Raw genomic sequence first — 62,405 nt, 5'->3', positions numbered from 1 at the left:
AGTTATGGCATGGGAAGTGATCAGCTTCCTATGGAACACTGTGAGTCAACTGACCTTTCAAGAAGTAATAGTCATAGTGATGCTATTACAGTTCTCGGAGTGAGATGTATGGAGGAAAGGTGGTTAGAAAGGAGGCTGTGGATTCCCAGGAAGGGCTCCGTTGTAGCTCAGCTGCTCCTACACATTATCTCTGGGGGTTTAATTATCATACAGCATACTTTTGGAAGATATAAATTGTGATCTGTAGTTGGATAGATGGTCTTTGAGTCGGTCCCCCACGACATATATCTCGGACCGATACCATAGGCTGACAACGAATTGGACATGGAATTGAAAAGGAGGAAGACAGTAGTCCGGATTGCCTTTGGGAAACTAAGCAGCACAGGAGTGAACTGAATGGAGTCAATTGGAGAAACTACACATTGAAATTCTAGATGTACCACGATGAGTTTAGTGTATGATGGGGACTCAAGTTAGATGATTTGTGTGGTCCTATCTAACTTCATGGAATCTCAGACCCAACATCTCCCATTGAAAACATAGGGATGATTATACCCAACTCAGACTAAGCAATCTCCAATAAAAGAAGGGAATAGTGTACTAGTTAAAATACTTGCAAGTCCATTTATAGCTTGTAGTTGCTTTCACATATTAAACATCAATTTTACTTTAGTAACACAGAAAGCTGAGTCTTCTGAATACTGTTGGGACTAATGATTACAGTGCTGTAATGCTCTGTTACCATCCAAAGCTTCGATGGCTCCCTATCACCTACAATATAAAGTTCCAATGACTTAGCATGGCATACAAGTCCTCCCATAGTCTGTCCCCAACCTACCTTTCTAACTTCACTGAAAATTTCTGTCCTACATGAATCCTTTGCTCCGATCATATTATTTGTATTTATGAACCATTTCTTCCATGTACCTGACACATTTCCACTTTCATATTTTTGATTGTACCATTCTTCTCGCCAGAAATGTGCAACATTGCCCTTCCCATCTCAATGCTGTATAGCCTTCAAGGTCTGGCATCCTCTTTGAAGTTTTCCCTGACAACCTCATCCCATAGCAACACGTCCCTTCTTTGAACTTCTAATGCTATCTGTACTATCCATTTGGTACTTACTTTATACAGCCTTATAATGTTAGATATCATTTTTTATGTGTGTACCTTCTGCCTCTCTAATTGGTCTAATGCTCCTTGAGGGCAGATACATTATTGTTATGGTCGCTGGAACATAAGAAGTGCTTAATGAACACTTCTTGATTTGGTTACTTTCTACCCTACTTAAAATTCTTAGTGGCTCTTTACCATCTTCCAAATAAATTCAAATTCTTCTCTGGCATTCAAGGCCCTCCCCAACTATCTTTCCAAATACCTTTCCACCCTACATTTCCAGACCTTTTATGATATACCACTACCCTCCCCACCCCCTCTTCCCCCACCACACCCCTTGCATTCTTATGCTGTAGCCTGGCTGGACAGCTCTCTGCCTGCTCTCTCTTCTCCCAATATGCATTGAATTCTCTTACCATTATGTCTTTTCTCTGTCTATTTTTCTGCCTCTTTTTTTTGTAATTTTTGTTTATCTATTTTTTAAAATTTTTTTTCCATATGCTTTTGAGTTGAAAATTTTTTCTCCCTTCCTCCCCCTCCCCAAGACGGCGCACAATCTGACATAGGCTTTACATTTACATACCCATTAAACATATTTTCACATTAGTGAAGTTGTAAGTGAAAATTAAAACCAATAGGAGGAACCATCAGAAAGGTGAAACAAAACTCAACTGAAGGTAAAAATAAGTGAGAGCGATTCGACTTCCATAGTTCTTTCTTTGGATGTGGACAGCATTTTCCATCCCGAGGCCTCTGGAGACGTCTTAGATCCTTGTAATGCTGAGAAGGGTTCAGTTTAACATTCTTAGTTATTGCATAACGTGGCTGCTATTGTATACAAAGTCCTCTTGGTTCTACTCACTTCACTCAACATCAAACCATATAAGTCTTCCCAGGTTTTTCTGAAGTCAGCCTGTTCATCATTTCTTATAGAACAATAGTATTCCATTACATTCATATACCACAACCTGCTCAGCCATTCCCCAGTTGATGGGCATCCTCTCAATTTCCAATTCTTTGCCACCACAAAAAGAGCTGCTATGAATATTTTTGTACATATGGGTCTTTTCTGCCTCTTTTCACTTGTTGAACACACATCCTTCTTTTTAAAGCCAACTCAAGAGCTATCACCATCAGAAAAGTTTTTCCTGATTCTCCAGGTACTCCATATGACATTTTGTAACTATTCATCCTACTTACATACTATGAGTGTATTAGAGCTATCTATCTTGCCCTCTCATCACCCTACTAGATGATCAATTCCTTAATGGCAGAGACCATGTCTAATTCAAGTTTTGTAGCTCCTCTGGTGCCCAGCACAGTTCTCTGTACCCAGCAGGCACTCAGTATTTGTTGTCTTTGTATGCCTCTAAACAGTGAATATAGAGCTTAGCATGGAGTGTGCACTAAATCAGCATTTGTCAGTTTTTATGTACTTGACAGGCAGCTTGACACAATGTATATAGAGCAAGCCAGCCTTCAAGGCCTGACTCTGACACATACTACCTGTGTGACCACGGGCCTGTCATGTATTGTCTTAGTCCTTCCAGGCAACATTCTGACAGTATAAATCACAGAGGATAGACTGTCTCCCTAGGCCACTAATTCATTCCCTATTCTCCTTGTCTCTTAGAATCCTAATTTTCTTTCCAAATTCAGATCAAACATCACCTCCTACCAGAGACCTTTCCCTATACCATCAGCTACCAATCCTGACCCTGCCCTAAAATTTGCTTTTCACTTTTGTTGTTTTTATTTATATGTATATGTGGTGTCTCTTTCAATAGCATATAAACTCAAGAGTAGAGATTAAAAATCCACCCTTTCTTTTAAATCCAACTCAGAAGCGATCTCCATCAGAAAATGGTGTCCCATAATACATTTTATGACTATTTAGTGTACTTGTATAATATAGGTGTAATAGAACTATCCTTCTTGCCCTCTTATCACCCTACTAGATTATCAATTATTTAAATGGCAGGGACCGAGTCTGATTTAAGTTTTGTGTTTACTAAATGCTTGGTGATTGGTTAAAAAGTTGACAATCTGGATAAGTGAAGAAAATTTCTACACAGAGTTCCCAAAACTGAAAAAAATCACAAGTCCATATCATCACTCGCCCCCACCACAAATTTTTAATATACTCTGTACTTCAATTAGCAACTACAGATTCAGTGCTTTTTTCAATAAGTTTTCATGAAGGTTTTATTTTTTTCATTGTTCACAAAAATGAGATTGCCTAATTATTTGATAGACATTGAGGTGTTAATTGGAGTTATTATGGAAATACAAAAACATGAGCAGCTGTTTGCTTTGTAAAGCTCAGCTCTGTGGCTCAAACCTGTTAATGGTCATCAGGATTTTCAAAAGACCAAGCTACTGAGATTCCAGCTAGCCTCAATCACATCAGTATTCTTCAAAAAGAGGTTATTATTAATAATTTTTTTAAAACCCTGTGATATCATCTGAACGCTGAGCATTGACTGGTAGCAATCATAAATAAGTAGAGAGGTGCAGAAGTAAGACACGTAATTGAAAGCTCTGTTTTATTGCATCTAAAATGAGAGAGAGATAGTGAATTAGTTCAGAAAACTCTAATTAGAAGGATTGTTAGTTATATTTCTAGTTATATGTGTTAGAATGCTAGTTCTATCTATTTCTAGTGAGCCTGGCATATGGACAGCAACACCCCACTCCCTCCCACTCCCTGGACAGTATCCCTCTCCTCTCCTCCTACCCCCTTCCCTTTGGGGATTGTTCAGGAACTTAATAGAGAACTTGAGTGTGCTCTTCAAAGCCAATTCTTGTGATGTGAGACCCGACAGGAAATGTGACCTCATTCTGCCTCCCTGCTTTCTGATTGCTTAGACTGTTTTTGAAAGGAAACAAGCAGGTCAGAGAACTGCCTTCCTTTCCCAAGACCTACAAGCTGTTCTGTCCGAGGAAGCAGTTGAGGGAACAATGTTACAGCCCAAAGAGAAGCGTTTGGGGATGGCAGAACTATAGTGTATGTATGCATGTATGTGTGTGTGCCTGTGCATGTGTATGTGTATGTGTGGGCATGCATGACTGCCTCTCTGTGTGTGTGTGTGTGTGTGTGTGTGTGTGTGTGTGTGTGTGTGTGTGTGTGTGTTTGCTTCTTTTAATAGGGGAGAAGAGTACGCTCATCTTGCTTGCGTCGGCACCTGTTGACATTCTGATGCTGTTTTTTCAGCAAAGCAGCAAATTCTAAGATTTCTCCCCTGACTGTCAGATCTGGGAAGCCTTGAACTGCAGTCAATCTTTTGACATTGTCAATGGAAAGAAGAGCCTCGGGATCCCCTTCAGCCTTGCAACGTATGAACCAATTCTTTTTTAGAGGCAGACTAGTCCTTTGAGGAACCTGTTAGATCAGATTTTTTTTTTGCTTAAATAGATTTAGAAAAGAAGACTAAATGGTTACCAATTCCAGATCAAATGTGTTTTAGTATAACTGTACGTGACTACAGAAATGTAGTGTTTGGAGCAGTTTGCTTGCTAGCTACTAGATGAGTTGTTACCTTAAAATTCAACTTAGTTATTAGTGAGGAAAATATTAAAATGCATCAGTGTGAATAGTGCATGCTTAGAACTACCCTGATCCCAAACCAAGATGATAGCTTTATTTGTATATGCAGCATCTCAAACTAATCAATTTCTGATTTTAATTACAAATATGTTAAAGGAATTTCAGGGGGTTACTCTTCAAGTTAATTAGTAGATTGTGTTTATATTCCTTGACTTGCTTTGCTGAAAGGAGAAAACTTTTAAGTGCTATATAAATGTGAGTAAAGCATTATGTAAATGTTTGTTCTTACTATTATTGTTGTTTTTAAAACTTTCTGCTACTGTGGACTTTGTTTGAGTTCTCATATTGCAGTCATACACACAAAAATAAACTAATGCTACTCTTACATTATTGCATTGAGAGGTAGGGTAGCAGAATGAATAGAGAGCTGGCCTCAGGGTGAGGAAATCCTGGGTTCAAATTCTGCCCCTGATGCAGATTACCTATGTGACCCTGAGCAAGTCACTTAATCTCTGAGTGTGGCAGACAATTCTGTAAAATGATAAGATGCAACTAAATTGACAATCTGCACTGTTAGATCAAGTTTTTCAGTGAGAAACTTCATATACTTGAAGTCACAGATACTGGAAGACCTAGGTTCAGATCTCACCTCTGGTATTTATTACTAGCTGTGTGGGCCCTGGGCAAGTACTTAGCCTTGTTTGCCTCAGTTTCCTCGTCTGTAAAATGAGCTGAAGAAGGAAAGAGCAAACTACTCCAGCATCTCTGCCAAGAAAACCCCAAATGGGGTCACGAGGAGTCGGACAAGACTGAAATGAATGAATGAGGCAAGTCCCTTAAACTCTAGATGCCCCAGTCATTTCCACAGGACGTATATAGCACTATGGAATGCTGGGTTTGTAGTCAGATGACCTGTGGTCGAATCTTGCTTATTTTCTTTGTGTTGGGCAAACTATTTTCATCTCTCTAAGTCTCAGTTCTTCTTCTTTAAAATGGGGAAATTGGACTAGATCACCTTTAAGGATTCATTCAGCTTGAAACCTGTGATCTAATAAGTCATAGGACTGTAGTCTGCATTAGTTGAGAGACTGTCTGCACCAGAAGTTCTTTGTATGGATTAAATCACAGTTGTTTTAAAAATTCCTGTGTGCTATATTAAAACAAGAATAATAAATGAACATATAGATATCGTCACACTTTCTCATATGCACATATATATGCATGCATATATATGTTATATACATGTGCACATATGTATATATACACAGTCTATGTGTGTGTATAAAACACACATGTATGGCATAATGAGTAAAGGGCTGGTCTCCAAGTTCATGGCCTTGGTTCAAGTCTTGCTTATGTTACATACTAGTTTTGTGACCATGGGTAACTTTGTTACCCTATCTGTGTTCTCTGACAGTTCTCAAAGACCAAGTTACAGTAGGGTCTGCCCACATCGAGATTTTTCCACTGGTTTTTGACAAAAATCACAGTTCTGAGCAAAAAAAAAATTTTAAGAATCTAAAACTGCATATGTATAGTACTTTAGAGTTTACAAAGAATTTTCTTCACAAAAACTCTGAATTTGCTAGTATAACTATTATTATTCCCATTTTACAAATAAGGAAATTGTAGAACTAGCTCCTTCCCTTGTGTAACCTTGGACAAATACATCAGATTTGGCAACAGGAAAAACTAAGTTCAAATCCTGCCTCAAAGACTTACAAGCTATGTGACCTGGGGAAATAATTAAACCTCTTTTAAACTCAGTTCTCTCGCATATAAAATGGGCATAATAATACAGTCTCTTGACAATTAGGTGGACAGTAGATAGAGTGCCAGACTTGGAGGGAGGAAGACTCATTTTCTTGAGTTCAAATCTGACCTCAGATAGGTACTAACTGTGTGACCCTGGGTGAGTCACTTAACCTTGTTTGCCTCAGTTTCCTCATCTGTAAAATGAGCTAGAGAAGGAAATGGCAAACCAGTATCTTTGCCAAGAAAACATCCAATGGAATCACGAAGAGTCAGACTCAACTGAAACAACCGAAAAACAACAAACTATTAGTACCTATTTTATACTCTCCACTTTGTAACGATCAAATGAGCCAATATATGTAACACACTTTGCAAATGTTAAAATGCTATATGAATATCAGCTTGTTTTTGTTGTTCTTTGCTTTGTCATTGTTGTTTTTCTTCTTCTTCTTCTTCTTCTTCTTCTTCTTCTTCTTCTTCTTCTTCTTCTTCTTCTTCTTCTTCTTCTTCTTCTTCTTCTTCTTCTTCTTCTTCTTCTTCTTCTATCACCTTCCAGAGGTTCACTTTCTTCATCTGTAAAAAGAGGGGCTTACACTATACCTAAAGTCCCTCTTAGCTCTAAGCCTCTTTTTTAAAAAAAAAATGGTAAAGCATTCTACATTTAGCAGCCAACAGAAGGTAGAAATGTTTGCCATATGAACATCGACTGAAATTCCTGTCATCTACATGCTTTTACTGGCATTTCATTAGTGGCTGAAACGATTGAAAAGCAATAAGCACCTGTGAACTGAATTTATAAATGCATCCTGTGATGTGTAGTCCTTATTCTTAGGAGTACAGCACTACTCAGGCCACTTGTGAGTGCTTGTACTGACACAAAACACATGACAGCCCTGGCATCTCCTGATATAGAAGTATGTATGGTCTAGGTTGCTGTACAAATAACACAGGCCCATATCCAGATATGGACTGGTGGTTTATAGCCAAGGGGTACTGAAAAAAAACCCAGTTATTTTTCCAGCATTGTTGTTTGCAGTCCTCAATGTTTGTACATTGTATCACATGGACGTCATGGTGACATTTTAGCTTATGTATTTAAAGGAGTAGCTATCATAATTTGAATCAGTTTTTTGCTCAAAGAAAAAAAACACACAACATTTTCATGAATTGGGTAAAACCATTAGAAATTTATTACAGAATTGCAAAATTTGCAGAAGTCTGCAAGCATTCTCTAGCCCCATCCCCTTTGTCTAGTATTACAGATTTTTTTTACTGGATGTCCAAATGTACTCTAGAGCAATTAGTAAATGCCATCTGCCCATCTTAGGACTGTCATATTTTTAATATGGATCTACCTTTTCTTAACCTCTCTTGCAGACAATCTGTGAAGTTTGTACAAGTGGCCTTCCCAACATGTACCGCATCTCTCAGCTCACATCTACACCAATAGCAAGTAAATATCTGAGTTCTGCTCAGCACAATTATCTCCTGAAAGATTCCTTGCTTTGATTTTGCTGATACTTGTGCCATTAACCATCTGTCAGTGGTTTGAATTTCTTAAATGCTGGGTATGCTTTGGCAATGAATCTAACTTCATTTCTTTCTTTGAAAGAAATGCAAGTCGTTGGTTGTTGTGGGTGGTTTTTTTTTTTGCTTTCAATGAAAAAAATCATGATTTTTTTTAGATGTCTGTGCATAAAAATGAAAAGGAAGATTGTTTATCAGCAACAATTAAGATGCAAAACTCTAAGCATGGGGAAAATGCTGAATGATTTTGATAGCTACTTGCAAAAACAAGGGCGTTGTTCACATGATGGCTGTTTCAAGTTTCTTTCTTCCTTCCTCTTATTTTTCCCTCAAACCACCCCCAGTTTTGTTCCCTCCAACTTAACCAGGCCTATTTGAGTCTTCAAATTCTCTATGGCATGTTAAACCTTCAAATAAGTTGAGAAAGTTCCACTGACTAGACCTAAAATATACCTCACTGTCACTCTTTTTTTCATTGCTACTTTTACAAATCACTTTATATCTATAAACATACTCTATCTGCAGTCATAGTGGAATGGACATCTTTTGCATAATCAAAACTGGCAAGAATCCCAGAGCTCCTCCAATCCAGTCCTCTGCTTCCAATCTTATAGATTGAAGCCAGTTGACGCCCAAGTTGCCTGAAGTGCAATTAGTAAATACCATCTGCTTTGGTGTGCTTTTTCTCTTTTAAATATAAATCTATCTGTTTAAAAACATTTTTTATAGACAGTCTGTGAAGCTGGTCTTGCCATTGTCCACAAAACTACCACATCCAGGTTCATGAACTCTGAAAACCCCTTATCTTATCACCATCTGTTGTCAGTCCACCGACCCCTTGGTCTTGCAACCCCTAACCTTGTTCTTCATCTCCAATGTGACCTCCAGGTCTTTCAACCCCTCAAGTACTTCCCAGGCCATCACCTACTGTTGATCACTAACTATACTGTCCCAAGTTCCCCATCTTGATCGTATGGTGAACTAGTTCAACTCTACAATGACCATTTCTCTTGAGTCTCTTGCCCCCTTTCCTATCACCAATCTTGCTCTGCCAAGCCTCCATTTTAGATTACTCTTACCATCCACTTCCTTTGCTCTTACTCACATGCTGCTAAATGAAATTGGAGAAAAATCATACAACCATGCAAAAATAATTCACTACAAATCTATGATACATAATCTCAACTGGGCTCCAAGGCAATGTTTTTATACCTTTCTAATTGACTTACCATCTCATCAAACTGGCTTTTCCAAATCTTTTCATCATTTAGCTCTCCCTGCCCCCAGACTCTCAGCTGAGAACCTTTCATATTTTACTAATAAACATGGGGTCATCTGCTGAGAGCTCCCTCTTATCCCATCCTTCTCATCTCACATTACTCAGACACTTCCTTCACCCCTGCCTCACATGAAGAGGTGGCTCCTCTTGCCAAGACAATTCCTGATCCTTGCACAAGTGATCCCATTCCATTCTGTCTCAAAGAATGCTCCCTCTATCATTTCATTTCTCTTATTTATCTGTAATCTCTCCCTGTCTACTGGCTGCTTCTTTACTGCCTACAAATATGTTCATGCCCCTTCATCCTCAAAGAAACCTTCATTTGATCTATCCATCTCTGGAAGTGAGGTAGTACAGGAGAAGAGCTCTGGACCTTGAGTCAGGAAGATCTGAGTTCAAATCTAGCCTTAGACATTAACTGGATGACCTTGGGCAGGTCACTTAACTTCTGTTTGCCTCAGTTTCCTCAACTATAAAATGGGGATAACAGTACCTACTTTCCAGGCTTGTTGTGAGGATCAAAGGAGATATCTTTTTAAAAGTGCCTGACACATAGTAGGCACTTTATAAATGCTACATATGATGATGATGATGATCCCATATCACTCCTGCCTTTTGTGACTAAATTCCTCTTCTCACTCTTTTCTTAACTCTTTGCTGTCTGACTTCCAACTTCATTATTCAACTGCAAGTGCTTTCTCCAAAGTTATTGGTGAACTCTTAATCTCAAAATTTTCTTAATCTTTATCCTTCTTGATCCCTCTGCAGCCTTTGACACTACTGATCACTATCTTGTTGCTATTCTCTTCTCTCTAGGTTTCCATGACACTTCTCCATCCTGGTTTTGACCACTCCCTAGGCTCTTCTTTGGATCTTCACCCAAGTTACCTGCTAGTGCATTGCCCCCAGGGTCCTGTGCCAAGTCTTCTTGTCTTTTTCATTTATGCTCTTTTACCTGATGATCTCATCAGTCCTTATGCACTCAATCATCATCACTATGCTGGTGATTAACAAATATCCAGCCTTAACCTCTCTGCTGACCTCCAGTTTTGCATCTCCAACGGCCTGTTAGACATCTCAAAGTAAATGTCCCCTAGACATCTTAAACTCAACATGCCCCAAACCAAAAACTCATCATCTTTCTCCCAAAACCTTCCTATCTTCTGAACTTCCCTTTTACCGTTGAAGATACCACAATCTTCCCAGTTACTCGGGCTTGCAACCTAGATGTCATCCTTGACTTCTCACTCTCTCACCCCCCGCCCCGTCCTCCCTCGTATCCAATTTGTTGCCAAGTCCATTAGCATTATCTTTCCTATGTGCCCACCTTTTCTCCCCTGACACTGCTACTACCATGGTACAAGCTGTTGTCACCTCATGTCTAAACCATTGTAATAACTTGCTGGTTGATCTCCCCTTCTCAAGTCTCTCCCCACCATCCTACCCTCAGCTGACAAATTGGTCTTCCTTCAGTGAAATCTGATCACGTCAACAAACTCCAATAGCTCCCTATTGCCTCTAAGATCAAATATAAAATTCTCTATTTTGCTTTCAAAGACCTTCATAACTTAGACCCCTGTCCCCAAACTTCCCAGTCCTCTTATACCTTGTTTCCCCTGTAATGGACCTGTCAACACAGTGACACTGGGATTCTTGCTGCTCCTTGAATGAGGCAGGCATTCCATCTCCTGACACTTGACATTTTCAATGACTGTCTTCCATTCTTAGAATTCTCTCCCTCCTCATCTCAGCATTCTGGCTTCTCTGGTTTCCTTCAAGTGTGAGCTAATACTCTACCTTCTGCAAGAAGCCTTTCCCAATCCTTCTAAATTCTTGTGCCTCCTTTCTGTTGATTATTTCATATTTATCTTGCATATAGCTAGTTTGTACATAGTCATTTGAATATTGTCTTCCCCATTACACTATAAGCTCCAGGAGAACAGGGATTACCTTTTGCCTTTTTTGGTATCCCTAGTGCTTAACACAGTGCCTGGCATATAGTTGGCATTTAATAAATGCTTACTGACTGACTAACTTGCTGGTATGTATTACAGAAATGCATGTATGTACACATGTGCATATATACTTATATGCATCCATCTAATTGGCATGGTATGTATGTATATATATATACACACACACATGTATTCTATATATTCACTATATGTGTATAGACATATATATGTGTGTATATATCTGCACATGTACATATATATATATTCATATAGGAAGATAGAGCTTGATTCAAATCCTGCCTTTGATACGTTCCAGTTGTGTGACACCATGGTCACATAACTTCTCAGTGCCCCATAATATTCTCTAAGACTAAAAGTTACAGAGGACTTGTGATCTGTATCTGTGTTCAACATTCAACAAACTTTTTAAAAAAAATTCCAGGCACTGTGATAAGTGCTAGACTTACAAAGACAAAAGGGAAATAATCCCTATTTTCATGTAACTTACTTTCCATTGGGGGAGACAAGAAGTACACATATAATTGTATAGTGATGTCTTAGAAATTCCCAACACTGATGACAACACAGATCCAGATGCATCTATATCAAATTAAACACCCACAAAAACCACTTTTTGTTTTTTGTATTCACAATTGTAATTGCTTATGTTCATGCCACTCTTTATATTGCACTTTCCACCTTGGAAGGTGGGTAATAAAAATATTATTATATTCATTTTACAGATGAAGAAACTCAACTTCTCTCTGAGCTATGAAGCTACTAGCCTGGGCTAGCTTAAGAGGTAGCATAATATTGTAGAGGAAAGAGTTCCTAACCTGAAGTCAGGAGGAAGCTGGGTTTGAATGCTGCTTTTGGCAACCTCTAGTGCCATGACCATGAACAAGTTACTTCATTCATCTCTGGGCTCAGTTTCCTCATCTGTAAAACAGGGATGATCCTAATATTTGTAGTTTTTGCCTCACAGAGTTGTTAGGAGGACTAAATGAGCCAATGTATGTAAAGCAATTTATTTCAATGTCAGTTATTATTATTAGGAGCCTAGAGGAAAATCAGTGTAAGCTCCAGCCCCAACCGTCTCATACAAACAGTTCATTCCCCTTTCCACCATACTACACTCTGTTAGCCACATAAATTATAAGTTACTTATGAAAATAAGAACCCACTTTTCTAAGCTCCATTTTTTTTTATAACAAAGTATCTTCAATTTGCCCTAAGGAAGGGGAATGGGGATCTTTGGCAGACAGTTAAAGTTTGCAAATTATCCAGCAGGCCAAATACACAGGCAGATAAATAAATTAAGCAATAAGCATATGATGAATTTAGGGTCTCCTCTTCTTCTCACAAAATGTGATCCTTCTCTATTTCACAGATCTCTGTTGGGTGGTAATGATTTATTCATGACCCCTCTGGCCCTCATGAATTTATCTCCAAAGGAAAGCTGTACTCTGAAACTAAAGAGTAATAAACCCCAAGAGACAGACAAAACACCCAAGGACATAGTTTATTTCTGGCTGCTGGTTTCCAGATGCCAGGGACAAAACTGCTATTAGAGATTAATTTTTAAACCCTGTCTGACTTAAGTTTGGCTCTGTGGGTGGGACATTAGGCATTTGATTTTTGCCAACCACATGTACAGAGTTTCTACTGTTTAATATGTTTTCCTGTTTAATCAGGCTTGCCGGTTTTTTATTCCCTTTTCTTCTCTCTTGCCTATTTGCCTAGGTTCTCCTGGTCTGGAAAGAGAATCAACTGGAACTCTGTCACCCAGATGCATTTTCCCAAGGTATTCTGGCAGGCTGTAATTTTTTATAGGAAAGGCAATGCAAATTCAAACTTACAGGCCTTGTTCATTTATTACTTTTGCTAATCATTCTAAAGAAAATTTATTTTGAATGATTCACCTATGTTTGGGGAAGGTATATGCCTTATCAGGTTTTCTGGGCCATTCTCTTTCAGATGGTCCCAAGTCAGGCTATGGAATCATGATGAATGGTAGCGGAGGCTTTTAACTTGGTCTATTATGTATCTTTGAGGTAGTGAGCTCCTTGATAATGGAGGTGTTGGGGCATCTAGGAAGTTCAATGGATATAAGGTGCTAGACCTGGAACCAAGAGAACCTGAGTTCAAACCTAGCTTCAGACACTTAATCTCTGATTGCCCCAGTTTCCTCATCTGCAAAATGGAGATAATAATAACATCTGCTAGGGTTATTGTGAGGATCAAATGAGATAATAATTGTAAAACACTTTGCACAGTGCCTCGTACATATCAAATACTATATAATTCATCATTATTTTATCATTATTGTTAATATTATTATTATTAATATTATTATTATTAAAGTATTCAAGCAAAGATCAGGTGACCTATAGTCAGACATGTTTTATAATAGATTCATGCATTCAACTTGGAGTCCAAATCCTTATTTTGTGCTCATGGATAAGATTCAGTTTACTTGTTTGTAAAATGGGGGTAGTTGTACAACATACTTCATCAAGTTGTCATGATGAAAGCATTTTGTAAATTTTAAATCACTGTAGAAATGGGAGCTATTTTTATGGTCTCTGAGACCTTTCTATCTCTAAGATTCTAATATTTCATACTCCGTCATGCTTTGTAAGCTCTTTCAGGATTATTGTTGTTGTTGTGTTGTTTTTCAGTTGTGTCTGATTCTTCATGATCCCATTTGGGGTTTTCTCGGCAAAGATTCTGGAGTGGTTTGCCATTTCCTTCTCCAGACCATTTTACAGATAAAAAACTGAGGTAACCAGAATTAAGTGACTTGCCCAGGGTCACACAGCTAGTAAATGTCTGAGGCCAGATTTGAACTCAGGAAGATCTTCTGACACCAGGCTCAGTGCTCTATCCATTGCACCACCTAACTGCCCCCTTGCTGAGAGTAGAGATTATTATTTTTTTAAATTTTGTCTTTGAATAACCAGCAGCTAGCACAGAGTCCTGTGCATAGTACAGGTGCTTACTAACTGTTTATCAACTTCAAATCTCTTTCGGGTACCTGTACTGTCACATGTTAGTAGCAACTTGAATAATCATCTAAGTCAGAACTCACATTCATATGACACATTATGCTTAAAAGATGTGACATCCTCCAAACAGCCCTGTGAGGTGGGTAGTACAGAGGTAATTTGATAGCCCCCATTTAATGGTAGCTCACATTTATAGAACATTTTAAAGTTCTAAAAAGTACTTCCTTCCAACAATCCTGTGAGGTGGTGGTGTTCAGTCATTTTAGTCATGTCCTACTCTCTGTGACCCGATTTGAGGTTTTCTTGGCAAGGATACTAGGGTGGTTTGCCATTTCCTTCTCCATCTCATTTTACAGAGGAAGAGCCGAGGCAAAACAGGGTTAAGTGACTTGCCCAGAGTCACACAGCTAGTAAGTGTCTGAGGCCATATTTGAACTCAAGTCTTCTTGACTCCAAGCCTGGCACTCTGTCCACTGAGTTACCTAGTTCTTTTGGACAGATGATGACACAGAGCCTCAGAAAAGTTAAATAATGCATTTAAAGTTAGAGCTAGAAAAGGGTGGAGCCTCACTCAATCAATAAACATTTATTGAGTATCTATTATGCTGCACTGTGCTAAGCACTGGGTATACGCAGAGGCAGAAGACAGCTCCCTAAGCTGTCCTCAGGGAGCTTACAATCTAACTTAGACTCGGAGTCTTGTGCTTCTCTGACCTAGCTCTGTTGTGTCCTAGTGGAAGGGGGAGAAGGGAAGATCTGAGGCCCCCATGGAGTGGCCACTTTCAAAGCAACAGGAAACACCCATGTGATAGGGTGCTCAAGTTGAAGAAATTTAGGGTGGGGTAGTATTTGGGGTAGTTGTTGTTTTGTAAGCCTCTTAGAAGGAACCTGCTGAAAAGCATCAGTTAAAAATTCCTCAGATGGTTACAAGTGTATACAAGGCTAGAGTCCAGAGATTCGGGAGCTGGACATAGCAGTGTCTCTTAGGGCTACAGCCCAGTTGAATTGTTTGATCTTCTAGGGAATTAACTTAAAACAACAACAAAACTCAGAAACTGGAACTGCTTACAGCCACAAAACGAAAGAGAATTCTAAAAGCATTACAAAGAAAAGACACCGGGGAGAGGCTAACCTTGAAACTTTGTAAGACGTTAAGACTGGAAATGGAGTACACCCAATGTGGCACGTGCAGTAGACAAGGGGGATGGATGTTGGAAAGACCTAGGTTGAATCCAGGCTCTGATACTTCCTAGCTGTGTGGACAAGTCAATTCATCCCTCTGACTCTCACTTTCCTCAACTGCAAAATGAAGATTTAAAAAATATCTTGTATCTCCTACTTCATACAGTGTATTTATGAATCTTGAATGAGGTAAACATGTAAACTGTTATTGTAACTGAGAAGGCTTTCTGCTATTTTTTAAGCTTTAGTAGCTTTGATAACTTAAAAATCCATAGAGACCTTAGGAAGACCCTGTATAGCGCTCTTAAGGTTTATGAAATACTTCTCTTACAACAATAATTAGGTAGTGCAAGTATTATTGTCCTTTTTTAAAGTAGTACTAATAACCTGGACTTGAACTCAAGACTCCTCTCTCCAAGTCTAGTGCTAAATTTGGATCTGCCTGCTATCATTCAGACCTCAAGAAGTTACCCACTAGAATGCAAAACATCACAACTGCTGAGTACATGGAGCATATTTAACCATTCAGGAAAGTAGCATTGTCCCCAGGCACTGGTACCAGGTCCTCATCACTTCCCAACTGGACTATTGCAAGAGCCAGCTGATCTGGCCTCAAGACCCTCCCCACTCCAGTCTATTCTCCAGTCAGCTGTCAGACTATTCAGTCAACTTAGGTGGCTCTCTATCATCTCCAGGATCAAATATAAAATCCTTTGGCATTTAAAGCCCTTAACAATCTAGTCCTTTCCTAACTTTCAGTCTTCTCATACCTTGCACTGCACTGTGTACCTTGGACTCCAGTAACAATGGTTTCTTTGCAGTTTCTTGAAATTGACACTCCATCTCCCAACTCCAGGAATTTTCTCTGTCTCTCATGCCTGCAAGTTGCCCACTTCTCACTTCTCTGGCTTCCTTCAAGTCTCAACTAAAATCCTACTTTCTGCAAGAAACTTTTTCCTGATTCCCACCTTAAATCTAGTTCTTTCCTTTTGTTGATTATCTCAAATTTACCATATATATATATATATATATATATATATACATATACATACACATACACCTTTTCTTTGTACATAATTGTTTGCATGTTGTATGCCCCATTAGGCATAAAGTCCTTGAAAGCAAGTTCTGAATTGCCTTTCTTTGTATCTCTATAGCACATGGTACATGTTAGGCACTTAATAGATGCTAGCTGACTAACTGACCAATTGACTAACTGACTAGCATTGTATAATTGGAAAGACTAGCACTCAGGCCAAGGCACTCAGAAGACCTGGGCTCTAGTACCCACTATACAACTTTCTTTTGATGTGACCAGTGACAATTCCTTGACCCTCTTTGAGACTAAGTTTGTTTATTTGTAGAAAGGAAATAACAATACCTGTCCACCACACAAATTAGATTGTTTATTTTCAGTTACACCTATACCACCACTAGTATTTACAGAGTCATGGATCTAGAGCATGAGGGAACCTCAGAAAGCAACTAGTCTAACTCTCTCATTTTACATGTGAGGAAACTGAGCTCCAGGGAATTTCAGTAACTTGCCTAAGGTCACCTAGGTCTTAAACATCAGAGGTGGAGCTTGAACCCAGGTCTCCTGACTCTGGAATCAACACTTTTGCCACTCTCATGAAGATCTGATGAGAGGGTAGACCTGGAGTTGAGAGGTATGGCTTCAAATCACAGCTCTGGGGTTTTACAAGCTATGTGCCAATGGTCAAGTCATTTGACTTCTCAGATTCGGTTTGGTCACACGTAAAAGGGACCACTTTTCTAGTAGAACTTGAGGTCAATCAACTTTCATTGTATATATGGCATAGTGGGAGGTGTATTGGACTTGGGGTCAGAAGACTTGGCTTAGATGCTTAGTATTTTTGGTACAAGTCATTTAGTTCCCTTATCTATAAAATTGAATAAGTGGTTTTTACATTGTCAATTTTACAAGGTTATTATAAGGATCATATGAGACTTTGTATATAAAAAGTGCTTTGGAACAGAAAAACACACCAGTTCAAGCTGTTATCACTTTAAGAGGCAGAATTGCATAGTGGATAGAGTTTTGGGACCTGGAAATTTGAAGGCTTGGGTTCATATAATGCCATTGAGTGATGAACCATGTGACTATGAAATCCTCTAGCCTCTCTGAGACTCAGTTTCTTCCTCTGTAAAATGGGAATAGTAGAGTAAAGGATAGAGTACTATGAAAAGAGTCCCTAACTATAGAAAGGGAAAGGTTGCACAAGTGTCCTTTGAGCTATCTCTGTCTGAGAGCAAGAGCAGTTAGAAACTGCTGGTCACAGCAAAGATTCCCCGCAGTTTACCTTGAGGGTAGAAGATGATTAGAAATTACTGGTCAGAACAGGCTAGGGGTCCCAGAGTTTCCCAGGGATTGACAAGTACCAAACAAAAGAGTTTGTGTTTGATCCTAGGTGTTCAGGTTAGAGATGCTAAAGGCTTTCTTTCTCCTTTCTCTCTAGCTCTGCTTGTAGTTTTCTAGATGGTGACACCCCATTGGAATGCTGTTCCACAAATCCCTTGACAGGTTCTCATTTTATTTGCCGCCGAAGCCCCCGGCTCCTCACCAATGGCTATTACATTTTGACAGAGGACAGCTTTCTTTCTGATGAAGATGGCAACATCACTCTGAGTCCTACTCAGACGAGTGTCGTATACAAAGAGAATTTGGTCAGGTAAGTTAGCAATGTCTTATCTGTAGGGCACTGTGACAAGTCTATGACCATCATGGCACAGATGTTCTCTAGTACTTCAATATTTACGATGCAATTCCTTCCAAACAAAAATATTAATCCCATTTTTCAGATGAAGAAAGTAAATCTCAGAAAAGTTGAATGAATTGCACTGGATCACACAGCTAGTTAGAGAGGAAATATGGTGCAAGGTACAGAAAGCTGACTTGTAGCTAGGAAGATCTGATACATGCTGACTTGGCCAAGTCACTTGTGCCCTAGGCCAGTGGTCCACCAAGTGTATGGTGGGGTTTGAAATAAGCTGGGGGGGATGTGGCCTGATCTTCAAGGGTATGTGATTAACCAATGGGAGGATGGTAATATGTGCTGCATCCCACCATCCCCCTTCCCCAGCCAGCTCTAGGCTTGTCTACAAAACAACTGCACATCTTAAACACTCTCCCATTCTGACCCCTCCCACCTCTAACCTTCCATTGCTGTGCTGTGTAGGGTAGGTTTCTTTGAGCAGTTATAACCTACCTTAAGACAAATATCCATAGCACGTTCACAGGCAAAATTCCTTATGGTCCCAACTCTTCCCCTATCATCTCATGGCCAAAGCTGACATAACTCGATGGTGGGCTCTGAATTTTGGGACACTGACTGCTAAGTAAGCCCCTGAAACATTATTTTCATTTTTCAGTAGGGAAGAACAACTAGCGGAGGATGAATAGGCAAGAATAGGATGTGACTACATTAACTCCACCCTTCCCAATGCCACCCCTCTGTGGAGGATACCATAATTTGCCTCATCCCTTAGGTTCACAACCTTGATGCCATCATGACTCCTCAATTTCCCTCATCCCACACATCAGTCAGTTGCCAAATTTTGAAGTTCCTACCTCCCTAACATCACTCATATCCAATCATTTCTCTCCACTTACCTAACCACCATGCTGTGTTAGTTGTTTATTACCTCTCCCTGGACTATTATGATAGCCTCCATCTTGGACTTTCTGCCTCAAGTCTCTCTGCATACCAACATGTTCCCTACTCAGATGCCAAAGTCATTTTCCTAAAGCTTGAGCTGTCTGAGATCAGCCATCATGCTTATGCAGAGCCCCACAGTGATAGAGGAAGAAGAGAGTCTGCAGTTAAGACCATGTTCTAGTAAAGTCACACTTCCTGCAGGGCTCAGGATGCTGGGGCATTTGTCACTATGTCTGGATGTGTCCTCCCCATTCTGTGTGTTCTCAAGGGAGTCATACACCAGCCCAAAGTGGCGTGACACTGAACACACTAGAGGGATGAGTGGTGATGAATCTGCGTCCCCAGGACAACACCAGATGTGTCTTTGACAATAACTTTCTGGGCCTTTCCCTTTTCCCCAGGGTATTTTAGGGTCAAAATTCAAAGGAACCTGATAGTTAAAGGTCAACGATTCTTTGGGAAAAAAAAGGAGTGAAGTTACTGGGGTAGAAAAGTCTGAGCAAAAACAGTAATTGTCTTCAGACATATCACTCAGTCAACAAACATTTACTAAGCACCTACTATGCATCAGGCACTGGACTAAGCTCATGTAAAAGGTTACTGGATGATAAACAGCTCAATAACTTTTTTGTCATTGGAGGTAACAAACATGAGACAGAAAATCTGGGCATTAGGCTTGATGACTGCTTTTTTAAAAAAATGATAATAGTAGCTGGCAGCTAGGTGGCACAATGGATAATTCTGGACTTGGCATCAGGAAGGCCTGAGTTCAAATCATGCCTCAGACATTTGATAGCTTTGTGGCCTTGGGTAAGTCACTTAACTTCTCTTTGCCTCAGTTTCTTCTTCTGTAAAATGGGGATAATAAGAGCATCCATAGTCCATGGTTGTTGAGAGAATAAAATGAGATAATATTTTTAAAGTGGGGCAGCTAGGTGGCGCGGCGGATAGAGTGTCGAGCTTGAAGTCAGGAAGATTCATATTCTTGTATTCAAATTCGGCCTCAGACACTTAGTAGCTATGTGACCCTGGGTAGCTTACTTAACCTTCTTTGCCTCAGTTTCCTCATTTGTAAAATGAACTGGAGAAGGAAATGACAAACCACTCCAGTACCTTTGCCATGACAACTCCAAATGGGGTCACAAAGAGTTGGACATGACTAAACAACAACAAGAAATTTACAAAGTGCTTCGCAAACCTATAAATGTTAGCTATCTTCATTATTTATGTAAAGTTTACAAAAAGTTTTATAAACATCAGCTCATTTATGTCATGTTTATCAAGCATGAATTACAATTGCCATCCCCCCCATTTTACAGATGAGGAAACTGATGTTCAATGATTACTAGTCATCCCCTTTGTGTTAGAGGTAGGATTTGAGTCTAACCTTTCCTGGCTCCAAGACCAGACATCTTTTCCGTGGACCATCCTGCCTCTCTACTCAGTCACACAACCAGTCAATCAGTTCAGTTTAGGATTCTAGAGAGCAGAAATCTGAGTCCCTTTATGGCAAGGCTTGCTAGATTTTGTAGTATTGAAGGCAGAATGGTATCATGGGAAGAACTCTGGGCTAAGAGTCAGGAGACCTTAGTTCTAATTCTGATTCTTCTGCTACCTATATTTTGCCCTGGGTAATCAATCTATCAGTCAAGAAACCAATATACATTTATTAAGCAGCTACTGTGTGCCAAGCACTATGCTAAGCACTGGGGATACAAAAAGAGGCAAAAGACAGTCCCTTCAAGAAGCTTGCAATCACTTTACTTCCTGGGTCTCAGAGGCTGCACCACATGATTGCTAAGATTCTCTAAGTTCTAAACATTATGAATTGGTTATAAAAGAAGGATGAACAATTGCTATCTATTATAATCTTTATAAACAGCATTAGCTCTCATATGTCTTGTTTCATTAAATGAAGGGATTCAATTGAAACTTGAAAGAGATAACCTTCGAACAAATAAGGAGAAATATTACTTTATTCTCTGAAAAGTAAAATTTATAAAGCCTATTACCTCTGGAAAGTGTCATAGCTTGAAAATATGAAGAGATTCAGGAAGGGTTCAGATTAATTACTGAATCATAGAATTTTAGTACCAGAAAGAAGCTTAGAGATTTAATACAACCTTCTTACAGAGGAGAGATCCATAAAAAAGGAATTAAGTCTGTTTTAGGGTCCATTTAAATTCAAATTCAAAATCAACATGCATTAAGACCCTATGGTTTGTGAGGCCCTGAACCAGCTGCTGGGAATTTTTTTTAAATTTTTTCTTTTTTAGAGCTAGACCTGTTATTTCATTGTTGTAGGCACTTTCTACTGAGGAAATTCCTGCCACCAATTCAGTCCCAAAACTATTCTGAAAGTCATAGATTTAGAGAGTTAGAGGTAGATGTTAGTCACGTGGACAGTGCATGTCAGAAGTGGACTTGAACTCAGGTCTTCCTGACTCCAGAGTGAACTCACTACCCACAAATTCTCTGGCACTGAGGATGAAGAGCTCCCTTCCGTCAAAAAGCTTATTGTGGGAAATAGAACACAAATTTGACAAGGGAGAAACCATTTATAATTGGGAGAACCACGTAGAGAAAGTCTGGGGAGTAAGTAGCCCCTTACGTGAGCATCATGGGATGATAAGAATTCTGAGATCAGAGATGAGATAGACGTGCATTTAAGGTATGAAGAATGGCTTCTGGGAATGTGTGGAAGTAGAAGGTGCTAGTCAACTTTGGACTGGAATAGAAGAGTATCTGATGGGGAGTAATATGAAATATAATTGGAAAGGCAAGTTGGAATCAGACTACAGAAAGAGAAAGGAGTTAAATGCCAGGCTGGGGAGTTTTAATTTTATCTTCTGGTGATGGGAGTCACTGAAGGCTTTAGAGGAAGGGAGTAATGTGCTCAGACTAGCAGCATAAGAACATTGCTTTGGCAGCTGTATAGAGTTTGGATTGGAGAGAAGAGAGACTCAAGGGATAGAGTCAACTTCTGAAGGTATTGCAGTAGCCTGGCTGAGAAGTGATAAGAAACTGAACTGGGGGGGTTTATATGAGTGGTAGAGAAAGGGACACGTGCAAGGAATGTTGTGAAGCTAGAATTAATAAGGCTTGAGTACTAATTAGGTAAAAAAGGGGAGGGGTGAAGGGAAGGAAAAACAGGCATAATTCTGATGTTGTGAACCAGGGTAACTGGTACCATGGTGATATCCTCAACAGAAGTAGGTAAGTTTGGAGGATGGGTAGATTTTTATTTTGATGGGGGGGTGAGTTCTATTTTGGATATCTTAAGTATGAAATTCCTGTGGAAACAACCAGGGACAGATACCTGGCTAACAATATGTGACTAGAGTTTGGCAGAGAGATTAGGGCTGGATGTTATTGTTGATATTGTTATCGAGTTGTTTCAGTTATGTCCGACTCTTCATGACCTCATTTTTTTTTTTGCAAAGATACTGCAGTAGTTTGCCATTTCCTTCTCCTCCTTTTACAGATGAGGAAACAGGCAAACAGGATTAAGTGACTTGCCCAGGGTCACACAGCTAGTAAGTGTCTGAGGCCAGATTTGAACTCAAGAAAATAATTCTTCCTGACTCCAGGACTGGCACTCTATCCACTGTGCCACCTACCTGCCTCAATAGGGCTGAATATTAAGATATAGAAATCATTTCTTGATTTTCTAGCTAAGTAGAGAAACAGCCACCAAGGCAACACTAGTTTAGTTAACAAATAGTCAATAAATATTTATTAAGTATTTAGTATATGCTAGGCACCATGCATGGGGAGAAGAGGAACCAGAAAAGGTACTCAACTAAGAGGTGATGGAAAAGTCAGAGAAGTCCCAAAGTGGTGCAATCAGGTGAGAAATGAGGACATCTGAGCTGATCTCTCTCCTTAAATGAAGGTTTTGTAGTTCAAGGCTCCCATCCTCTAATCAGAGATCAGTGATGACAAGGAGTTCCAAGGCTGATAAGATCTTGTAGGATGATGAGATTTTCCCAATAATAAGCTTCCTGGGGCATGGTAGAAAAGTCAGAGATGTTCCAAAGTAGTGCAACCAGGTGAGAAATGAGAGGAAGGTAAACTACATGATGTGAAACCTAACCTAAGTGGGATCACCCCAATAATTTGTTGAAACTAATTGAAATTAGTAGAACAATAAACAGATGAAATATAGACTATCATTTCATTGAAAGCATTTTTTATCTTATTTAATATTTTATTTTTCCCAATTACATGTAAAAACTATTTTAACATTTTTTTTCTCAAATTTTGAGTTCCAAATTCTCTCCTTCCCTCTCCTCCTCCCCATTGAGAAGACAAGCGATTTGACATGGGTTGTACATGTGTAGTCATGCAAAATACATTTCCATGTAAGTCATTCTGTGAAAGAAAACACAAAACAAAAATACTCAAGAAAAATAAAGAAAGTAAAGAAAAAGTATCTTTGATTGGCCTTCAGGCTCTACCAGTTCCTTCTCTGGAGATGGACAGCACCTTTCATCATTAAGTCCTATAGAATTGTCTTGGATCATTGTATATCTGAGAATAGCTAAGTTATTCATGGTAGATCATCATACAGATAATCAACATTTTGCTGTTACTGTGTACAATGTTCTCCTGGTTCTGCTCATTTCACTTTGCATCGTTACATGTAAGTCTTTCCATGTTTTTCTGAGATCACCATGCTCATTATTTCTTAAAGCACAATAGTATTCCATCACAATCACATACAGCAACGTGTTCAGCCATTCTCCAATTGATGGACATCCTCTCAATTTTCTATTATTTGCCATCACTGAAAGAGCTGCTATAAATATTTCTGTGCACATAGGCCCTTTTCCTTTTTGCATTTTATCTCTTTGGGATACAGACCTAATAGTGGCATTGCTTGATCAAAGGGTATGCATGATTTTATAGCCCTTTAAGCATAGTTCCAAATTGCTCTCCAGAATGGTTAAATCAGTGTACATCTCCACCAATAGTACATTAGTGTTATAATTTTCCCACATTGCAAAATTTGTCATTTTCCTTTTCTGTCATATTTACCAGTCTGACAGATGAGAGGTAGTAGCTCAGAGCTGTTTTAATTTTCATTTCTCTCATTAACAGTGATTTAGAGCATTTTTCATATGACTACAGACAACTTTGATTACTTTGTCTGTTCATATCCTTTGACCATTTATAGATTGAGGAATGGCTCTTATTTCCATAAATTTGACTCAGTTTTCTATATGTTTGAGAAATGAAGTCTTTATCAGAGAAACACACTCTAAAATTTTTTCACAGTGATTATTACCAACTATATATTTCCCTCCATCATGTTTATCCTTTTCTCTCTCTCTCCCTCATAGTCCATTTGAATATTTGCAGTGAATATATCTCTAAATTTTCTTTTGAGTTATTGTAATTCTGATTTGCTCATAGAGAACAGAACCTTCTTTAATGTAGCACACCATACTAGAGGTTCCTGTGGCAGTGTCTCTCATGTCTTATAATTGATACCAAAATTCTTCAGAGAGACCGTGAGTGTCCTTGTATCATTTCTTCTGACTACCATGCAAGCACCTGCCTTAAATGAGTTCTCCCTAAAATAGTCTTTTAGGCAAATGTACATTTGACATTCATACAGTTGGCCAGCCCATTGGAGTTGTACTCTCTGCAGTAGGGTTTGAATGCTTAGCAGTCTAATTTGAGAAAGGACCTCAATGTCTGGTACCTTATCTTGCCAGGTGATTTTAAGAATCTTCCTAAGACAATTCAAATGGAAGTAATTCAATTTCATGGCATAGCACTGGTATACCGTCTAGGTTTCAAGGTTTCACAGGCATACCACAATGACATCAAGCACAATGGCTCTGTAGACCTTCAGTTTGGTACACAGCCCAATATCTCTTCTCTCCCACACTTTTTTTCACAGCCTCTCAGACATTGACCTAGCTCTAGCAATGTGTGTGTCAATCTCATCATCTATATGTACATCCCTGGAAAGTATAAGTGAACTTATCCACAGCATTCAAAATTTCTCCATTCTGATGGAGAACCTCTGTTTTCTTGGTGTTAATTGCCAGGTCAAAATTAGCACAAGCAGCAGAGAATCCATCCATGTTCTGTTGCATCTCAGTCTCAGAGGATGCATTGAGTGCACAATCATCTGCACACAAAAACTCATGCTCCAACTCTCCACTTTAGTCTTGGCTTATAGCCTTTTCAAGTGATGTGAAAGAAACACGCAGACTTTTACAATGTTTTAAAAAGTAGATCATATCTTTCCATGGCTATTGACCAAAAGTTATAGAAAATACTCAAGTTCACTCTTTATTGGTTTTTAATTTAAAACCTTTTATACTATCTCTTGATTTTTACATGGTTGAATATATACCTCCTTCCTCCCTTACCCAGCAAGCCATCCTTTGTAACAAAGAATAAAAAAGAAAAAGAAAAAAGCATTTCTGTAAAACAAACCAACACATCAATGGAGTCTGACTGTACATACAATATTCTTTATACAGAGTTTCTTATCTCTGTAGGAAGGGAGGTGCATGTTTTTATCTCTTTTCTGTGGCAAAGCTTACTCATTATGATTATACTCACACTGTTGTTTGCTGATTATTAAAAAAATTATAAGGGGATGTAGAAAGGTTTCATGTTGAAGGTGAAATTTCTCCAACAATCTCCTGATTATTAATATTAAATGAGTCATAAAACAATAAGAAATAACTTTGACAAGGTCTTCTTATTTATCTTTTACATAGAGTCTTAATGAAGAGAAATTCCTTATAGATGATAAATTAATCAAGTCAGCTATGGACCTTTGCCCTGGGGCTCAGCTAAATTGTTTGGTGATTGAATGTGAATTCACCTAGCCCACTGTATCCAGCAATCCCAGATGAGACCATGCTTCCAATCTCATCCAGGCTTCCATCTGGACCTCTTGTCATCTGCCCCGATCTTGCCATTTTAGCTAACCTGGGGCAAAGCTGTCTTGATTGGTGATTGAGTATAAATTTACTCAACCTACTATATGTTCAGTTAACCCCAGACCAGACTATTGCCTCATCCCATCCAATCCCATTCATCATCAATCCAGGCTATCTATATGCCCCCTCCCCTCTTTTCTCTGTCAGCTCTCCACCCCCCACATTTTATGCCTCTCAAGCTAGGTACAATAATCAAATTCATATTACCATTCCTTCATGAAAGAGTGTGTCAGTTACCTGCCCAATGGATTCATTCACCATCCCCACGACTCCTCAGAACATAAAGCCTTTTCATGACCACTGTTGTTGTTCAGGTGTTTAAATCATGACCCCATTGGGGGTTTTCTTGGCAAAGATGCTAGAGTGGGTTGCCATTTCCTTCTCCAACTCCTTTTATAGATGAGAAGCTGAGGCAAAGAGGGTGAAGTGACTGGTCTCACATAACTAGTAAGAGTCTGAGGCTGGATTTGAACTCATGAAGATGAGTATTCCTGAGTCCCAGTGCTCTATCTACTCACCCTGACCACAACCCTGTTCCCCAGTATGTGTTGTCTCCACCAATTAGAATGCAGGCTCTTAGAGGACAGGGACTGCTTCACTTCTTGCTTTTGCCTTCCCCGTGCTTAGTATAGCTTCTCACACTTAGTATATGATTAATAAAAGCTTTTTCCTTGATTGATTCATTCATACATGAATTTCTTCAGATGCCCCTTTTGGTGAATGCCATTGTAACTCATTGCATAAAGCTCTAGGTACTCCAGACACTCCTCAGTGAGATTCATGACCAATTAGAAGAAATTGGTTTAATAACCCATATAGGAAAAAATCAAGTGTATTAAGAATACTTCTGTTATATGAAATTCAGTTCAAGTCAACATTTACAAGTATCTGCTGTGTGCCAGATTCTGTGCTAAGTGCTGGGGCTATAAAGATGAAAATAAAACTTTCTTTGCCCTTGAGAAGCTTATAGTTTATAGAGGGAAGTGGGGTTCTATACATACAGAAAAATAATACAAAATATATAAAAAGTAATTTAATTATACTTTAGATACATTTGTACACATATATAAATAGGAATAATGTGGACATCTAGTCAGTCGACAAGCATTTATTGAATGCCTACTATATGACAAGGACTGCTAATCTATGAGGATAAAAGAAAGTCCTTACTCTCAGGAGGCTTATATTCTAATGTGCAAATAAATGTATACATATAAGATACATACAAAGCAAGGGAGAAGTATCCTTCCAAGGGAAGGCTGAAAGCAATTATACATTTGTGGGGTGGGGGTACCCTTTCATTGCCTTTCCCTCTGTCCCCTTTTGAACATGCTTGATGACCATTTGTAATGACCACATTGAAGCTGTGGAGAGGAGAGAATTGCAGGGGGATAAGCTTGCAACCATGTAGGACTCATTTTTTGGTTATCCCCTAATTGGCTACTAAGCTGGCACTCCATAGATATACTAAAGGGGTGACCTGCCCCTGGCCTACCTTAGCCGGTTTCCTTATGACTTCAAAATGTAAGCAAGTGTCCCTGGAGAGAGCAAGCCAAGGGGATTAGTCACCCCTTCTCTAGCTCGATAGCCAATTAAGAGATTCAATGCAATGATGAATCATACACAGCCAGAAGCTGGTCCCTAAGCATCCATTTGGTCACCGGAAATGACCTGAGCATCCTTCAGAAGGGAGGTAGGGGGAAGGGTCCCCAGTACACCACAGATAATACAGAGCAAATTGGGGGTGGGGCATAGACAATGGAATTAGTTTATCAATGCTTGTCTCAGGACAGACAGTGAATATGCACAATGAGTTGAGCTTAAAATTGAGTAGGAGGGGAAAAATAGGCTTGATGGTTTTTTGGAAACTGTTTTTTTGGAAACTCAAGCTGCTGTTTGTCACAAAAATCCATCTTTTAACACTAGTAATTTTCCAGTGATATAATATGGCTACAAATCATGGAATACTACAATCTCTGAAAAGCCAAAATTGTGGTTGACCCCAAGAAAAAATGAGACATATGGTGATACTGGTGGGATGGGTTATGAGCAGGTTGCAACATATTATGAATAATTACATAAATGAATGAATGAAAGGCATTTATTAGGCACTTGCTATGTGTCAGGCACTGGGAATAAAAATGTAAAAGCAAGACAGACCCTGCCCTCAAAGAACATACATCCTAATGGGGGAGACAACAGATATAGGGCAACAAAGACCATGAAAGGGAGTTAAGGTTTCAGAAGTTACAAAGATGGTAAGTAGAACAATAAGTCAATTCATTGATGTGTCCTTTCCAGAGGTACTGTTATTTGATTATAATTCTCAGAGTAAGTGGTGGGAAATGGAGGTGGGGATTTGTATTCAAAGAGCAGCATAATGGATATTATCTAGGAAAAGAATGACTGGGGGAAAAGGTGAGATGGTCCAGTATTAATAGATGGCCCACAAAATGAAGTGGTATACATGGAAAAGGTCAGAAAATCCAGAGGAAAGCCTCCAGTCCATTTGTTGGATTTTCAAAGAAGGATTTATGGTAGAACATGGCCAAGAATCATATAGGATAAGAAGACATGAATTGGTTGCCATATGAGCCAAAGGAAAAAGTAGACATATCAGATTGTGAGTCCATTGAAGGACTGAAACCATAGAGACTTAAAGCCTTCGAGATGTCTTACCAATACTTGCTGTTGGTCACTGTGAGGATCCCAATTAATGTCTTAGATGCTTCAGCACAAAGAGGAGATCTAATCCAATCTGTACCATCTTTACGACTGTGAAATAAGAAGTCCATATTCAGATTCTGGGTGGTGGTCTTTCATCTGTGTTGCTGATGGACAGAAAAGTAATAGTAGTAACACTTCATATTTGTAAAAAACACCTTTACAATCACCATTTTATTTGATTCCTAGAAAACTATGAATTAGAAGGGAGCTAAAGGTCATCAAGTTTAGTCCTCTACCCAGTGGATAAATTTTTCAGTCATTTTTAAGTCATGTGTGACTCTTCTTGACCCCATTTGGGATTTTCTTGGTGAAGATATTGAAGCAGTTTGATATTTCCTTCTCCAGATCATTTTATATATGAGAAACCGAGGCAAACAGGGTTAACTGACTTGCCCAGGGTCACACAGTTAGTGTCTGAGGCCAGATTTGAACTCACAAAGATGAGTCTTCTTAACTCTAGGCCCAGCACTCTATCCAATGCACCATCTACCTTCTAATAACAACCTTGACAAGAAAGTATCTCACCCTTACTCAAAAATAATGCCCCTGTGTGGTCAATAGGTTTTTATAATGTTGGCTACATTTCATAGATGGAGAAACTGAGGGTCAGAGAGTTTGAAGTCACAGAATTATAAAGGACCTCAAAGGCAATCTAATCCAATCTGTACCTGATCAGAAATTCATTCCACTACATCCCTGACCAGTGACCATTCAGTCTTATTTTGATAAGATTCCAGGGAGGGGGAAACCCAATGCTTCTGGAGGCAGCCCCTTTGGATAGGTCAAATTGTCAGGAAAACCCAGTAGGCAGAGGTGAGGAGGAAAAACATTCCAGGCATGGGGGACAGCCAGAGAGAATGCCTGGAGCTGAGAGATACAGTGTCTTGTCCATGGAACAGCCAGGAGGCCAATGTCACTGGATCAGTGTCAGATAGATTACACGGAGGGGGCAAAGTGTAAGAAGACTAGAAAGACAGAGGAGGGCTAGGTTATGAGGGGCTTTATATGCGAAACGGGATTTTATATGTTTTTCTGGAGGTTAAAGGCAACCATGTTTTATAGAATGGAATGACATGGTCATTCCTGTACTTAGAAAAATAGCCTTGGCAGCTGAGTGGAGAATGGGTTGGAGTGGGGAGAGATTTAAAGCAGAGAGACCAACAAGAAGCCTATTGTAATGGTCTAGGTATGAGGTGGTGAGAATCAGGTAGATCACTTTGTCTTCCATTTTTTCCCAGAATATTCAGGAAAAAAAAGAAAATCCGCCGTTCTCTCTCTGAGCTGTTCAATCTCAGTGCCTCTAACCCTTGGCTTCGTCAAGGTGTTTTTAGTGATATGGACTCTTCCCCAGGAGAAGATGTATGGATTGAAGGAGCCAGTAACCTTGAGGATGTTTATCAGTTATACAAGGATGGTAATCAAGGTACTCTCTTTTTTTTCTCTCTCTCTCAATCTCTCATCTCCCTTCTCTTCTTGTTTTCCCTACTACATACAAACATGCATTATTTTTCCCAGCTTAAAAATAAATTCTACCTTGACTGACATCAGTCCCTTAAGTTATCATCTTATATCTCTCCTCCTGTTCATAGTCAAAATTGTCTTCATTTCCACATCTTCCACTCACTTCTTACCAACAAGGCTTCTGATCCCCAGTCCCACTACTCTATTGAAACTTATCCCTAAAGTTATCAAGAATCTCTTAGTCACTAAATTTGATATCTCTTTCTCAGTCCTCATCCTCCTTGACCTCTCCATATCTTCTAATACTGTTGGTCACTTCTCTTGGATACTCTTTCCTCCTGAAGCTTTTGTGATGCTGCTCCTTTCAGGTTCTCCTCTTACCTGTCAGATTCCTTTCTATTCTTTTTTGCTGAATCATCATCCATGCCCCACCCACATCAGAGATGGCACAAACCAGCTCTGTCCTCAGCCCTGTTCTCTTTTCTGTATCATCTTTTGGTAAACTTATTGCTTACCTTAGGCTCAATAATCATTTCTATGTATATGAATCGAACCTATATATATGAATCTCTCTTCTCAGCTCCAGGAGCATATTAACAACCTCCTCTACTTCAATATTCCACCTCAGACTTAAAATATCCAAAATGGAACTTATGATATTCCCCACTAAATATGTCTCACATACAAACTTCCTCTATTTCTGTGGAGGGCACCAAAATCCTTATAGCACCAGGTTTGTTTCCTTGGGATTATCCTTGAAGCTTCACTTTCCTTTACCCCCAGAGCTATAACCCCCAAATAAATTGTCAGCTCTATTGATTCTCCCTCTATAATACCTTTTATATCTGTGCTCTTCTCTCCACTCCCTAGTTCAGGTTCTAATCACCTCTTGTCAGAGCTATTATACTAACCTCCTAATTGATCTCCCTATTTCTATTCTCTTCTCCAACCCATCCTTCCCACAACAGTTGAAATACTCTCTCTAAAGCTAAGGTGTGACCATTTCAGTCACTTCTTTGGTTGCTTGCTATTATAAAATACAGCCTCTTTGGTATTAAAAGTATTCCTTGATTTAAATCTATCTCTAGCTTTATTTTTTAGTCTTATTTAACATTATTCCCCTTTGCATACTCTACATTTCAATGAAAATTACATACTTGCTTTTCCCTAAAGTCAATGTTCTATCTCCCAACTTTACACAATCTGTCCCTCAATCCCAGAATTCAGTCCCTTTTCACCACTGCCTAGTAGAATTCTTAATCTTCAAGGCTCAACATAACCTCACCAAATCCTATGGAAAGCCTTCTTTGACACTTACTGTGACCCTGGACAAATGCTTAACCTCTTTTAGTCTCAGTTTCCTTATCTGTAAAATGGGGTAATAAGATAACCTACCCTTACAAAGTTGTTACAGGAATCAAATGAGATAACATGCATATATATGTATGCATGTATTATGTAAAGCACTTTGCAAACCTTAAATTTCTATATTAATGTTATCTACTATTGTTATTATTCAGAGTAGAGACTATTTTTTTTCCATTTTATACCTACAATGTCCCTGTACATAAGTGCTTAAAAACTGAAAAATGCATTTAACTCAACTTTCTCAAGTTTTGATACACATAATTTTTTCTCTTACATGCAACGTAATAGCATTAGTAACGCCTGGAAACTTGATATTTTATATACCCCATAGGATGTTGTATAGTGTGATAATAATTGCTACCATTTATGCAGAGCCTTTAGGTTTGCATAGCACTTTACAGATATTATCTTATTTGATCTTCACAGTAGCCCTAGGAAGCAGGCCCTATTATTATGCCCACTTTTCAGATGCAGAAACTGAAGCAGGCAGAGGTTAAGTGACTTGCCCAGGATCACAAGTGTCTGAGGCTAGCTTTTTAACTCAGATTTCCTGTCTACAGGTCCAACACCCTATCCACTACTCCACCTACCTGCTTCATTCAGTTGATAGAGCCCTGGACCTGAATTTGTGTCCTGGCTCTGCTATACCAGTAGCTACATAGAAATCACCTTAGAGATCATTTGTCCTAACTTTCCATTCTAAGGAAAATCCTTTACTGAGAAATGGCATAATGTCCCTTACAGCTAGTTTTTCAGTCTCTGCTGAAATATCTCCAGGGTCAGGGACTGTTTCAGACTGTTCATCAGAAAGTTCTTATATATGTTGAAACAAAATCTATCTATTCATAACTTACCTAATAATTCTAGTCTATAGAACAATCCCATTTCTTCTTCTGTACAACAACCCTTTAGACTTATAAAGATTACTTTTATGTCTCTCCTTAGCTTTCTTTTCTCTTGCCCCCATTTAGTATGCCTAAAGAATTTGAGAGCAGTTTATCTCTGGCAAGGAAGAACATGCAAAAGGTGCTTTATTATACTTCTCATGACTTTGGATGCCTCTTAAGTAAAACATTTCCAACTGCAGCTCTCTGAAATCAGCCATTAGTTAACAAGAGTACAAAGCACATTAAGGTCTCTTATCACAGATGTCAATTTTAATCAAATTTTTCCTAGCCTTCTTTTCCAGCTCTATGCAAGATCACATCTTCCACCAGCATTTCCACCCCCTATATATCTATATCTATATACACACATATATACATATATGCATATGTATGTGTGTGTGTGTGTGTGTGTATGCTAGCTCAAGGCCTCAACATAAACAACTGGAGTAAAATGCATTTGTTTATCTTTTCCCTATGCTGCCAATTCAATCAAAAATTATTTCCTGACAATTTTCCCCCTGCTTCAATTTTTCTTCTCTGATGGTTGGTGTTTTTCTTTTTTTGTCTCCTCCAGTTCAGCAATATCCTCAGTTCACCCCTTTCCCAGTTGCATTGAAAAATCACTTTGCCTTGTTAGTTTCAATTCATTCTTCATCTCCTGTTTTGCATTCCCTCATCCACTTTAATACAGAGATGCAGGAAGTGGATGGGGCAGAGGGGGACAGAGAGAGAGAGAGAGAGAGAGAGAGAGAGAGAGAGAGAGAGAGAGAGAGAGAGAGAGAGAAAGAGAGAGAGAGAGAAAGAGAGAGAGAGAGCGAGTCATGAGCTCGTGAGGGAAGGAGGGAGGAGGCTGGATTTGTGCACTGGCTACTGAACAGGAAACCTTGTTTTGTTTGTGACTATGACACTAAAATGAATGTAACCATAGGTATTTCATATTACTTCAATATTGGTGCCTCAATTTCCCCACCTTTAAAATAGGTTAAGATACCTAGTGTCATCAACTCAGAAAGCGAAGCTATTGGGTACCATATCTCTCTTCTGCTGTACCTTTACTATGAAGAGGGAAATGTGTCAAACAAACCAGTTAAGCAACTTAGTATAATAGATAGAACACTGAACTTGTAGTCAGAAGACTCAAGTTCAGATTTTAGCTCTGCCACTTACTGACTAGATGATGTTGGGCAGATCGTCTCATCCATCTGAGCTTCTGTTTCCTCATCTGCAAAGGGAAGGTTTGTAAAATAGAATTAATTCAAGTTGAGTTGAATTGAATGAGGAAGAAAAAGAGGGGTATATTTAAAGAGACTAGTTTGGAGAATCAGAAGCTGCTCCAAAAAGCTCAGATTTAATAAGGTTACATACAGAAGGTAGAATCAAGGTTATGTAACCTGTCTGAACTTTTGAAGAAATATTGGGGATTAGGGTCTATGCTTGCAGAATGGTCCATAGACACTCCCCTCCCCAAATGTGAATAATGTAAATAAATTTGGCAAGGAATACTCATGTACAGCTTAGTAGGCAATGAGATTGTATGGAAAGGGTGTTGAATTTGGAGTCAGAGGACCTGGGTTTGAGTTCTGACTTGGCCGCTTATTATCTGTGTGATCTTAGGGAAGCCCCTTAATCTCTCCAGATTTTAGGCTCCAAATTGTAAAATGAAGGGGTCGAACTAGATGACTTTTCAAGTACATTCCAACTCTAAGTCTGTGTTCTCATAATCTTGAATATGGCTCCTACCAACTCCTTCATATCATGGTACTTCACTCATATTATTGTACTTTGTTTCTGTATATTAGACCTTGAGCTCCTTTCACTTCTTCAGATAGATATGCAAGTGAACTCAGAAAAAGGAACTGACCTTTATTTATCTAAAGTATCTCCTATAGGTTTCAAGCAGACTGTAGGCTTGCTCTGATAATTTCACAAAATCAAATATTAGAAAATCACAGAATTTAAGAGTTGGAAGGGACCCCAGGGCCGTCTAGTGCAATCCATATACTTTATAAAATTCTCCACTATAACATACCCAACAACTGGCTGTCTAGCCTCTATTTGAAGATATCTGAGGAGGGGGGAACCTGACACCTCTTGAGGAAGATCATTCTTCAACAATGAAATGGACAAATGAATATAAGAATAGTGGTAAGAATAGTGCTGGGAAGGCTAAAGCCTAGAGTGAGCTGGGGCTTGTGAGAGATGCTGACAAAAAAGGTTTTTTGAAAAAAAAAGTTAGGTGCAAGAAGTAAAATTTTACGTGGGATAATAATAATAATGGATGAAAGAGAATGATGCAATTCCTTTTGTTTTCTCTATCAAGGATAATGATTTTCAGAATGAAAGAGAATAAAAATAGTTAACAGTAAACTAAAACCCAAAATAATTGAGGAGATGGTAAGAAAGTACCTCGCTATACACTTTATGAGTTCAAGTTGTATGGTTTAGAGAATTCCATCTGAGGGCACTGAAACAGCTTGAAGAGGTGATGGATGAACCACTGCTGAATCATTCTGGTGACTGTCAAGAATGGAAGAAAAAGAACAGATAAATGCCCTTATTTTTCTCAAAAAGAAGGGAGGAAGGAGGTTAATAAGTGAGTTTATGGGTAATCTTCTAAAATAGCTTATTAGAAGAATGGTTTGTGAACTTTTAGAAAATGATGATAAGTAAGAGCCAACATAGATTAATCAAGACTGTAGGTCAACCAACCCTCATTTCCTTGCCGACAGGGTCATTAAACCATTGGATTTAAGGGGATACCATAGGCATAACACAACTGGATTTGGGCAAAAAAACAAAAACAAAGCCCCCAAAATAAACCTTTGAAAAAGACTCAGTATTACATTCATGGCAAAGTAGAACAATATGGACTGGTTGATAAATGCAATTAGGTAGATTCAGAATTGGTTGAACAACTGGACTAAAGAGTGATGATGATTGAAGTGATGCTAAATTTGAGGAAGGTCTCTTGTGGATTTTGATGGAACCCAGTTTTCAGTCCTATGTTGTTCAACATTTTTATAAATGATTTGGATGAAGTGTTACATGGCATGCTTATCAGATTGCAGCAGGGAGCAAAGCTTGACGAGGAAACTAAAATGGCAGAATCACATTCTGAAAGGACTTCAGCAGTTTGTATAAAGAACCCAATCTAACAAGATGGAATTTGGTGGGCACAATAAAGTTCAGCACTGAGGTTCTGGAAGTCTTAGGATCATAGATATTGCACTAGAGGGACCTGGGAGGTTTAGTCCAACTACTTCATTTTACAATTGAGGAAATAGTCTCAGGGAAGTTAAATAACTTATCCTAAGTCATATAGGCAGTAAGAGGCAGAGCTAGGACTTTGGCTCTGCCTCTTACTGCCTGTACTTCAAATACTCTGACTTCAAATCTTGAGTTCTTTTCACTTCACTACCCAAATGAACTGTATTAGGGCAGAATAGAGAAGATGTATGTTGATTGCAGTTCATATGGAAAGGGCCTATGACTTTAATTAGAGCAAGTTCATTATGAGTCGCAATTATGATGTGGTTGCCAAAAAAAAAGCTAATGTGATTTTAGGCAAAATTTTTTGAAATGTAATGCACAGAACTGGAGAAATGATAGTTCTCTGATATCTGCTGTCTTCTTGGTAACCACCAGAGAGGTCTCTCAAAGCTACTTTATAAGGTGGCATATGGCACCTCCATAGGGAGGTGGGGCTAGGGGGCAGGGCATGAATACCCACCTTCTCCTTGATTGTATATCTAGTCTGGATAGGAGTGCTCCAGCCCATGAACACAGCTATCACCTTTATGACTAGAAAAGGGAGCCATCCATCTTCTTGTATCAGTCATTGGCTATCAAGTCACCAGAAGATAACCTTTGCTTCCACAATGGGGAAAATTGGTCCTGTTATATTGTGTTGACTATCATGGAATAAATATAAATAATGATGAATCTTATTTTTCAGTGATAAAAAGGGAATAAAGTATGTGATACCACTTGGTGTGAGATACCCACTAATCATATTGTATCAATTTAGTGAGTGAAAAATATTTGCAAGAGAGAAAGAAAGGAGAAGGGAATATAGTACCCACTATGTGTCTGACACTGTGCTAAGTGCTTTACTAACAGTATCTCATTTGACACCCATTGTGGCTGGATATAAACTCAAGTCTTCCTGACTCAGCCCAGGACTCTATCCACTGTGCCACTCAGCTACCTAATTACAGTTTTTCTGCTTGGTCACAGTGGATGTCTATGGATGGAAATTACAAGAAGAAAGATTTTAGCTTAATGTAAAGACAAATTCCCCAATATGGAACTTTCTTAAAAATGGGAGCCACTGCCTTAGAAGGATCACAGAATCATATAATTTGAGACACAAAAGGGGCCTTAGGAGCCATCTAATGTACTCCATACATGAAAGGAATCCTCACCATAATTATATACCTGAAAAGTGGCCATCCAGGAAGTAAGTTCTATTATTAGAGATCTTCAGTAGGAAGCTGTATAGTCACTTATCCGTGATGTTACAGATAAGATGTATGCTTGGATGAGGTGATCTCTGAGATCCTTTCCAACTCTGAGATTCTAAGAAATGCTTCAGAACATACAAATATGTAAATCAGTTAGCCAGTTACAATAATACCACTATGGTTTTTGGAAAATACTTTTCATTCTATCTTGAAATTAAGTAAGATTACTTTTTCTAGCACACCAAATGAAGAGTTTACGTAGTTGAGAAATCTAGTCTTCATAAAACTGGCACCAACATTTGTATAAGGGAAAGAACACTAGATTAGGAGTCAGAGAAACTGGGTTTGAAATCCAGCTCTGAAACTAGTTCTATGACCTTGGGCAAATGATTTTCCTTCCTGGGTCTTGGTTTCTACATATGTAAAATGAGAATGTTGAACTCATTGACCTCTAAGTTCTTTTCCAGCTCTGATCCTACAAAACAGCAATAACAAAAGTCTTTATTTGTTTGTTTGTTTTTGAAATAGCACCATTAGATAGGATAAAGAGAAAGAAAAAGAGACAGAGAAGGAACAATTAGAATGGTATGAGGAAAATCAAAGGAGTGTAATGTTTTTGCAGCCATAGGAAGAGAGAGTATTCAATAGAATGGAATGGCCAATCATTTCAAAACTTTCAGAGAGGTCAAAGATGAGGACTGAAAAAAGAGTATTTGATTTGGTCATTAGGTCATCACCTTTTAAGGGAAATTGGTAATTGGATGGATTATAAGAGTTATAGGAAGGCTTTTTTTAGGTTCAGGGAGACTTGAGTATGTGAATGGATATGGTGACTGGGACAAATTTTCTCTAACCTTCATGTAAGTGAACAACAATTCCTTAACCCCTCCTGTCCTGCTTCTGGTTGGACGGTGACTCAGAGTGGAGCAAGGGGAGGAGACAACTCTATGAGCAATTCTGTGAGCTGGTGCTGTAAGCCCTCAGCTTTGTATACATTTAGTCTTTCCATTAACTCCCTACATCACCAAGACAACAGTGTGACTGTCCCTTCCCTTTCTTTCACCTCTTACTCTGCCCTTTTGTCATTTCTTTTTTTTTTCTTTGAGACTTACCTTGGGATTCATTTTAACCTCACTTCTGGATAAAGATGTTGGGGGTAGAAATGATTAGTGTGATTAACATATCCTTTCTTACTAGGGTTGGATATGAGTCCTGGGCACCCTCTCTGAGTGGTTATGTTTGCTGCCATAGCAGTGAATACCAGTCCTTTGAGAATTTCAACACCCTTTCTTGTTGTCTTGATTTCACTATGGTTCCATTCCTCAGAGTGCTATATGACACTTAATTATGTGTTCATACACATGTGGGCATGTACACACAACCGCAGGCTTTGTTTTTCCAACAGGTCATTCTGAATTTTCTTCTGCATCCCAACCATGGTTGTCAGAAAAACAAACTCCAGAATCTGCTGAAATCTCGTCATCCATCAAAGTAGTCCTTCAGCATTCTGAAGAGAATCTGGGTGTTGTGCCTTCTCAGTCCCAGCTGATCGTTCCAGAACATTTCCAGGAGGGAATTTTCCATCATTCAAGTGAGTCAAAGTGTCTCATTTTAGTTTGTCTTAGTCTATCTCCCTAGGGTAAGCTAGGTGGTGCAGTGGATAGAGTGCCCAACCTGAAGTCAGGAAGACCTGAGTTCAAATTTACCATCAGATACTTACTAGCTATGTGACCCTTGGGCAAGTCACTCAACCTCTGTTTGCCTCAGTTTCTTCATCTCTAAATGGGAATAATAAAAGCACATACCACTCAGGGCTGTTGTAAGGATCAAATGAATTAATTGTAAAGTGTCTGGCATATAGTAAGTGCTCTATGAATGTTACCTATTAGCTATTACTCCCTAGGAATTCTTCCTCCTAATATCCCTGACACGTACATCACTAGAGAGGGGAAGTGTGGCATTGTTACAGAGCTGGCCTTGGGATCAGGAAGACCTGATCTCTGATACATACCGGGTGTGGCCCTGGTCAAGTCAGTCAGTCAATCTTTCATTGCTCTAGGCAATTTTCTATGACTAAGAAATGCAGCGAAGGTGCTGCCCTGCCTTGGTAGGAGGAATCTACTTAGCTGAGACTTCTCTGTATCAATGAAATTACAGATCCATTCCCTATCCTCTATCCCACATGTTATTAGATCTGGAAGGGATGTGAGATGTCATTTTGTCTAATCTCTTAGTCAAACATATGTCTACATAAAGATATAAACATACATGTTTTATACAATATTTGCATGGATGCATAAACATATATGTACATATATACATAATTGTCTTTGATCATAGATTTAAAGCTGGAAGGGACCTTGGGGGTTTATCTATTCAAACCTCTATATTTTACATGTGAAGAAACTGAAAACCAGAGTGGGAAAGTAATTAACCCAAGGTCACACAGGTAGTAAGAAGCAGACTGGGAGCTTAAAACCATAGTTTCTGACTCCTATGGTTTTTTTTCCCTATTCCATGCTACCTCCAGTATACACCGTCCCACACAACACAACTTTAAGGCCTTCCTTATAACAACAAAACCAAACCAAAAAACAGGCAAATATAACTGACAACTATGATGTTCTGCACTCTGAGCTTCCCCTCTTCCATTCTTCTGTAACCTGAAGAAGGTAAATGTGTTTCATTATTTTTTTTTCCCCGTGGCCAAGATTGGTCATTACAGTTAAGCTCTAGGAGTTGTTTTCATTTAAACTTATTGTAGCTATTGTGTAATATTGTGTTATTATCCACTTTCTCCTCTTTGCTTTTCTACTATGAAGTAGGGGAAAAAAATAATCTTTTCCCTAAACGTCTTTCCTATCACAAAAAAATGCTACTAGGGTCATTAGTTCAAAGATTATGAACAATTTAATGATGTCTCATATAATTGCAAAGTGTTTGGACCACTTAACATTTGTACTGTGTATGTTTTATTACAATTCCTCTTTACATTGATTATTTCTGTTTTTAAATTTTTAACCAATTTGATGGTTATGAAGTTAAATCTCAGAATTGTTTTTATTTATACATCTCTTACAGTTTGTGACTTGGAACACTTTTTTTCAGATGGCTATCTATAGTTTATAATTTTTCTTTTGAAAACTATTTATAACCTTTCTTACCCACTCATGACACTTACCTGTTAGGATTTTCTTTTGAAAAAATTAATTTTACATCAAAATTGTCAAAACTATCTTTTTTTTGTCATTGTCTCTCTCATTTAGTGATGATTTTACCTTTCAACCATAGATCTGAAAGATATCTTCTTTCATTCCTCTCTCTGGTTTTTTTTTTTTATAACATTACCTTTTCTTCAACCCCTTCATTTTTATGGAGGAGTAACGTAAGGCTCAGAGAAGGTAATTACATATGACCTGAGGTCATATAGTGAGTTATCAGTAGAGTTGGGAACTGAGCTCAACTCTTTTGACTCCTAGGTCAATGCTCTTTGTACTGCATTATTCTATCTTCCTAAAAGCTACCCATCTGGAAATAATAACAACTTGCACCCAGACAGTAGAAAACAGGTTTGTTGTAAGGGCAGGTCTTAGCCTGGGTGGCTGCCTAGACGGTGTAATTTTTGGAACTCTAGAAAGTCCTATTATCACTCAAAATTTCCTCTCTCAATCAATCAAATCAATAAAGTTTATCAAGCACCTGCTATGTGCTAGGAGTTGGGAATAGACAGACAAAATATTCGAAAGCCTCAAGGAGCTAACATTTTATTGGGGAAGATAATATATATATATATGAGTACATAAAGATTGACACAAGGTAATTTTCAGGAAGAAAGAATCTGAAGCCAAGAGTATTAGGAAAAGCTTCATGGACAAAAAAGGCCCTTGGCATTTGAGTTGTGATTTGCAGGAAACTACAAATTCTAAGAGATGGAGGTTGAGAGGATATCCCTTCTAGGCATGGACCCAACCTGTGAAAAAGCATGGAGATGAGAAATAGAATGTTATATGTGAAGAATAATTAGAAGATTAATCTGTCTGGACCATGTAGTGTGTGAAGAGGAATAAGATATAAGAAAGCTGTAGAGGTAGTTTGGAGATTAGCTAGGAAGGGTTTTAAATGCTAAACAGAAGGGTTAGTATTTAATCCTAGAAATAAGAGGAAGCCACTGGAATTTAGCCCCTTATATTTTAAGTAGGCTTTCTGAGCTCACCTGGGAACCTAACTACCACTCCTCATGCTGTTTTATGGGGAAATGTATTCAAGTTCCAAATGACCAATATAATTTTTAAAAACACAATCTATGTGTAAGTTGAGGACCTTTTGTGATTTCATTTCTCTCCTTCCCTCTCTCATCAGACCCATCTTGATTTAGATTTGGTCATCAGTGTGTGTGTGTGATTGTATTATCAAAAGCGCTCTCATGCCTAAATCTGCTATAGTCACTTCCTTCCCCACATAGCTGCAAACTGGTGCTTGATCCCTGAGGACAATTCTGTAATTGAGCAACAAAAATCCGATGTGTTATCATAGTTTACAGTCCCTTTAAGAGACGCATATTTCCTTAGAGACTCACAGAGATGAAGGTACAATCTCCCTTAGTCCTGAAAGATGCCACTCAAAGAAAAATGTTCTGCACTGACACTTTCCTGACTGATTTTGCTATACCTCCTCTTACACTTGTCACCTCAGACAAATGACTTCCCCTATTTGGGCCTATTTTCCTCATCTATAAAATGAAGATGATATGCATCTAAGTTGAATTCCAGTCTTTATATGATATTATTATAGATGTTGTTAAGTCATTTTTCAGTCATGTCCAACTCTCTGTGACCCCATTTAGAGTTTTTGGGAAGTGGTTTGCCATTTCCTTCTCCAGCTCATTTTCCAGGTGAGGAACTGAAGCAAACAGAATTAAGTGACGGTTACACACAGCTTGTAAGTGTCTTAGGCTGGATTTGAACTTTTGAAGATGAGTCTTCCTGATTCCAAACCCGGTGCTCTATCCACTGCACCAGCCGACTGCCCATTATGATAGATATTCTTGTGAAAGTCTTCCTTCTTGTACCTTGATGTCTGCTGCTACTCATGAAAAGAATCAGCTTTAAAAAGGCAGCCAATATAAGATCCCATATCATCTTGCCTCATACATTCTGCCTTTCCCAGGGCTATAGCCACACAAAAGCATTTGGGGAGCATTGTACCTGGGGAGCTGATGGGGCAGCCTATGGCTCGATGGATAGAGCACTGGGCCTGCAGTCGGGAAGACCTGAGTTCAAATCCAGCCTCAGATACTGGCTGCCCATGTGACGCTAGGCAAATCACTTAACCTCTGATTACCTGACGGAATGGATTCACTGCATCCAGTGGAGAAGGCAATGGCAAACCATTCCAGTCTCTTTGCCAAGAAAACTCTAAATAGGACCATGAAGGGCTGGGCATATCTGAAATGACTGAATGAGTACCATTCAGTGATTTTTAGACCTCTCTCAATTACTTTTATTTTTATGTAATCCATAACTATTTCAAAGGTTTCTTTGCATAGAGCTCTGATCACTAGGGATGTTGAAGGCGATTAAGCTAATACTTTTAAAGTTCTTTGGACTTACCTGGATAAAATATGTTGTGGAGCATAAAGCTGATTTATTGACTTTCCATGAAGTTCAAGATAGAAACTATATTTCAAAAAAAGCTATAAACTCTTCAAGGAAAATCATTCATTTTGCCACGTTATAGAGGACTAGTTTATAATAGAGAGCTCCCAAAGTAAAAGATTGTATCCAAAAGTTAATAGAGTTATGTGTCTTAATTCAACAAATTCCAATTCACCCACAGGCATTAACAGTGTACTGTGTGCCCATCACTGTCCTAGGTGGTATGGAGTCTACCTGCATTTAGATAGGACACAATTCCTTCCCTTGTACATTTCACTGTCTAGCAGTGAGATAAAGCACAAATACAGAGGTGAGGATGAATGGAGTTCCCCCTCATTGAAAGTCTTCAAGCAAAGGCTGGTTGAGCACTTGTGAAGTATGCTACAGTGGAAGTTCTTTCTTTGTATGGGTTGGACAAGATGGACCCCAAGGTCCCTTCAAAATCTAAAATTCTGTATTTCTCTGAAGTACTGTTTCAGGATGATTTCATTAGAGAGATACAGAACAAAGTGCTATGTGAGGAGGTTTGAGGGGGAAGATAATTACTAACCAGGAATATCAGGGTAAGCCTGAGGGAGGAAATAGCATTTAATTTGGGATTAAAATTCTAAGTATGACTTCAGTAGGAAAAGGGGAAGTGAGATTGCATTCCATGCATAGGAAAGAGTGTGAACAAAGACACAGAAAGGACAAAAGCACAGAATGTGTTCAGGGTACAGATGAGATATTTGCAAATAATATTTCCAAAGGAGACTTAAGACTGGGAGAATGAATGTTATGGGTCAATGTATTTAATAACAAACATTTATCATTATTAACCATTATTAAGTTACTGTTACTTAATCATTTATAATTTATTTTAATATTTTCAAGACTATTTAATAATAGGCAATGCTTCTCAATTATTTTTTTTTCTCTTTCCCTATTAGAGTCCAGTACATTTCAAGAGGTCCTTTTTCCAGTAATCGTGTTCACAACATGCTTAATCATTTCAGCATGTACAAGGTAATTGTTATTTTAATTTTGTTGGTATTTGATAAGTGATTAATCTGTGATATTTAAATAATGGATCTTGAGGTGTAACTTTCCTCATCTCTTCTTGTCCATTTCCAGTTGCAACTTATTGACAAATCAGACATTACAAGGACAGAGTTCCTTAAAAAATGGATCAAAAACTTATTAGTACTTGACATTCCCAGAATCACTGCTCTGAAGGAACCTCTTCTTCTAGTTCAGTTTATCTCTGGGCTTAGTGTAATCAGCAAGGAACAGAGCTTCCTTATTGGGCTTGGTAAAGCTGCTCCCAGGTTGTGAGGATGTTTTGGAATTCAGCTGAAGGAGTATTAGATCTACAAGCTGAGGATAATTTGTTTGAAGGCTTGATATCTATATCTTAGTACACCTGGAGCTCTCAGCTGCTGTCTTGGCAAGTTTGTAATTATAGAAAGCTCCCAGTGGCTATTATCTTTTAACTTCTCTGCTCCATAAACCTCAAAGACAGCCAGGAGAAATTGCTAAGGTGCTGCCCATGGTTCTAATATGGCTGCCAGAGGCATAGTGCTGCTAATCAGACCAAGTGTTTTGTGGCTAATGCACCTGAAAGAAACAAAGCTACCCCTGTAATCTAGCTGTTGATATTGAGGTCTATGGAGAAGGAGCAGTGGGTCTATCTGCACCTTGGAGGTAATGCCTATAACAACCAACACTACAGAAAGTGTCACTGGTTGCCTATGTTCTCTTTCAGGGTACTGAGGGTTATTTCAGAACTATAAATCTTGGTGCTCATTTAGAAAGCAGGACATTTCAGGATTTAGTGCCCCCCAAAAATCTGTTTTCCCACTGTCTGGTGATCCAGTCCTTCATTCTTGGTATTGTGCATTCTCTATATCCTAACTGGAAAAAGGATTGGTATATTGTCTTCTGTGTAGGCAAGATCATTCATTTTCTAAAGAATGATTTAATTTTATAAATTAGGTTCAATCAGTCAGTCCCTAAACATGTATTAAATGCCCACTATGCACTGGACACAGTGCTAAGCACTGGGGACACAAAGAAATGCAAAAAAAAAAAGTCCCTACTCTCAAGGAGCTCACAGTCTAAATGTAGGAGACATGTAAACAACTATGTACAGACAAGATGGCAGCTAGATTGTACAGTGGTTAGAGAACCAGGCCTGGACTCAGGAAGATCTGAGTTCAAATCTGGCCTCAGATACTTACTAGTTATGTGACTCTGGACAAGTCCCTTAACCCTGTTTGCTTTAGTTTCTTCACCTGTAAAATGAGCTGGAGAAGAAAATGGCAAGCCACTTTAGTATCTTTATCAAGAAAATTCCAAATAGTGTCATGAAGTGTTGGATGTGACTCAAATAACTGAACAATAACAACATGGACAGGATATATACAAGACAAATGGGAGGTATTCAACAGAGAGAAGGGACTAGAATTAAGGGGGATCAGAAAAGACTTCCTTAGAAGGTAGAATTTTCACTGAAATTTGAGGGAAGCCAGGAAAGATTTACGTGATATAGTGACAAAACCATTTAATTATTTAACCTTAGGGTAAGTCCACCTTGGCTAGAGTCCATCTAGGCTACCAAAACATTCTAGGTGATGAGAAGGAATCTTGGAAAAGCCATATCCAAATTAAAGCTAAGGCTGTTTCTTAAAAGCCTTCTCATTGCACTTGACCCTTATTAGAACACTGACCCTTTACCACAAAAGGATAATATCTAGCACTATCACAAGGCACCATTTGTCCAGGGAAGGGATACCCCAAAACACACATTATCTTTCTTCCTTAGCTATTTCCTTTCCACTTAGTGCTCTATGGAAGAGGTGCGAAACACAACCAATTCAGGAAAGTCTCTCTTGGGAAGGGAAGGAGCTGAGCATTTATTTGGTATCTACTATGTGCCAGGCATTGAACTAATTGCTTTACAAATATTATCTTATTTGGTCCTCACAACAAGCCTTCAAGGTAAGTGCTGGCATTATCCTCATTTTCACTTGAGGAAACTGAGGCAGATGGAAGTTAAATTATTTCCTTGGGTCCTAAAGCTAGTAAGTGTCTGAGGGTGGATTTGAACTCATCTTCCTGACTCCAGGTCCAGCACCCTATCCACACTGCCACTTACCTGCTTCTGGCTGCCTTGGGAAATATGGATGATGTAACATTCCCTGTCTCTTGCCTGGGTTCTACTTTTGTATTGTGAATGATCCATACTCCTTAAAGGCATGAAAATTGTCCTGCCTAGTTAAATGTGTTGGCACTCTCCAGCTTAATTATCCAACCAGAGACTTTCCAATATATGCATAATGGGGAGACAGACCCCTTCATCTGTGAGCCCCTTAGGACTATGCTGACTCAGCTCACAGGTCTCAAGTTTACTACCCCTACCCATGGTGCTAACTACTTCAACAATAAGCCTTCTCCTAGAAATTTCGAGGTGGGAATCCAAAAGGGCCATATCCTCTGGCTTCCATCCGAGGAGCCCTTCCAAGGTCCACTGTATAGAGACAGACACGCCTTGATCTACTGTTGCATCTCAATGAGGTGCTTGAATTGAAACACTGCTGTACCTGGATATTCTTAATACTTTGGCAATAAGTGTTCTCCTAGCAAATTGGATATAGGAAATCCAAAAGGGCCACCTCCTCTGCCTTCTGTCTGCGGTGCCCTTCCCAGGTTCACTGTTTGGAGACAGGCAAGCCTTAGTCTACTGGTACATTCCCAGTGAGGTTCTGGAATTGAAGTACCTGCTGTACCTGGATATTATAAAGGAAGAGGGATATCCCAGTGCCACCCTACCTCTAACCCAATGGTAGGCACTATGGTGATCATTTTTTTTTTGTCTGTCACATCATAGATTCCATAGGTGTAGGGAGCAGCCACATATGATATTCTTAGGATGATAGCAACCCTTCCAGCTTCCCAGACAGAGCTGTGCAACTAAATGTACATAAAATTTCCGCCTCAAAATTACCTTTCCGTCAGAGAAAGAAGGCACCAATTCTAACTACTGTATGAATATGTAGGTCATGTTGTGTTCATTCTTTACTTTGCCTATTCTGCCTTACCCAACTGCTTTGCTATGAAGAAACTTCTGCCCTGATATACCGATTGCTGATTGCTCCTCATAGGCCATTGTTTCAGGAAAATCCCAGTCATCATGCCTCACTTCCTTCCCTGCTCCCTGACTATCTCCTACTTGACAAGCACCTTGCCTCTGTGCTCTTATCTTATCCTCCCTTCCACTTCTCCACAATTTTGGAACAAAGAACCATGATTAAATCAACTCTTACATTGTTCACAAATGATACGTATCAATCTAATCTCCAGTTCTGCACTATACATACCTATAACTTTCTCCAGGCCCAACTGCTCCTACCTGGCCACTACTCTCCTTTGTATATTATTTTTCCCATTGGGATACAAGTGCTTTAAGGATGAGGACTAACTATATACATATATACATATATATGTATATATATATATATATGTACACATATATATATATATATGTATATATATATATGTACACACACATATATATATATATGTATATATATATATGTACACACATATATATATATATGTATATATATATATATTTTATTTGTAGCTCTTAGCACTGTGCTTGGTTCATAACAAATGCTGAATACTTTTTTTCCCATTTGTTCCTTCATTCATTCATCCAGGTTCACCTGGGCTAGCACTTCACTAACTAACCCCACCAGCTACTGTTACTAAAGAAGGCTGAGAATAACTCTTCTATGTTTTTCAGGTTGTTTTGTGGGTTCACAATATAATCTCACCTCTTGACTTACTCCCTCCCACAGTTCAGCATGAAGAAAGCTAAGACTTTCTTTGAACTGAGTGGGTGAGCAAGAAGAAGAATGAGGGCAGCCCAGTGATACAGGTTATTCCTAAAAGCTGGGCATATTCTCCCACTGCAGCTTCTTCAGGTCCTTATCTACTACTGTTACTATGTGCCCACTGCTCTGCATTGTCCAGTTCTGTATATATATTTGTGGGACTCTGGTGGATGTACCTTTGGGGGATGGAAGGAATCAGGGGGATTAGCTGACCTATAAATGAGTCAGTGGCTGATTCAGCTCATAAGATTCAAGTTAACACCTCCTAATTATGGTGCTGACCACTTCTATAAAAACAGTGTTCTACAAGGATGGTGAACCTATAGCCTTGAGGCCACATGTGGCCCTCTAGGTCCTTGAGTATGGCCCTTTGACTGAATCCAAACTTCCCAGAACAAATCCCCTTAATAAAAGGATTTGTTCTGTAAAACTCAGACTCAGTGAAAAGGCCACATCCAAGGACCTAGAACACATGTGGCCTCGAGGCTGCAGGTTCCCGGCCCCTGTCCTAGAAATTTGGAAGTAAGGGATTAGTCAGGGCCACAGATAAGTTATTCCTTCATAGTGGCTTCTCAATGTCATCTACCAGTAAAAAACACAAACTATGAAAAAGGCACTAATCATCACCTTGGCTGCCCAATGCATATAAGATAAAATGAAAATTCTTCTGTCTAGTATTCAAGGCCTTTTAAAATCTGATCTCATCCTTTGTAGCTTACCTTACCATCTATAACTCTGCTCTGCCCAAAGGAATATAAATTTTGATGGTTGAAACCTCGCAAGATATCTTGGGGTTTACAGGCTAGATTTCTTTCTTTAAGGACCATGCCTAATACATAAATCACTCTGACTTTCACAGATTGGCCAATAATTGGTCTCAGCCCAAGCTTACCTTGATCATTGTTTGGGTTTGGATGGACCAGAGTGAATGCAAATAGCAATTGTTTCCTTTTGCCCAGAAACCCTGAGAGTCTTCTCCCAGATTGATTTTTCTTTTGACTAGGTAAAAGAAGCCTTTTTTTTTTTGCCTCCTTTCTTACCTAGCATTAATGAGTGTTGCCTAGAACAAGCTGAGATCTGAGAAAGATCTTAGCTTTAAAAAACCATCTCCAGTCGTCCCAAACTATATCTTGCTGCTGAACCCAGATGGCTCAGGAGGAGAGAATGAGGCTGGTGACTTTGCATGGCTCTGCTTCACTTAAATCTAATTCACTTGCAAGTCATGACATTACCCTCAAATGTTATGGTCCTCTTCCAGAATGAAGGACAAACAACAACAACAGCAAAAACCCCATAATCTAGTGAGGCCAGTCTTCTCTGTTCTCTAAATATAGTCATTTTCATTTCTAAGTTTTTTTTTTCCATACTGTTGTTTGTATTTAGAATGACATTCATTCATTTTTCCCCCCCTTCTTTTCCAAATCCTACCTATTCTTCAGGATACAGCTCAAGTATCTCTTTCCTGCTAAGTCTTTATGGACTATTTTGATCACATTGATCTCACTTACTAAATTCCTATTTTGTTTATTATCTGCATTAATCATTTAGATATGCAATTATATGTCATTTTTGGATGGAGTAGAGGTGGGCAGAGGCCATGTCTTTCTTTGTGCCTCCTTAGCGCTTACCATATTACAAGTGGTAGTTTCTCAATAAATACTTGTTAAATGAATGAATGATTGAATATTTAATATCCCAAACACTTTTATGGATATCCATTGAGAAAAAAGAGTCTACCTCTGAGAGGCAGTGTGTTGTCATGAATAGAGACTGGACTGAGAATCAATACAATATGGTTCTGGTTCAAATCCTGCCTCAGAGACGTATTTAGCTGTGTGACATTGGTCAACTCACTTAACCATTCCAAGTCACAGTCACACATATCCGCAAAACGGGGATAACAGAAGAGGTTAAGACCAAGTGACTCTGCTCCTTGTTACCTACATGAATTTAGGCAAGCTATTTAACCTGTCTTTTCTTCAGTTATCTACTGCATAAAACTAGATTAGTGGTGTCAAACTCTAATAGAAACAGAGGCCACTAAACTGTACATAAGGATCCTTATGGGCTGTACATTGACTTAGTTTTAAAATATAATATATTTATAATATATCTGTTTTATTGCATTTTTATTTTGTTAAATATTTTCCAACGTCATTCTAACTTGTTTTGGGCCACATTTGAGAGTATTATGGACCACATGTTTGACACCTGTGTACTAAATGATCTCAAGGGTCCCTTTTTAAATCCTATGACCTAATAATGGTTTATCAGTCAAAGTATTTCAACATCTTAACTTTTTTTTTTTATCATATTGACCTACAAGGTCTCAAGTTTTGAATGAATGTGTTACATACAAAATAAATTAATAACAAAAAGAAGATTTCAAAGGGCATCAAGTACTAACCAAATTAAGAAAACGTGAATTATCGGAAGCATGAGCTAGATAAAACTGTTTGATGCACCAATAATTACCTGCTTCTTATCTTTTCAGGGACCACTATTTAGCCACAATGCTTTTCTTTACCTCCTTTCTATATGTATTTTTATGCATTTTGTGTTATTATAATCATTTAGCATTTATAAAATGCTTTAAGGTTCGCAAAGTACTTCAAAAATATTATTTTATTTTATTTCCACAATGACCCTGGGAGGTGCTATTATTATTCCCACCTTACATATGAGGAAAATGAGGCAACCAGAGATTAAGTAACTGGCCCAGAGTCACACAGCTAGTGAATGTCTGAGGCTGGATTTGTATTCAAGTCTTCCTGAATCATAGTCTAGTACTCTATCCACTTCATTACCTAGCTGGGTCTTAATATGTTCTATAATTTAGTCTTTTCATAGGATCAGAGATTTAGAGCTAGAAAGGATCTTAGAGGTAATAAAGTCCAACCCTAACATGTTACAGAAGAGGAAACTGAGGCTGAGAGAGGTTAAGTGACTTATCCAGGATCACACAGCCAGTAAATATATGAGGCAAGGTCAGAACTCAGGTCTACCTAACTTCAAGCCTGGCACTCTATTAACTGTACCATCTATCTTATGAATTCAGGCTAGCCTGATACATTTAGAACAATTTAACCTTAACTGTTTTCATAAGCTTTAAATCAATGATTTGTTAATCATTACATGATAAATTATCTATTTGAAAGTTTATCATAGGGTGCTAAAGGAATGTTTTGTGTCTAGCGGAAATCATCCCATTATCTTGCTAAATGTGACAAATATTTTTTTTGTTGTTTTTTAAAGATACTCTCTGGGAGGATTATTCACTGCCCTTTTGACATTTTCGCTAATGTTCATCATAATTTGTAAGTACTTCTGTTCCTAAGAGCTGGCCTAATCTTCCTGATATCATTAGATTTGGGTCATAATGAAACTTTCAAAATAATCTCTCTTTCTCACCTAAGATCTTGTCAAGTCACTGCTTCTCAACTCTGCCAGCTCTTTCAAAACTAGTGACCAAGCATGGTGAGTGGTGCATGAATTATTTTTATCTTAGTTTCAACTGAGTTCACCTAAATCTGATAGCTGGGGAGCAAATTTAAGACTTGTTTAAGTTGGGTCCTAAGTAGCAATGAAGAGGTATGGTTCAAGTTTCCTCCTGAGTAGCTAGGTTTGCCATTGTTATGATCTAAGAAGGCTGCAAGTCTGCTTTCTAAATTTTATATCAAAAGCTGAAAGACAGAAAGGCCCAGCGTCTGACTAAAGGCTTGAAAATGTTTCATTTAGGTACTTGAGGGCAAGGATGGTTACTGTATCTTCTTTGTATCCCTAGCACTGAGCAGAGTGCCTGCAACATAGTAAGAAATGCTTGTTGCCTGACTGGTGGCTTAAAAACTTGTGGTCTTGTGTGTTCTATGATTTCACTAATGCCCCATGTTACAAGGTCTGGGCCTTAGAGCTGATTAAACAACAGACAAATTGCTGTTCCTCTAATGTAGTAAAATAATTCTAGTTGCAAGTGGTGTTTTTCTCTGTCATTTAGACTCATTTAACATTTCTGCTCTACTGTTGACCTTCATGGTTTTTGGAAGGCTGTGCCAGGAGACTACAAGCTCTGGCAGGCTCTACCAAGCTGGAAAAATTTAGAGAATGGGCCTGATGATAGACTATTTTTCATGGAACAGCCTAAGTTCAATGAGACTCAAAATCCAGCTGGCCACAGGGTGATTAATTTATTTTTGGCAATAGCAAGTCCAAAAGTCTGGAATCATAAAGTCATAGGATTTTTGATCTCAAGCTGAAAAGGACTTTAGAGGCCATTGAATCCAATTCCCTCATTTCATGAATGGGGACACTGAAGCGCAGAGAGGTTATGTGACTTGTCCTAGGTCACATAGTAAGTATCTGAGGCAGGATTCCAGCTGAAATGTTCCTTGGCCTAACATTTTTTCCAGTAGATGACATACACTATAACATTGAGAATACTTGAAGTATCAATATAAGAAGAAAGATTTGGATATGTTCATAGAATTTCAAACTCACTGTAATCCCAGGCAATGCATTTTATTTTCTAGTATAAATCTGAGCATCAAAAAACAGATGAATAAAGTGTTGAACTTTATTTAAATAAATTCAGTGATTTTTTTAAGTCACTGAATTTAGTCAACAATAGTCAGGAAGACCTGTGTTCAAACCTTGCCTCTAACACTTCATAGTTGTATTAATTATAGGCAAGTCAGTCACGAGTATTTATTAAGTGTACACTATGTGCTAGGCATATTAAGTAATAATAATTAATAAAGTATATTATTATAATATGTAATAATTAAGCACTAGGGATACAAAGAAAAGCAAAGATGGCAATCCTTTCCATATAGATAGATAGATAGATAGATAGATAGATAGATAGATAGATATAGATATAGATATAGATATAGATATAGACGGAAATCTCAGACAGGAAGGCACTAATAGCAAAGGGAACTAGGGAAAGCCTCATGCAGAAGGTGGGCCTCAGGATGAGTCTTAAAGAGATCTAAGGAAATTAAGAGGGAGAGATCAGGAAGGAAAATATATCAGACATGGAGAATATGCCAGTACACAGGCATGGAGACAGATGATAAGCAGGAAATAAGAATTTATCTAGCACTTACTGTGTATCAAGTATTATGCTAAGTGCATAATTAAAAAGAAAAATAGCTCCTGCCTTCAAGGAGCTTACATTCTAATGGGGGAAGTTAACACTTAAAACAGAGTTGAAATGGGAGGTCGGTGAGAAAATATATTTTAAGGGTTCATGACACATAATTCTACTAATATTGTAAAAGAAAATTAACCTGGGGATTCATTCAGGGTTGAGTATATATATTTAACATAATATCACAGGACTCTTGGCTTTGATAACTATTTAATGAACTTGTCCAACAGGGCTTTGTCTGCTGCAAGAGCCAAGAGTTGGATGTCAGAATCTGGGCTCAGGCATTGGTGGGATGAGCCAGATTCTATTGGTTCATTCATTAACTCACTCAGTGACTAACTTTAACTTTGAAATTAGACAAACCAATAGATTGGGTAAGAGTTCAGGAAAAATCCCAGTAGTCAGCCATAGGAGGTAGTCTGACAGGCAATCAGGTAAAATCAGAAATGTTCAATAGTAGGAAAAATCCCATTAGCAAATAGCATCAGATGATCTGGCAGTGGGCATAGGCAGAGTTCCAGAGAGCCAGGTGGTTTGCATTAGAGAAGTCTGGCAATGGGTAATTTAAGGCCTAGCCATGGAAACTGGTGTTCAGAAGGCAGGATTCCACTCCTTGGAAGAGTGAGGTAGAGAGGAGAGCAAAGCAAGATGTCAGTCTAAGAGATACTGGAGTACCAGGAATGGCATTGTACCAGAAGAATCCCATTGCTTCTGACACAAAGACTCAGGCATGCCAGAGGGAAGACAGGAAGGCTCAGAAGTTGTTATTAAGGATGCAGATACCACATACAGGGTCATCACTGTAACCTGCTGTGTTTAAGACCTCTAGCTGGTTTAGGCATAGCCCAACCAAAAAAATCTTTCCCAGAGACAGACAAAACAGGAGAATTCAAACTCAGAAATAAAGCAGAAGCCTCTCAAGCTAACTGCAGAACTGCTCAGGTAACCAATCTTCAGCTATACTATTTTACATGCAGAGGTCTTAACTGGCTTTCTTTCCTTCCAAAATGTTCATCTGCAGAGCCAGAGTATAAGGGCTGGGCTACACCAGCACAAATGCTTGCACTATCTCTCCATATAAGCTACATGCTGGACACCTCAGAGGGAAAAGACATGCTGATGCCATATTTAGGGCCGTTAGCAGCAGCTGCTGCTTCTTGCCTGCTCCATGATTCAGTTGCCCTGCTTTCTTTATCGTGGTAACATATAGACTAAGCAAGAAACTCAGGCATGGGGATGGGCAAGATGGAGACCCTGTACATAGAACTAGGGTATGAGATGGGCACAATCACAAGGAACAAATCAAGAATTCAGTTGCTGGAATTAAGTTACAAAGCCAGAACTTGACCAAAAATGAGGTTTATGATACCAAGCCCCCAGACTATTGATTCAGGAGTCTTTTTATCTTCCCAGCCTATAGGTTATATTTGTCCTAGAATCTTGGAGTTGGTTGAACCTGTGTGTATGTTAAACAATCCTTGTGGTAGCAGTTAAAATAAAATCAAGGCAGGAAAGTAGACATGTCAAAAGGATTATTTTAACCTTATGTCCCCCACTTCTAGGACTACATGTCACTATGAACCCATTGGATCTGTTATTCACTCAGTGAGCATATGCACAATGAATTAGGTCCTAGATGGGGAAGGGAGGGGCAGAGAGCAGGATGAAGGTGTTTCAAAGTAATAGAATAAGTTATGGCACAGGGGAAGAGGCCTGAATTAGAGTCAGATGACCTGCCTTCAAACCCTCACTCTGCCAATGTAACAGCTTACATTTGTATAAAAGTTAGGATTTGCAAAACTCTCTACATGTGCTGCCACATTTGATCCTCACAACAATCTTGTCAGATAGGTATTATCATCATTTTACAGGGGAAAAAATGAAGACTCAGGTAAAATGACTTGCTCACAATTACATAACTAGGAAGTGTAAGGGGGGTATTCAAACCCAGGTTTTCCTAACTCCAAACCCTGTGTGTTATCCAATAGTCAACAATTTCTCTCGGTGTGACCTTGAATAAGTCACACTATCTATGGGTCTTAGTTTCCTTACTTGTAAAATGAAGGGGTTAGACTATGACCTCTGAGATCCCTTTTAACTCCAAATCCAGAATCTTACTATTTCAGATGACCTTTTTAGCACCCCCTTTGAAGGCAGACCCCAAAGCTGGAGGACTGAGGGAGGAAGGATTGTTACTGATTGGGAGATTGGGGAAGGCGTCATGAAGTTGATGGGATGGCCTACTACAGAATTAGTGAAGTTAGGGTTGGAAAAGAGAGAGAGTTTAACTTAGAGGGAATTGTACTGTTTTTTTCAGTCTCCATCTCCTATAAGCACAATTTATATTCAGTCTCTTGTAATTTATTATTTCATTCCTAGTTAACTTGAAGTAGGTACACTACTTTGTGTGTGAATTATTTTTAATCTCCAGAGTAGGTATTGCATTTCTGGTGAAGAAGAATTAATTGTAGATTTCAGTTTTCTTTCTTTCTCCAATCTAGATTTGCCAAAGAATGAAAATAATTCAAGCATTTCTAGAGTGACTTTCCGACATCTGAATGTTAAGAAATGAGTAGAATTACAATTAATTCTTGTTTTTCCACATCAATGGAATGAAACAACATCATGGATAATCCTAAATTTCACTTACACTTGACCATATGATTAAAAAATTAAATTGGGGTTTATCTTCCTAAATTTTAGCTTAGAATAATGTTATTTTTTTTCACCTTTCCCATGTACATCTTGAGTAATGAGAATAAAAGGGTCCAGAAATAGGAAAGATGTTGGACCCAGAAAATGTGATGAGAAGACAATTCAGTTTTGGATTCAAAATACTTCCTATATTATCTTCAACTTCAATAACATTTATAAAGTGACTATTATGTATAATGCACCATTCTAGGTATTAGAGGAGATTTAAATATGAAATAAGACATAGATTTTGCCCCTATGGAATTCACAGTCTAGTAGAAGGATGCAACAAATATGCATGTAGGAGTCTTGGTCTCTGACAAACACCTGTCCTCTCCCTCTAAAGGGACAAGTTATTACAAGTTATTAAATTAATTATAAGGATTATGTATGTCATTATCCTGTCTGTTTCCTGATCCTTTATGATATGTGAACAGTTTTCTCTGTTTGAATTAAACCAGAGCAACCTCATTGAGTGAGTAAAAATTAGACAACACCTTCGCAGGGCTTTAAATAGCTAAGCTCTGTGAACAGTGGTTCAGCTGGAGGGACCACAGATTTGGGAGCGCTTTGTGGAGGTGATTCTTGCAGGATGGAGAGGAGGAGGGGATTTCTTTCTACTCTCCTTCATTGACTAGGGCATATAGCAATACAGTGAGAGACACTCCAGCAGTTTAAGAGTTTGTTGGTTCAAGAGACTTCCAAGTACTATTGAGGGAGCAAGACATTTTCCAGACTGAAACAGATTCATAAAGGCAGTCAATTAAGGAAGGAAGCAACTTTGGGAATGACAGCAAAGATGAGCAATAGACCCTCTGGGCCCAACTAAGCAAACTGCACTACAGGGAAACTACACCCAAGGAAAGCTGTAACACTATGAGGACACTATGAAGAAAGAAAGGACTTCCAGCCCCTACAGAACCAGGATTTGTGAGTTACCTTTGCTACATGTGTATCCTATACATGTGCTTCAATATCATTGTGCTCAAAGTTTTAGCACATTCTTGCCATGAACATTGTGTGGATCTGTAGGAGAGTATGTCCCAGGTACATGGGGAGAATGTTTTATAGTTACTGTTGTTACTTTGTAATCTTAGTACATAAATGCCTTTGCTTAAGAGCTAAATGTATCTACTGGCTGAGGGTTAATAGGAAACACACAGCATAGTGGGAGGGGATACCAGCCACAGATGAGGAAGGGTTATCCCACAGGGTATATACCCTTGAAAACTGAGAGAAGTCTTCCCCTTAGTGGTCTGCACACTTGTGAGCACTGAGTTGGGAGGAGTAGCCCAGGTGAGGTGTTATACACAAATTAAGAAGACACAGATAAATAAGTACATTAAGCCAAGTCCTATTGACAGAGGGCAAGGATAAGTACTGAATAGGGACAGCAGAGTAGGCTTCACGAATTTCATTGCATCTGGGCTGAGATGGAATGTCAATAAGTAGAATTGAGATGGGAGGATGGAATTCTAAGTGTAAGGTAAGCATGAAAAGAGGCTTATACAGTATAAATAAAAGATACTAATAATCTAGTTTGACTGGCATAGAAAAGCTAAAGGAAAATAGCACGAAGTATGCCCAAATTTCTAGAAGGCTAAGGTGTTCAGATTTTATTGGGTAAGTAACCCAGTCAGTTCTGAGTAAAAAGGAAGATTAGCCTGATAGGCTTGTCCACTGGAACAAGGAGAATAGCAAGGTGAATAAACTGGTTAGGAGGCTTTTAAGTAACTCCATGAGTGTAGGAATAAAGGGGAGAGAATTTAAGATTGGAGAAGCTGAAAATAGAGTGGTTGATTCCCCAGGTAGGTAACTGAATTTCATAGCAGCTCTTTGGCCTTTAACAGATTATACAAACACATTCTTATTAAAATAAGTCTGTAAAATGTTTATACATAGTCACTTTTTATTCTAAATGCTTTAACCTTTCAGAATAAGATGTTGAAATGCTTAGCTATAAGTGTGGAACAGTTGCACTTCTGGAGTCAGAATATCTGAGTTTAAGTCTCATTACTGATATTACCTGTCTTACCTTGGGCAAATCATTTAACTCTGTGGGTAGGACTCAGTTTCCTCATCTGTAAAAATGAGGGGGTTGGACTAGATGGTTTATGAAGTTCCTTCCACCTCTAGAACTATGATGTTATTATCAGCCAATTTCTAAGTCTTAATTTTGAGATCTCAGTAACTTTTGCTAACTTGTTCTCATATGTCTAGGAAAGGTCACGCAAAGGTAAGCATCTGGGTCCAAAACTTTGATGGTATTGCAGGAATGGTAGGTAATGGAAAGACAGGGGAATGGCATCTACAGGAGCCAAATGTGATTTGCCATTCCATGAGGACAACAAACCCCAAATGAGAGTATAGACTAGCTATGTCAAGGTCAATAGGGGGTACAGGGGCTCAGGAAGGCACAAGCTAAAGGCAAAGAGCCAGGTACTGAAAGGTGCAGTCATGACTGAATGACCGCTTTGTTCAGTCAGTACACTCTCTGTCTGCCCTTTTTTTAAATAGTGAATTCATATGTTCCATCTACTCTTCCTACAACTTCTTTAAAGAGTGAAGCTATCACTCCACTAGATGTACACAATAATGTCTATAACAAATGTGTGGTATAGTGGAAAGTGCACTGGATTTGGAATCAAATGACCAAGGCTGAAATCCTGTTTTTGCTGAGTATTACCCATTTGACCTTGGGAAAGTCACTTCTCTGTGCCTCAGTTTCTTCCTCTGTAAAATGAGGAGTTTAGATTAGTCAGAGGTTCTTAACCTTTTTTAATGCCGTAGACCCCTTTAGAAAGCTAGTGAAGCCCAGGGACCCCCTTTTCAGAATAATATTTTTATAGTCCTATAATGAAATAAAATACATAAGATGACAAAAGGAAACCAAAGGTTAGTGGGGAAAAAAAGATATAATTTGTTTTACCCATCCAAATCCCTGGACCCTCTGAAATCTAGACATGGGCTCCACTTCTGGACTAAATGATCTCTGAGTTTTCTTCCAGTACTAGGTTCTAGGATTCTCTGCCTAAGAGTGGAAGGGGGCCAGAGGTGGGGATAAAGGAAAGACAAGCATGGGGACACAAGTGGATAGAATTTATGTAAAATGAATCATTTATAAGAAAGTTAGAGATTGCCATAAGTGCATCAGCCTTTCTGGAGCTTTCTCTGATGATTAGTTTGGTCTATCTGGGCAGTGCTCTTCTCTAGCTCTCTAGAATTGTTCTCAGGGGCTCCTGGGCCCAGTTTTGGGCCTATTTGTTTTTCTCTTAGTTTGCTTAAGTATGAAATAAGAACCTTTTCAATTCATTGGCATGCTAAACCCTGAACTTCCTCAACCTAAAATGGGCAGGAAAAGCAGTCTGTATTGTCCTCCATTAAGCCCTTATGTTTTAATAAATACTGCTGCCCTTTGTCCCTCCTGTTTTCCCGCCCCATTGAACAACCATTTGCTTTTGGGAGCAAATATACAGACTGAATGCTCTCTCTCCCCCTTGCCTGAGGGCAGGCCCTGCCACTGGACAGGCAAAGTCAATTTTCTTCCCTGCGATATTCGCACTTCTGAAGTTGGTTGGCAACAGCTGCCACATGACCTTATCCTCACGTGGCCTCTCCAGAATTTTGGTTTCTATCTTTCCCCATCTCCTCTTGGCTGGCTCCACTTCCCAGTCCACAAAGGGCCTGAAGGTGAGCAGCCTGGATGGCAGGTGGGCACAGAGCTGGTTTTGTTTCTTGAGTCTGGTTCAGTTTACCCAGGGCAGGGTTCAGGTGGGAGAATAAATGGGCTTTTGCTAACAGTTTCTATGTTAAGTTTCAACGTGAAGCTGAAGGTGGATAGTGTAATAATTATGGTGTTTTCTGCTTTGCTTAAAATTCCACAGGGAGCCCCTGCAATAGAGACAATGCACAGGCTCTGAAAGAGTGTTATTTGTGGATTGCTAGAGGGCATTTTCTCAATCTTTTGGTGCTGATACATATAAACAGCCACATTTCCCTGGCTTCACTTTGGGGAATGTTAGTCACTGTAGCTTCAGCCAGCACTAGGAAGGGTTATGTCTTATTTTACACAGTAAAGCCTCCTTAATACAAACCCCAGACCATGCATTTGGAAGCAATGATGACTTGGTCAAGGATTAGACTGGGGTTTACCTTTGCAAATCTAAGAAAAATAAAGAGTCTGCTAATCCTATGTGAACATGATTGCATTGAGACTTGATTGCATTAATTCGTGAGTTCACTCAGGAAACTTTTATTGCCTGTGAAAATGGTAATGGATACATTTAAGTATCATTAGAGGACTTTGGAATCATAAAATATTAGAGCTGGAAAGAACTTTGGAGATCACTGAGTCCACCTTTGTAAAGAGGGTAATATTCCTGGCTCACATTTCTAGGGCATATTTCAAAGAACTTTTTTCATACCCATCACCTGAGATCTGTCTAGCCAGTATTATCCCAGCCCTTCATTTTTCAGATGAAGAAACTCAGTCACAGAGTATTGAAATGACTTGCATATACACAATAAGTAAATTGTTAGCAAGACTACCATAAGAAGATAAAATCTCAGATTATGCTAAGTTATTGAGATTGTTAAACCCCATTGGGGCATGGGGTATGGGGATTAATAACTAGCTAGCATTTGTATAGTGCTTTAAGGTTTACAAAGTGCTTTTTATAGATCTCATTTGCTCCTCACAACAACCTGGTGAAGTAGGTGCTGTTATTATCACCATTTTACAGATGCAGAAACTGAGATTAAGTGACTTGCCCAGGATCTCACAGCTATTAAGTGCATGAGGCAGGATTTGAACTGCAGTCTTCCTGACTCCAAATACAGCATTCTATCCACTGCACCACCTTTAGCTGAATCATGCAAAATGACTGCAAAGTTTTACTTTAGAGTAAGAGGTATTTCTTTAAGGGGATGGAGTCTACTGAATATAGACTATAAAGGAATTATTAGCTCAGTGATGAGCATACTAATATCGCATAAGATAAATTACCAAGCACATGGACCACTGAGGGAATAATTAACTGAAAAACATACATATTTAGCAATAATGACTTTTATATAATAAAAATAGAATCTTTAGCAATAATCCTAGAAATTTGTGGCACACAATTTTTCATGGGAAAGAGGATTGCCAGTGAACATACGTGGTCATACATCAATATGGATTGTTCTATCAGAGACAAAGAGAATAAGGTCAAACTCCACTGCTTTGTCGGACTTGTAGGAGAGGAGAGAAGAAAGGAAAGCAGAGGAGAGGAGTCACTTTAGGTTGCCAGGACTTCCCCATCAGCATGAGGCAATGCCCATTTACACTGGGACTTCTAGCAAAAAGACAATTTGGAGCAAGAGAAATCTAAGATCCATTAAGTGAACTGAAAGCCATCTCTCTCTAAGTCTGATCCCCATGAAATCAGGATGGTCCTACTTTGTTGGACAATGGAAAGTCATTCCTTCAGTTCCATAATTTGGAGAGAACTGTTTCTGTACTGGTGAGCTAGGTGGAGAAAGGGATAGATTATTCTATCTTTCTCTCCCATTCAAATAGCTAGTATTAGTAATAAAAGTAATAGCAATGACATTGCAAGGGTAAGTGGAGATGATGATCTTACCAAGGAAGTGGGGAGCTGAGGATACCTCATAACAAATGTTGGAGGTGGGATTTGAGCCAGTTCTTCTGACTCCAAAGCCAGAGCTTTTTTGACCACATCACATCATACTGCCAATGGAATAAGATATAGTTACATTGGATTGTAAATATGTGGACTATGTCAATATGTATAAATATGTGTACGAAATAGTGTTAAGTGAAAAGAATAATGTAATAGTATTTGAATACTAAGCACAACTGTATAAAAGTATGTATGGATATTAATAAAGATGGAAGAGAATTTAAAGTGAAAAATAGTTTGAGTTTGATGTATAATCCATTTATTATGAAGAGTTGCTTAAAATCATAATAAAGTGTTTGGAATACTTGCTGAGTGGTTGTTACCTGCAAACATTGTACACTACAAGTAATAGAAGGAAGTAGAAAATAGTTTCTGCCCTCAAGAAGCTTACATTCTAGTAGGGTACACAACCCAGGAATAACATGCAAAATAATAGTTTTAGTCATCCACTCATTCATCCAACAAACATTTATTCAACCTCTACAATGCCCAGAACACTGTGCCAAGAGCTGGAGGTGGAGCCAAGTTTAGAGAAAACATGGAACTTGCCCTAATAAGGTTTAGCCTTTAACTGGAGGATAAGACACAAATGCAGATACATATAATACACAATATCACATGTGTATTAGAGATGAACCAAAGAAAGTGCATCGTGAAATCTGAAGCTAATGATGGCACAGTTTTGATGGGACTTAGGGATACATTCTCAAGATAGTTGAAAGAGGAAATGACACCATATGCTTGGAAAAAATCATGGGCCTTATTAGAGAAGCAATTAATCAGTCAATCAACAAGCATATATTAAGTATTACTTTGTTAAATACTGGAGAAACAATTCCAATTTCAAGGAGCTTACATTCCTCCAACAGGAAAGACAACAAGGGTATACATGAATGCATACAAAATAAATACAAAGAGAATGAATGTAAAGTAGTTAAATTAAAGGTGGTTAGGGAGGGAAGATGCTAGCAATTGTAGAAGATCAAGAAATTGTAGGTATAGAAGCTTGAGCTTAATGAGGGGATTGAAAAATTATTATTAAGGGCCCATCTCCTATTTTACCATTCATCAGAGCTAATTTACACATATCAATGACGTCCTAACTAATGGCACAAGAAGAGAACAGGTGGGCTTTTTCAAATGATCCTTTATATTAGGCATTGGACTACAAGTCTACACTATTGACTTGTGTAAAGAATACAAAATCTTACTATGCTTATTGTTTGTTGACTCAAAAAAATTGATCTAACAGAGAAGAATACCCTTCAAAAGACCCTCCTTCAACAAGGCATTTCCCATGCATATATTAAAACCATTCAAAATTCCTTAAAAGATGTGACAACAGAGATAGCTTTGTTCAATGACTCTCTAATTAATAATATTCAGTGAGATGTATGCTTGCCAAAAGTATTATTTGC

At 38.7% G+C, this 62,405-nt stretch overlaps 1 protein-coding gene across 2 annotated transcripts; it reads left to right on the top strand.

Annotated features, from left to right (window-relative positions):
* Positions 1-3,999: 3,999 nt before the first annotated feature.
* On the top strand, positions 4,000-61,296 carry TMEM71 (transmembrane protein 71). 2 transcript variants are annotated; one of them, XM_078153740.1, is made up of 11 exons: positions 4,000-4,126; positions 4,334-4,455; positions 7,799-7,874; positions 12,926-12,986; positions 17,853-18,065; positions 29,989-30,173; positions 38,335-38,520; positions 43,513-43,588; positions 50,716-50,777; positions 50,877-50,937; positions 55,111-61,296. In XM_078153740.1, coding segments are annotated over exons 3-11 (885 nt in total). In that variant the 5' UTR covers positions 4,000-4,126; positions 4,334-4,455; positions 7,799-7,834; the 3' UTR covers positions 55,112-61,296. The 2 variants fall into 2 exon arrangements, with proteins under 2 accessions (XP_078009866.1, XP_078009867.1); XM_078153741.1 differs by lacking the exon at positions 4,334-4,455.
* Positions 61,297-62,405: the final 1,109 nt, after the last annotated feature.

Source organism: Phascolarctos cinereus, unplaced genomic scaffold (genome assembly GCF_003287225.1).
Source record: "Phascolarctos cinereus isolate Bilbo 61053 unplaced genomic scaffold, phaCin_HiC Scaffold_4;HRSCAF=312, whole genome shotgun sequence".
NCBI lineage: Eukaryota > Metazoa > Chordata > Mammalia > Diprotodontia > Phascolarctidae > Phascolarctos > Phascolarctos cinereus.
Note: the sequence above shows the minus strand (reverse complement) of the source record. Positions and strands in the feature narration are given on the sequence as shown.

Coding starts and splice junctions, on each gene's coding strand:
- TMEM71 (XM_078153741.1), top strand. CDS start 7,835: ATGTACCGCATCTCTCAGCTCACATCTACACCAATAGCAA. Junction 12,987..17,852: donor CCCAGATGCATTTTCCCAAG/GTATTCTGGCAG, acceptor CTTTCTCTCTAG/CTCTGCTTGTAGTTTTCTAG. Junction 50,778..50,876: donor GCTAATGTTCATCATAATTT/GTAAGTACTTCT, acceptor TTCTCACCTAAG/ATCTTGTCAAGTCACTGCTT.